Genomic DNA, 60,948 nt, shown 5'->3' on the forward strand with positions numbered 1-60,948 from the left:
TACATTTGGAGGCAGAAACGAGGCTGGACAGCTACCTCATTAAAAGAGTACAGGCTGAGTAGACCCCTAGCACAACCTCAGAGTTTTTGGAACCTCCCAGTGTTGGGGACTCATGGTGGTCCATTTGATGTGATCAGATGAAGCCCTGTAAGTTACCATCCTTGTATTATTCTCATGAAAATGCCATGTAAAAGAAAGGACCGGGGCTTCCCTGGTGGCAAAGTGGTGAAGAATCCGCCTGCCAATGCAGGGGACATGGGTTCGAGCCCTGTCTGGGAAGATCCCACATGCCCTGGAGCCACTAAGCCTGTGCGCCACAACTACTGAGCCTGCGCTCTAGAGCCTGCGAGCTACAACTACTGAGCCCACGTGGCACAACTACTGAAGCCTGCACACCTAGAGCCCGTGCTCTGCAACAGGAGACGCCACCGCAATGAGAAGCCTGCGCACTGCAAGGGAGAGTAGCACCCGCTCGCCGCAGCTAGAGAAAGCCTCACGCAGCAATGAAGACCAAACACAGTTAAAAATAAATAAATAAAATAGCTAAATTTTTAAAATAAAATAAAATGAAGGACCATATATAAGGAAGATTGGATTAATAATACAGCAGCCAAATACGTATTTTAATGAAACATTGGGGAATGGCTCCAAGTCAGTCTATAAGTGCTTTAGCATTGTCCCATTCCTGATGCATTTAAAAAAAAAAAAAAAAAAGACTGCTGAGAAATTGCAGTACAGTTGGAGGGGAGCAATCTTGCAAATGGAAGTAAGGGTTACCATTGTCCACACTGGTTTTTATTTGTTTGAGGGCAAAGAGAGAGCTGAAAGTTGAAATCCTCTCTCCCTTAAGACATTTGATAGATTTTCATTTAGGAGAAGATAAGTTGTAACTTCATGGCTCAGAAGTCATAAATTATTTGAGGCCCGTGCCCAACTGATAAAGCCTACCTTTTGCTCCATTTGTGCAGTGTTGATTGTGTCCTGGGGAATTTCTATTGGCAGCTAAGATGGAGTGGAGTAAATAAGTGAAGGAGAGCTTTACCCCAGGAGTATTCCGTTGAATGTAGTTCAGGAAGTTCTCTGAGTCACCCTTTTGTAACTGAAGGAACCCCTGCCCCAGTGAGATAAGGCAAGTGGTGGCAGAAGCAGGAATTGGAGGAAAAGTTGAGCGAAGTATAAGCGCTGGAGTAGTTATGCTTCCAGGTGAATCTGTCAGTCACATTCCTATAGGAGAGTACCTTAGCCAAATATCATAATGAAACTCCATGTGGCTAACTCAGGCACTGGAATAGAGCATACCTCCTAGGGGTGAGACCAACACTGCCTCATTTGAAGTCCAAGCTTGATCACTCTAAAGTAAGACTTTACAATGGTGCCTTGTAGCTTTTTAAAAATCCACTGGGGGGCTTCCCTGGTGGCACAGTGGTTGAGAGTCCGCCTGCCGATGCAGGGGACACGGGTTTGTGCCCCGGTCTGGGAAGATCCCACATGCCGCGGAGCGGCTGGGCCTGTGAGCCATGGCCGCTGAGCCTGCGCATCCGGAGCTTGTGCTCCGCAACGGGAGAGGCCACAGCAGGGAGAGGCCCGCGTACCGCAAAATAAACAAACAAACAAAACATTCCCAAAAGGATCTCTATCGTTAAATAAGTGACACGAATTTCCTAAATAAAAAGAAAAACTAATTCCTTTTAAACCTTCGACTTAATGTTCTCTCAACTGAACTATTTTGACTCAAGCCTGCCAGGAAACAGTTAACTAGGAACATACACCTCTGTAGTTACTAATAAGTGAAGACAGAACAGAAACACTTCTGTCCTATCTCTGCCTCTCCCCAACCCTTTTAGTTTCATTTTCTTGGGGGGTTGGGGGGATTTGTACACAGTTTCTGATCGTTGGTATGAAGGAAAAATCTGGAATTGGGTATTTGTTTACTTATTTGCCTGCTTCCCCCAGTAAAACATGAGCTTCCTGAGGGCAGGGACCAAAGTCTGGCTTGTTCACCTCATCCCCAGCATGGGCCCACTGAGTAGCACATAGTAGGCACTCAATAAACTTGAACAAGTAAATGAATGTGTGCTCAGCCCCATGCGGGGATAAGCATGTCTGGCTACAGGGAGGGTCTGCATGACTGCAGTTTGCTGATTTCCATAGTCTGTACTAGAAGACTGCTTCCTTCTGAATACTCCTGCCCTTCAGATAATAGATTATAACATGGCTGGCTATTAAGAGTTCAAAAAGGAGGGGAATATATGTAGTTCTAAGCTTTGTTTGCTATTTTAAAATGATAATTCTAAATTATAAATTCTTAAATGTATCTCATCATCATGTATTCAAAACATCCGCTTTTATCACTGAATCAGGGCAGAGACAGTTAACAGAACATTAGCACACATAGTATAACCTGATATATAACATTTATTGAGTACTTACTATGTGACAGGCATCCTGATGGGTGTTTAGAGACAGTGTCCCCATTTAATCTTTACAACAACTATATGGTGTGGGGTAGGTGCCGTGATTATCTCCAATTAACAAGTGAGGAAACCAAGGATGCTTGAAAGACGTTGAGTAATTTTCCCGAGGACACACAGCTAGGAATATGAGATCCAGGTTCTAAACCCAGACAATGTGATTCCAAAACTTACCTGCAAGGCTGTCTCTATAGTGCACATAGTGGATAAGTGACAGGATTCAAGCTAAAAATCAGGTCCGATTCTTTGGTTCCTTTGTAACATACTGTCTATTCCTCCTGTCTCCTCAATGACTAATTATTGTCAGGCCATTTTTTTACATAACTTTTTTGGTATATATTTGCTCATTTTGCACATTATAGAAAGGTACAAAGGAAAATCTATAATTCAGCCATCTGGAAATAGCTATGCTTATGATTTTGATATTTTCTTCTTTAATTTTTTTCTATTATTGAGAAAACTAGATATACTCTGTTTTCTTTTTTTTAATTTAACATGCTGTATATTAAGTCTGTTTCACCATCTTTAATGTTTCACCATTTTTAATGGTTATATACTATTCTGTTTTACAGATATATTATTTATTTAATTAGTCCTCTTTGTTTGGACATCTATACCATTTCTGTTTTTGCTGTTATAAATAGTGCTGAAGTGAATGTCTTTGAACCAAATCTGTTTGCCTTCCTGATTATTACCCCAGGATAGATTCCCAGTAGAATTAATGAGCAAAAGGTTATGAACAATGTAAAGTATATTGCCTGCCACCAGGCTGTCCTCCAGGTGGTTCTGTTTTACACTTCTCCCAGCAGCGTGTAATACTACCAAGTAACTAAATAAATTTTTATTTGTACAAATCATAAATTTTAATCTTTACAGCTGGTGTGCAACTAACCTCGGAAACTGCGTGATAATTAACAAGTGCTCTTATACAACCAAGTGAGTTACAAAGTAATCTATACCAGTCATGAAAGTTCAGCTCCAAAAGGACCACTGGACTGCTGTGTGTCTATCACCATGTAGAAGGCAAACTCTAGGGCAGAGTTCCCACCCCCAAGAACCTTATCTTGTTGGGTGGATATAGGGGTTGCCAGTGACACAGAGCAGGTATGTAATCAACAAACTATAGTGTGCAGTCCGAATGTGTGCTCATGTCAGAAAGAGGTTGTGTTGCACGTATCAGCTTCTCAAGCCTGTGCTCTGGGAGCTATCGGCTAGCTGCGGATCGGCCCAACCTCGGGCGTGGCTGGAGCTGCCTGGAACGTGGCTGCTGTGAGCCGAGGTGCCTCCCCTTTCGCCGGTGTACGCACCCACACCCACGACGGGGCGGGAGCGTGCATCTCTTTGCCCTCAGAAAATAAGAATTCAGCAAATGACAAAGTTTTTTTTGAACCCTAAGTGAATTAAACTGATTCTTTCCTTAAAGGACAAGACTTAAGCGTTTTGCAGTCCCTACTGGATTTATGTTTTCAGCAGCTGTAGCGACAGAGCTTTTCTCTGTGTTCTGATCTCCTCTTTCTCCAGGAATTCATACATCCAGTTGCTTCCAGTGTTTCAGTAGAGGCTTTGAGAGGGAAAAAGGAAACTGACATGGGTTAGGCACACACTTTATGCCAGGCACTGTGCAGAGCAGAGGAGGCATTCTGAAAGCAACCTGGACTTACAGCTTGCTTCATTTATTCCACAGCTTTCTATAAGCACACACTCTGTGCTTGGCACGGGGGATGCCAGACACACACGGTCCCTCCCTCACGGGAGCTTAGTATCTGATGCAATTGGCTGCTCTCTCTGTTCTAGCCCTGATCACACCAGCTGGGAAGTGCTGGCTACAATGGCCTGTGAAGCAGGGCTCCTCACGTGGTGAAAGTGCAAGGAGGTGTGTGTGGGGGGCGCTGAACAGGCTTGGCTCCAGCACCTATGCAGGTGTGTCCAGGGCTCCTGCAGGGAGAGCCTTAGGGAGGGCCGCCTCTCTCCTCCCGCCCCTAGTACGCTCACTGTTTCCTGACCAATTACACTGTCCTTTGCACACTACCCATTTTAGCATCGGACTCTGGGTCTCCCTTACTGTAAATCCTCTGTCCTTCAAAGGTCTTGTTCCTGGCTCTGCTTGCCCTCACCTAGATTCTTTTCCCCTCAGTACCTATCACCATAGCAAAGTGTCAAGAGAGTCACTTTACTAGGGTGTGACTGCCTAAGAGTGTAACCTCCCGGGTTGCATTTATACTTTGGAAGAGGAGGTCAGTAGTAAACATTAATTTCTAATTGCAGGTTTTTAAGCGGTTGCCTTTCTGAGTGTTCATTGCCTGCAACAGAAACATCTACTCCAAAGATACTTCTCTGTCCTGCCACCTAGCTTCTCCTACCCAAATCCTTACGGGCCAGAAAAACAGAGGCCAGTGACCGAGCCACCTAATGTTTTGCCTGGGCTAGCTGGAGTATTTGGGGAAGAATTCTAAAACCTGCTCTGGTCTTAGCTCTGCCCTCATCTCTCTACCTGAGCCTCCATTTCCTTTTCTGTAAAATGGAGCTTATGGGATTTGGGGGGAGATGAAAAATGAGCTGAAAAGTCTGCACCAACACAAGGTGACCCCAGGCTGTGTGAGAGCCTAGTCGCCTGTCTAAAGGTGAGGTCTGAACAGACTTTCAACTTGCACACTTTGACCTAAACCAGATATGCTTAATTGTATCGTTCTTAAACAGGCGGCTTTTGACAAAGTTAGAGACAGCTCCATTTTCAGTTGCCTGTTTGGCCCAGATGGGTTGAACTCCAGGGATATCAGGTAGTCATATTTATTTATTTTCAAAGAGGTGTTCAGTATTCACCCCATATTTTTGTTTTAATAACTACTACCAAAGCTTCCTCCCCAAGTTGATTTTCTAAACTCTGGAAAGGACCAATTCTAAAAGAGAATGAGGGCAGGGAAGCTTGGAAGGCAGCCAAAGACTCCTTGCTCTCCACAGCCACACAAGATGGCCCAGGAGAGGCTGACCTGGAGGTGATTCCCATGCTGAGTCCTGGGGATGGCCCTTTCCAGTGTGTGTGTCCCCTGTCCCGGAGGAGGGAATGCTGGGTGCCCCTCCACAAGCAGCTCCAGGTAAAGAAAGAATATGGCAGGGGAAACTAACGGGAATTATTGTGAAACATGGTTGGGGATGGGCAGGTTTTAGGATTTTGGTTCCAAATGTTATTTTGCAGACCTAAGGGAAGCTTACTTTTAAAGAACTGACCTGTTTGCTGGCCCCAAATTCCACACTGAGAAAGATTCTGTGATCCCAATGTCAGTTCAGCTCTAAATCATCAAGTGGGATTGAAAGGGGACATTGGAACTGAATTGGAACCTAAATTTGAATCCCAAATCGGATACTTTCTCTTTTAGACCTTGGGAATATTACTTAACCTCTGGGTGCTCTTTGGAAAATAGGGATATTAGCATCTTGTTGGGTTGTTTGTGAGGATGGCTAAAACATTTTGGAGCAGGGTAACCTTCCCAGGCTTTCAGGAGAGATTGCAGCCAAACAGTTTTAGGGGTGGAATTTTTTTTTCTTTGGCCACGCCATGTGGCATGCGGGATCTTAGTTCCCTGACCAGGGATCGAACCTGTGTCCCCTGCAGTGGGATCGCGGAGTCCTAACTACTGGACCACCAGGGAATTCCCAGGGATGGAAATTTTAAACACACAGGAGCTGTTGGCCTGTGGCAGCCATACACGTGATGGGACAGCAGCTAAGGATCTCTGGAAGCATTGTAGCTATTTCTCTGTGTCCTGCCGTGCTCTGACCCTTCAGACATCTGGTGATCAGTGCTCAGAGAGACTGGAGGGCAGCACTAACTTACTCTGAATTTATTAGGGCTTCTTCCCACCCAGCAGGTTTTCCTCTCCTTGATCTCCAGTCTGTTTCTTTCCTTCTTTCTTCTTTCCTCCTGGAGCAGGACAAGAGCTAAAAGAGCTGAAGTTGCTGAACACTGAAAAATGCTGATATGAGCTTTTTCTCCAAACATTTCATATGAAATTTTTCAAACATGCAGAAAAGTTGGAAGAATTGTATAGTGAACATCCATATAGCTACCACCCAGGTTCTAGCATTAATATTTTGCTGTATTAGCTTGCATCATCATTTTTTGATGCATTTCAAAATAAGCTGCATTGCAGACACTAGAACACATCATGGGGTTAGTTTTGAAGCATTAATTTGATGAAGAATCTGGGTTCTCCAAGAGCTGCCCAGAGCCTTGCTCTGGCTTTCAAAGAACTATAACTGATCCCTTCCCTACCAGTGTGACATTTCTGCTGCTGTACCAGCACGTGTCTCAGGATCCAAGGGAGGCCCTAGGGTTCCTGCCCTGAGTGTCCCCGATGCCAACAGACATACAAGCGAAAAACTTGGAATCACTGTGTACTTACTGACTATATCCTGTTTCTTTCTCTTTCCCTCTCTCTTTTTCTCTCTCTCTCTCTCTCTCTGTCTCTCTGTCTCTCTCTGTGTAACTTAGCATATCTTTTAGCATTTTGCCTTGCTAAATATTTTTTTAAATTGTGGTTTTTAGTGGCCAGACCATCCAATAGCAATGACTACTGCAGTGGTTTAGATAAATCTCATACATGCGATGTTGATCAAAAGAACTCAGGCGCAAAAGAGAATATACAATGTGATCGTGAACTTTTCTGTGTGTATATTGCAGACTTGAATCATTTTTTAATTCTGTTGGGTGGTATACAGTAATATCGGTATACAGTAATATCTCTACCTCTTAGAACCACCAGATCGCTCACGCCTCTTTTTGATCTGTAGGGATATGTTTGCTGGTAACAAAACATCCCACTCTTGAGGCCTCCTGCAGCTTGGAGCCCACAGTGCCAGGTGGCGGCCTAATGTGTTCTTTCTCCCACAGAGTCAGGATGGCCGTCCTCTCTAAGGAATATGGTTTCGTGATTCTAACTGGTGCTGCCAGCTTCCTAATGGTAACTCATCTAGCCATCAACGTTTCCAAGGCCCGCAAGAAGTACAAAGTGGAGGTGAGTGGGAACACAGCGGTGCCTCTGTGGGTTCGTCGCGGCAAGAACTTGTTTTCAGTTGTGGAGGGAAAGGTGAGGTGCTAGTGGTCAGCGGTGGCAGTTTCCGGCCTGTTCCTATTAGAAATTCTGCCCCTGGCGGGAGGAAGCCGAGAAATATGGGGCCCTTCTGGAGAGTCATTTCCATCTTGTTTTACTTTTGTCTCTTCTGTAAAAAGACCAGGTGTGCTTTTGGCTGGAGCTCTTTGCTAGGAAGACAGTTACTTTCTAAAGGGGGTTAAATAGGAAATTCCCAGGCTGTCCAGTGGTTAGGACTCTGCGTTTTCACTGCCAAGGGCCCAGGTTCGATCCCTGTTTAGGGAACTAAGATCCCACAAGCTGCACAGCGAGGCCAAAAAAAAAAAACGGGGGTTGGAGGGGGTTAAATAGCAGTTGTTTCCTGGTGTGCCACTTTAAAATGATGTCTTCTGGTGATTTTCCTGTTTCCCAAGTAGAAACGAAGCACATGGTGCTGAGTTAGCCTGTGTCTGGACATCAGACATAGGGAGGAGGTCTGTTGAATGCTTCCTTTAGCTCTAGCTGATCTAGAAGGGATAATTACTGAAGCTGTCCCTGGTGAGCAATTTTAAATGTCTACTTCTTTTGAGCAATTTCTAATTAGAGCTCCTTTTAAAGTTTTCATGTCTAGTTTATTATTTTGATGGACACATTAAAACTCTCACACACTCAGTTTCTGTTCCCCCATTAAGGGGAACCTTAAAAGGATGTGGTATTTGCTGACTCTTGGGAAGGAGCTATTTCCCAATGGCATCCTTGTAATACATCCCAAAGCCACCCGTGATGGCATAACGTCAACAAAAACCCTGAATTCGGCACAAGCTGCCTCTATCCCTTGAATGGCACAGACATATATTCTCGTCACTGGATATTAATAGACACAGATTGAATCTGCCTCTGAGAATGAGGCCTCTGTCACCACATGCATGTAAGCAGAAACTGAATGATCATCTTACCAAGGTTATGGCAGAAGATGCTTTGGGATACATTATCTTTAAGGTGGATTTTAACTCTCAACACTGAATGCTACACTTGACCATTTGATCACACACACTTTGTTTTAACAGTATCCTACAATGTATAGCACTGACCCTGAAAACGGACACCTCTTCAACTGCATTCAGCGGGCCCACCAGAACACGTGAGTGCTGGCCCTGCCCGGCCCCCAAGACATCTGCAGAGCGGGTGTTTTCTGTACAACACCTCAACCCTTGGTACTCTGTTTGCTGAGTAATAGCAACGATGATGATCATGAATACTCATTAAAAGTATCATTACAAATGTATAAGTGAACAGATTAAATATTAAGCAAAATTAAGAGTTGTTAGGATGGTGGGATTCTAGATAACCTTTTCTTTTTTTCTTCCATTTCTTTTATTTTTAATTGAAGTAAAATTGATTTACAATGTTGTTAATTTCTGCTGTACAGCCAAATGATTCAGTTATATATATTCTTTTTTGATATTCTTTTCCATTATAGTTTATTACAGCATATTGAATATAGTTCCCTGTGCTATACAGTAGGACCTTGTTGTTTATCCATTCTATATATAATAGCTTGCACCTGCTAAACCCAAACTCCCACTGCATCCCTCCCCCAATGCCCTTTTCAAATATGAATTTAATGCTGCATTACTCTTCTGCGGTATTTGCAGCAAGTTCACTCTAAACTGATACTGAATCTCTCAGCCTAGGGGGTGAGAGGCTTTGAGCTCTGCAAGGAAATCTACTCTAATTCGCCTCATCAGTTTGTTAGATTTGAGGTCTTTGACTCACTGTGTTCTGAGTTACCTCTAATCTAATCCCAAGCAGAGCAAAAGAAGGTGGATCTTAGTGGTCAGGCCTTCCGCCTCTGGTCAATGTTTATTTTTATTCTCAAGTTTCTAACTTAGCAAGTAAGAATGTACAGGGTTCTTAGTTTTACGTAGATATACTTATATAGAGCACTTAAAAGGAAAAAAAAAACTTTTTTTTTATCTATTCCAGGTTGGAAGTGTACCCTCCCTTCTTATTTTTTCTAGCTGTCGGAGGTGTTTACCACCCAGTAAGTTTTTCCGGGGAGGGGGTTCATCTAATTAGATTGAATAGATTTAATTCACTGAGCCATTCAGGAGGGAAGAGGAAATGAAAATTTAATGAACATCTTCAATGTCTAGGCACCATGTATTTAAAGAATTTCAGTTACTTCTTACAAAGTTCCTTAAAGTAGGTAGCATTTTTCCCGTTTTTTTACAGATAAGGAGAAACCTCTTGGATACTATGTAACTTTCTCAAGATCAAATAGCTACAGAGTAGATGAATCAGAATTTGAACCCAGGTCTCTCTGATCCTAGGAGGTTCATGTCCATTGAGTTTTCCTTTGCCACATTATTCATGCAACGAACATTTCCTGGACACCGGAAGTTACTGCAGTGAACAAAACAGGCAAAGACTCCTGGTTTCGTGGAGCTGACTCTTAGTTGGGGGTCACAGACAAAAAGCAATTCAAGGACATCGTGTAGCATGTTAGAAGGTGATGCGCCCCACAGAGGAAGCAAAAGCAGGGGTGGTGGAAAGGGAGTGCCTGGGGACTGGGGGGGACAGTGCTGAGTGGGACAGTCAGGAGGAGCGCCTTGTTGCGAAGGTGACACTTAAGCAGTAGGTGAGGGAGCAGGTGCTGCAGATGTCTCCAGGCACCTCCAGGCAGGAGACGAGCAAGGGCGAGGCCCTGGGGCAGGAGCCTGGCCGGTCTGTGTGGTGCACAGTGAGTAGGGCGGCTTCAGTGGTGAGCAGGAGGCGAGGGCTGGAGGTGAGGGTGGGCCTCGGGGCCTTGTGGGCCGCTAAGGCCCTTGTGAGCCTTAGGTTTGGTCTGCACTACACCTTATCTAAATAAAGCAAGTTTATCTGAGCCTGATTAGTTGCCATTGGGGTCTTGCCTTACACAGAAAGTGTTTCCTTTCCAGGGCCCAGGTTTCCCCTCCACTGAGTTCAGACCGGAGTGCTGGCACCCCACATTTCTGGTTCTGAGACTTTCAGAAGCCTCTGGTCTGTACCTGAATGGCCTTGTGCTTTTTTTGTCAGCTGCCAGAATGGCACATCTATAGTTCATGACCTCAAAGTCTTGTATTTGTTTCAAAGAAAAGTCTGCTACTCTCTTAGAGAAGATATTTCTTTCCTGTGCCTCTAGAGAGCCCCAATCCTAGCAAGTAACTAGGCTAGCTGGTCTAAACAGACTAGCTGGTCTCTCTAGGTGTCACCTGATGTCCACCCCAGCCCCATTGCTGTCCCACTCCCCTAGATCCCATTCCTTGTGCTTAGTTCTTGGAAATACTCTAAGACTACTCTGAAGACAAGCACCTGATATTGTTCCCGGGTTGACGGTAATTACGCGACTTTAAAGAGAGACCAGGCAGAAACTACAGAGCTTCTAGATAGTGACTTGTGTGCCTGGGGGTTTATTTATAGTTGTTTCATTCTCCTACTGATACTTAACTTCCATTAAATCATCAAAAAAAACAAATAAAAATCATAAAGTAGGAACCTCACCCCCACTGATGCCACTGCTAAACTGAAAAGACAGTTGGGGACAGTGACGCACAGTGACTCACGTCCTCACACACCCTCTCTCTTCCTCTCCCCTGTCTCCTTTAGACCAAATGGGTTCGTCACCCCAGCAGGGTGTCCAAATGGAAGGATTTCCCATCTCGCATGAGTTTTCACTCTCTCTTCTCAAGGGTGTTGGGAATGGGGAGACTTTCCCCTCCAACACCACATGTTCTGGGATTCACAACATGACACACTCCCCTGACTGTTTCTAGTGGAGCCCCATGCCTATGCGTGGGCCGCAGCACAGCCCCTCAGAGCCCTCCCAGGGGGGACCTGGCTGAGACGAAGCAGCACACAGCTGTGGAGTGCGCAGTCCATCTCCTGTCCGCAGGGCTCCTCCCCTAGTCCTGCCTTTCAGTGGGTTTCCTCTCCTGGCTTACTCTGTGACCCCCAGGCCTGCCTCTCCTTCCCCTGCGCTCTAGCACACTGAGTCCCCTGGGGCAGGCCGGGAGGTTCCTCCCATCCCACCTACCTAGGAGAAGGCCAGCAATCACCTCCCAGGTCTCTGAGCAGTTCATAGAAGGATCACAGCGCTTTGATTTTCCTGACTGAAACAACTTCATTCTACCCTGACTTTGGTAGGGAGTATTTTACTATATCCATGAAACTGTTAACTTTTTGTTAAAACATTGTGTAATCAATCCTAGATGTTAATAAAATTCTGCCTGTTTCTTTCATGCAAATAACTAACGGAGCCCTTTTATTTTAGCGTGTAGTTTCTGGCTTGGGCTTGGCCTGGATTGTTGGACGAGTTCTTTATGCTTATGGCTATTACACAGGAGGTAAGGACATATTGACATCTGTCAAGGAAACAAATTTAGAATCTTATACTACTATATTATCCTGTTTAGCAGGGCTTTAAGAAAAGGGAAAGTAACTTGATATTTAGGTGAAAGATCTGTTATCTTCTTTCTTTTTATTAACCTTTGAATAGTAACAAAGCGCATTTTGCATTTTCAGTGTGTCAATTGCTGTTCTAAGAACTTTGCATATGCTGTTTAGCCTTACAACAATTCTATGACATAGATAATATTATTTTATAGATGAGGAAACTGAGGCTGAGAAAGATTAAGACTCTAGATCACAGAGCTACTAAGTGTAAACTGGAAAGTCAGGATTCAAACCCAGGCAGTCTGAGCCCAGATGCCCTGCTCCTAATCAGTGCTATAAATGGTGTGCCTGAGAGAAGGGGGAAGAGATTCTTCTGGCTGTCCTTACCTCTTGGGAGAGGGAAAACTCCAAAAGATCCTGGAGCAAAGGTGCTCTAATTATTATCCCATAATGTGTTTTAAAGTTCAATACTGTTGTGGCACACGACTTTGCGTACAGTATCTGCCATACTGACAGCTTAGGCTGAAGAGCTGGTTGACCTCCTAAGACTAGATGGTCTAACGTACAGCTCCAGGTGCCTTGACAGAATGGCTGGTGGATGTTGACAGCATTGTCACTGTGGAACACCCCCAGTAACTTCTGCTCTTTCCTCTTTTTTAGAACCTAGAAAGCGGAAACGGGGAGCCCTGAGCTTCATCGCCCTCATTGGCCTGATGGGCACCTCTGTGTGCTCTGCTTTCCAGCATCTTGGTTGGGTTAGAACTGGCTTGAGCAGTGGGTGCAAAAGCTGCCATTAAAGAGTTATAGGGTGTTTTGAAACTCTCATTCATTTTGAGTGACTTTTATTTTCAGTGACTTTTTTTTTCCCCTAAATAAAAACTTACCTGGCGTCAGCCTCATACCTAACCCTGACTCTATCACTTATTTTTTTTTGAGTCTTTATCTAAAATATAAGTAGCCTGTTCCTAGTAGATGAGAGAGGGGCCACAGGTATTAAGCACCCCTTCTCACCCTGCCAGAGGATGTTTACTTAATGTGTGAGCTAGAAAAAGGTCTAATTGTGGAAATATGTTCATAGTCAGGCCACAGCAGTGAAAAACTGGGGCTCGAAGAAAGTCTTTTACTGCTAGCAGTCTTTTACTGCTAATACATAGGATAACAATAGGATTTTTAAAAAATCTCGATTGAAGATTGCTTCTAATGCTTAAAAACTGAAATGATAGACTAAATTTAAGGTTATGAAACTTAATAGAGATGAATCTAATTTCCTGCATTTGGATGCAAAGATCTGATTGCATAGGTACAAATGGGGAAGGACACCCTTAGCAACAAAATATGGAAGACTTAAAAGGTTTTAGCTGACTTGGAGGACAATGCGAGTTGGCAGAATGAGATGGCTGTTCCAGAAATGAATGTGGCCCTAAACTACTTGACCGTAATAGTGTCTAGATCTGTGCTTTCCAATACAGCCACTAGCCACATAGGACTATTTACATTTAAATTTATGCTATACTATATAAATAAAACAAACAAAAATATCAGCTCTTTAGTTGCTCTAACCACATTTCAAGTGTTCAGTAGCCTTTGAGGATTAGATAGGATTTGAACCCAGGCCTGACTCTCAAATCCATGCTTTTTCCATTGTACCCCACTACCACTTTGAGGAGCTAAAACATTTAAGGATAGAATGCCCTGGTCAGCAATTGAAGATGCTCAGCTTTGGCCAGGTGACTGCCTGGAGTTCTCAGGGCATTGGATGAAAAAGCTGGACTAGATCAGTGTTGGTTCATGAGAAATTTTCACCAGTGGAGAGCAAAATAAGAAAAATGAGGACTGTTTTCATAAAGCTTTAACTTGTATTCTTTTTTACATTAAAATGTCCCTTTATGAAATGATGGTGGTGATGAATAGTATGGTTTTGTTGTTCCTGACTTAAAAAGATAATATAATTAAAAATTTGTAATAAGCTAGGGTTGTGGTTTGGGTTGATTTTATTTTGATTTTTGCCTTTTTGGTTTTTGTTTGATAAGAAATGCACCTAAAGAGACTGGAGAACTTGTTAAGGTTTCTTTTCTCATCAGAGTATAGGAGGCATCAGTGAAGCAGGGCAGGGGAGACATGGAGACAAAGTTGGGTTTTCACCTTTGTTGGAAGTCTTAACAGGGTATGCTTTTCAAAGTAATATCATCCATCTTTGTCATTTTGCTATTATAGAATGGGCCCAAAGGAAGTTTTATAAGGAACCCAACACATGAAAGGGTGCCATGGTTGAAGTGGGGAACCCAGAGCTCTGCCTTTTCATTTCCCTGTTTCCTCCACCAACACACTTCCAGGGCACGCAAGGGCTGGGCAGAATCCAGTTTGTATCAATGCCATAGAGAATAACCCTGACTGGCAAGCTAGTTTCTATTAAATTCCCTGGTCTCGTGGAGAAAAAAAAAAGGGGCATAAGTACTGCTTCCACTCACTGCTGTTCCACAGGGTACATTCCAAAGAGTCAGTTTATTTCTATGGAAAAACACATTCTGAGTTCTGTTACAGGTGGAAATTAGAGAACCATACCAGTCTACCGTTGCTCCATACTGAACCTCAAGTGTCCCCCCCTCGCAGGTAGGTATATGCCCTTGAGTTTATTAGCCTCCCTAAGCCTCCATCTGCTCAGCTGTAGGTTGAGGATAATGATAATACTTACTGTATAAGGTTCTTTTTTAAAAATTGAAGTATAGTTGATTTACAATGTTGTGTTAGTTTCTGGTATACAGCAAAGTAATTCAGTTTCATATATATATATATATATATATATATATATTCTTTTCAGATTCTTTTCCATTATAATTTATTACAAGGTATTGAATACAGTTCCCTGTGCTATACAGTAGGTCCTTGTTGCTTATCTATTTTACATATAGTTTGTATCTGCTAAGCCCAAATTCCTAACTTATCCCTCCCCCATCCCCTTTCCCCTTTGGTAACCGTAAGTTTGTTTTCTATGTCTGTGAGTGTATTTGTTTTATAAATAAGTTCATTTGTATCATTTTTTAGATTCCACATATAAGTGATATTATTTGATATGTCTTTGTCTGACTTATTTCACTTAGTATGATAATCTCTAGATCCATCCATGTTGCTGCAAATGGCATTATTTCATTTTTTTCATACCTGAGTAATATTCCATTATACACACACACACACCACATCTTCTTTATCCACTCATCTGTCAATGGACATTTAGATTGCTTCCACGTCTTGGCTATTGTAAATAGTGCTTCTGTGAACATTGGGGTGCATGTATCTTTCCGAAGTATGGTTTTCTCCAAATATATGCTCAGGAGTGGGACTGCTGGATCACATGGCAACTCTATTTTTAGTTGTTTAAGGAGCCTCCATACTGTTCCCCATAGTGGCTGCACCAATTTACATTCCCACCAACAGTGTAGGAGGGTTCCCATTTCTTCACACCCTCTCCAGCATTTATTATTTGTAGACTTTTCGATGATGGCCATTCTGACCAGTGTGAGGTGATACCTCACTGTAATTTTGATTTGCATTTTTCTAATCCATTGCTAATTAGCAATGTTGAGCTTTTTTTTATGTGTCTGTTAGCCATCTGTATGTCTTCTTTGGAGAAATGTCTGTTTATGTCTTCTGCCCATTTTCTGATTGGGTTTTGTTTTTCTGGTTATTGAGCTGTATGAGCTGTTTGTATATTTTGGAAATTAAGCCCTTGTGGGTCGCATCGTTTGCAAATATTTTCTCCCCGTCTATAGGTTGTCTTGTCACTTTATGGTTTCCTTTGCTGTGCAAAAGCTGATAAGTTTGATTAGGTCCCATTTGTTTATTTTGCTTTTATTTCTATTGCCTTGGCAGACTGGCCTAAGAAAACATTGCTATGATTTATATCAGAGAGTGTTTTGCCTATGTTCTCTTCTAGGAGTTTTATGGTGTAATGTCTTATATTTAAGTCTTTAAGCCCTTTTGAGTTTATTTTTGTGTATGGTGTGAGGGAGTGTTCTAACTTCATTGATTTACATGCAGCTTTCCAACTTTCCCAACACCATTTGTTGAAGAGACTGTCTTTTCTCCACTGTATATTCTTGCCTCCTTTGTCAAAGGCTAATTGACTGTGGGTGTGTGGGTTTATTTCTGGTCTCTCTGTTCTGTTCCACTGATCCATGTTTGTTTTTGTGCCAATACCATGCTGTTCTGATTACTGTAGCTTTGTAGTATTGTCTGAAGTCTGAGAGGGTCATGCCTCCAGCTTTGTTCTTTTTCCTCAGGATTGCTTTGGCAATCTGGGTCTTTCATGGTTCCATATAAATTTTAGGATAATTTGTTCTAGTTCTGTGAAAAATATCATGGGTAATTTGATAGGGATCACATTAAATCTGTAGATTGCTTTGGGTAGTGTAGCCACTTTAACAATACAAATTCTTCCAATCCAAGAGCATGGGATAACTTTCCATTTCTTTGAATCATCTTCAGTTTCCTTTATCAAGGTTTTACAGTTCTCAGATATAAATCTTTCACCTCCTTGGTCAGGTTTATTCCTATGTATTTTTTAAATGTGATTTTAAAAGGGACTTTTTTCTTACTTTCCTTTTCTGATATTTCACTGTTAGCGTAAAGAAATGCAACCAATTTCTGTATGTTAATCTTGTATCCTGCTACCTTGCTGAATTCGTTTTATCAGTTCTAGTAGTTTTTATGTGGCATCTTTAGGATTTTCTAAATATAGTATCATGTTATCTGCATGTAATGACAATTTTACCTCTTCCCTTCCAATTTGGATACCTTTTATATCATTTTCTTTTCTGATTGCTGTGGCAAGGATTTCCAGTACTATGTTGAACAGAAGTGGGCATCCTTTTCTTGTTCCAGATTTTAGCAGGAAGGCTTTCAGCTTTTCACCACTGAGTATTATGTTCACTGTTAATTGTGTTGAGATATGTTCCCTCTATACCCACTTTGGTAAGAGTTTTTATCATGAATGGATGTTGAATTTTATCAATTGCTTTTTCTGTGTCTATTGAAATGATCATGTGGTTTTTGTCTTTTCTTTTGTTGATGTGGTGTGTCACATCAATTGACTTGTGTATTTTTTAAAATCAAATCGTATCGGGAGAAGTAATTTATTTTATGGAAAAGTTTTAAGGCTTATCCCATTGAAACAAAGGAAAAGTTGAACCAAAGAAAACTTTACAATAGATTATATTGCATGAGCTCCAACAGGTAATGGGAAATATATGTACATATTAGATTACATATACTTTGAATAAACAAAGAAGTATTACTATGATGTTAATATTTTCATGTGACCAACACTGAAGGATAAATTATGCTTGTAACTGGACTATAAATTAATAGTTCACCTGATTTCTCTATGCCAATAGAAAAGACTTCTGACTTTTGATTAGATAGCTATAAGCTGCATACTTTTTCCAAGTAAACTAAGCAGTTTTGTTTTGTTTTGATTTGCATATGTTGAGCCATCCTTGTGACCCTGGGATCATGGTGTATGATCATTTTAATGTTTTGTAGGATTTGGTTTTCTAATATTTTTGTTGAGAATTTTTGCATCTATATTCATCAGAGATATTGGCCTGTAGTTTTCTTTTTTGTTAGTGTCCTTGGTTTTGGTATCAGGGTGATGATGGCTTCATAGAATGACTTTGGGAGTGTTCCCTCCTCTGCAGTCTTTTGGAAGAGTTTGAGAAGGATTGGTATAAGTTCTTCTTTGTATGTTTGGTAGAATTTTCCAGTGAAGCCATCTGGTCCTGGACTTTTCTTTGCAGGGAGTTTTTTAAATTGCAGATTAGTGATTGGTCTGTGCAAATTATCTACTCCTTCTTGATTCAGTTTTGGTGGGCTGTATGTTTCTAGAAACTTGTCTATTTCTTCTAGGTTGTTCAATTTGTTGACATATAATTGTTCATAGTATTCTCTTATGGTTTTTAATATTTCTGTGGTATCAGTTGTTATTTCTCTTCTTTCATTTATTTTATTTGGATCTTCTTTCTTTTCATCTTGGTGAGCCTGCCCAGAGGTTTATCAATTTTATTTTTTCAAAAAACATGCTCTTGGGACTTCCCTGGTGATGCAGTGGTTAAGAATCTGCCTGCCAATGCAGGGGACATGGGTTCAATCCCTGGTCCGGGAAGATCCCACATGCCGCGGAGCAACTAAGCCCATGTGCCACAACTACTGAGCCTGCACTCTACAGCCCCCACACCACAACTACTGAAGCCTGTGCACCCTAGAGCCCACATGCTGCAACTACTGAGCCCATGCTCCACAACAAGAGGTACCACTGCAATGAGAAACCTGTGCACCGCAACGAAGAGTAGCCCCTGCTCACCACAACTAGAGAAAGTCTGTGTGCAGCAATGAAGACCCAACTCAGCCAAAAAAAAAAAGCAACATGCTCTTGATTTGATTTTTTTCTATTGCTTTTTACTCTCTATTTTATTTATTTACTCTTTGATCTTTATTATTTCCTTCATTCTGCTGACTTTAGGTTTTGTTTGTTCCTTTTCTAATTCTTTTAGGTGGTAGGTTAGGTTGTTTGAGATTTTTCTGTTTTTTGATTAAGGCCTGTATTGCTATGAACTTCCCTCTTAGGACTGCTTTTGCTGCATCCCATAGATTTTGTTTAGTTGTGTTTTCATTGTCAGTTGTCTCAAGGTATTTTTTAAATTTCTTCTTTGATTTCATTGTTGACCCATTGGGTTTTTTTGGAGCGTGTTGTTTAGTCTCCATGTAATCATTTTTTTTCCTCGTTTCTCTTTCTGTGTTTTTTTTTTTTTTTTTTTTTGTCTGCGTTGGGTCTTCACTGCTGCACAGGCTTTCTCTAGTTGCGGCAAATGGGGGCTACTCTTTCTTGTGGTGTGCAGGCTTCTCATTGTGGTGGCTTCTGTTGTTGCTTGCGGAGCATGGGCTCTAGGCGTGCAGGCTTCAGTAGTTGCAGCACACAGGCTCAGTAGTTGTGAATCGCGGGCTTAGCTGCTCCGTGGCATGTGGGATCTTCCCAGACCAGGGATCGAACCTGGGTCCCCTGCATTGGCAGGTGGATTCTTAACCACTGCGCCACCAGGGAAGTCCCTGTGGTTGATTTTTAGTTTCATGCTGTTGTGGTCAGAAAAGATGATTGAAATCATTTCTACCCTCTTAAATTTGTTGAGGTTTGTTTTGTGTATTAGTATGTGGTCTATCCTAGAGAATGTTCCATGTGTGCTTGAAAAGAATGTGTATTTTTTTTTTTGGATGTAATGTCCTGAAAATATCAGTTAAGTCTAACTGTTCTATTGTGTCATTTAGGATCTCTTTTGCCTTATTGATTTTCTGTCTGGAAGATCTGTCCCTTGATGTCAGTGGGGTGTTAACGTCTCCTACTATTATTGTATTCCCATCAATTTCTCCCTTTATGTCTGTTAGTATTTGTTTTATGTATTTAGGTGCTCCTATATTGGGAGCATATATGTTAAGAAGTATAATATCCTCTTCTTTTATTGATCCTTTTATCATTATATAGTGTCCTTTTTTTAATCTTTCTTTATAGTCTTGTTTTAAAGTCTATTTTTTTCTGATATGGATCTTGCTACACCCTCGTTCTGTTATTCCCATTTGCAAGAAATCTTTTTCCATCCCCTCACTTTCAATCTGTGTGTCCTTCGTCCTAAAGTGGATCTCTTATAGGCAACATATTGTAGGCTCTTGTTTTATTATCCAATCTGCCACTCTGTGTCTTTTAATCAGAGCATTTAGTCCATTAACATTTAAGGTAATTAATAGATATGTATTTTAAACCTTGTTTTAATTGCCATTTTAAACCTTGTTTTCCAGTTGATTTTGTATTTCTTCTTTGTTCCTTTCTTTTTGTTTTTCCTTTTGTGGTTTGATGGTTATTTTCGTATTATGCTTGCGTTCTCTTCTATTTGTGAATCTATTGTATGTTTTTGTTTGTGGTTACCCTGGTTTTCAAGTATGTTAAACCATTACTATATCTATTTGCTTTAGATTGGTAGTCATATAAGCTCAAACACATTCTAAGAAAAAAAATCTATATTTTTCTTACTCCCATCCCCCACATTTTATGATTCTGATATCCTCTTTTACATCTTCATGCTTATCCTTTTGCTGTTCATTGTAGTTATAATCACTTCCACAAGAAATTTTTGATTTTTTTAAAATCTATATACTGGCTTATTTTAGTGTTTTACTTTCCTATTGTGATTTTCTCTTTCCTTTATAGATTCTTGCTTCTTTTCTATTTAGAGAAGATTCTCAATCTTTCTTTCAGGATAGATTTAGTCTTGCTGTACTTTTAAATTTTTGCATGTCTGAGAAATTCTTTCTCTCTCCTTGTATGATCAGGCCACCCAAGACGGTTTTTCTCCTGCTCTGTACATCCCCTTCTCAACCAGTGCCTGCTTCACCTATACCCTACTCACATGCCTGACCTTCCTACACATACTTGCCCCCACCTCAGCTAGTTCTTCCTACATATTATTTGCCCCTAGCTAATGACTGTTCTAACCTTTAGATCAGAATATCTCCACCATGATTGATAGCTTATCAAAGGGGCAGTGAGGGGGTGTTCCCCTCTGCTAGTTTCCCTGGTAACCAATAAGCCAACCTGACCTCAATTCTCCCTATAATGGGTAACCTTGCCCTCACCCCAGGAATAAAGATTGCCACCATGTCCTGCCCATCTGCCACACACAGTGGGGTGTTGCTCCAGGACCCTGCTTCAGTCATGTAAGATTCCCCCATCCGTTAAACCATTAATGTCTCTGTCACTGACTCGGGGCTCTTTCTTTGGTCTCAAGGATGGACAAGTACAGAGCTTGTAGGCCTGCAGGGTGCAGCCCAACAATTGACAAAGCCAGCAAGGAGACCCAGGAAACTCCTGTGAGCACAGCGATATCAGGAAATAAGGACAGGGAATGGAAAGTTGCAGGGACTGTCCACTAACACATGGGGTACAAAAGTTGTGGGAGAAATCCCAGTGTGGCCGTCCACTACACATGGGGCCCATAAGTTGCTGGGAAATCCTGGGGTGGCTATCCACTAGTATGTGGGGCCCTGTGGTGGCTGTCCTTGATGAATGAGGGCTGACAAGAGAGTATGGAGAACAATGGCCTAATGGCTCTGCTACTGTATTAAAATGAGCCTTTTGTAATTGGTTTGGCTTTAATCTTGGGTGTGTGCATGAGTGCCCCAGTATATGAGTCCAAATCCTGTTGTCTCTCCTTGGTTTTGACCCTTGTTAGGGGGTCCTGGTAACTTGAGTGCTGATGCATGTTCCTCTGAAAGTGATGGATATGAATGTGAGTGAATGATATGTACTACTGTCTATCACTATTATTTGTTTAAACTGAATTAGCTATTCAGAAATTGAAAAAATTCCATGAAAATGTCCAAGATGGGACTCTTGACATTCTAAAACTGGTTTCTGCATATGCCATTAGAGGAAATTAGCTTTCTAGAAGGAAATGGTATTTCTCTTCCTGTGCCTTTGAGATGTAAATAATCTACCTGTGAGTGAAGGGGGAAAAAGAGACCCTCTTAAACTCTAGGAAAACTGTGAGGTCTCTGTGTCTATATAGATATATGTATGTCTATGTGTACCTTATAAATATGATGTGTCTCTGTCTCCAAATGGCATGGTGAAGATTGGTTTGTGGATGAGCTCTGTTTAATTGGCTTAAAAGAAATTAAGCACTTACATAAATTCTCAGAAAGATAAAAGAAACTGTCCAGAATGAATTTCAGGTTCACATGATCTGGGAAATACTCAGTACTGAACTGATATCTGCTACTGAAACTACTTAAGCTTGTTGGTTTGATTAATATAGATATGTCTTTAGAGTCATCAGTGTTAAGTATAATACTTCTGTTGTACCTAGGTTTACAAGAGGTAAAATAAGACCTTAATATATCTGTTGCAAATCTGTCAGCAAGGAAAATAACTTGGGGACTTCCCTGGTGGCGCAGTGGTTAAGAATTTGCCTGCCAATGCAGGGGACACAGGATCGAGCCCTGGTCCGGGAAGATCCCACGTGCTGTGGAGCAACTAAGCCAGTGTGCCACAACTCCTAAGCCTGCCCTCTGGAGCCCACATGCCGCAACTGCTGAAGCCCGTGCGCCTAGAGCCCATCTCCACAACAAGAGAAGCCACCACAATGAGAAGCCCATGCACCACAACGAAGAGTAGCCATCGCTCACCACAACTAGAGAAAGCCTGCACACAGCAGCGAAGACCCAACGCAGCCAAAAATTAATTAATTAAAAAAAGAAAAGAACTTGATATAATGAAACTTTAAGGAAATGTAAATGAGATAAGAGATTTGGGACAAACTCTCTAGGAATTACTATGTTTTGGGAATGTCTATCTAAAATAGTCTCTCCAGATTTTGGCAACTTGAAACTAAATGAAGAGAATTCATTGACTATCTGGGTCATTTCAAATAGGATAAAATATTGGAACATTAATTGCCAGGTGGGTCTAAGTTTACCTACCTTTGCCTGCTTAGGAGAGGAAGACTAAAGCGTAAGTTTTCCAATCAGGAAATGCTGGTATAAAAAAAGTTCACAATTACTTACTCCTTGGTTTTTGCCAGAGATTAAGGTTTTTAAGGGTTAAGATTATAATGTCATAATTCTAGTTATTATAACCAAGTTTCTTTATTGATTACATTGTAATCAGGTGTTTAACTATACCTTTTTAAGTCTTCTGTCATTTATAGACAATTATTGTTGTACTCTGATGCTCTTGCAAAAAGTGCTCCATCTTCAAGAAGATTCATAGGAAGGACTTTTTGACAAGCAGAAGTCTCAGAAGTTTCAGCTCACAGTGCTGAACTGGGTAAGAAATCAAACAATGCTAATGGAAAACCTGATGATCTCATAAAAAGTTAAAAGGATTGGTTACTGAGTGAACTGGTATATATGGTTATAATTTTTATGGTTTTTGTCTGGAGTATTACTGGTTTTGATCTATGTTTTCCAGATATAGGGAAGCCCTTCCCTTCAAGTTAGTTATGACTTCCAGCAATTTGTTAAACTATACCTTTGGGTAGAATTGAAACATTTTTCTTTTCTCTCTACCTGGTCCCTCCAGAAATTGAAGACTCTTGGGTTCCAAGCAGGTGAATGGGAAAGACTGTCTCCTGGCATGTGCAGGAATCTCAATATTTGGGGGACTTCTACAAGAGGGGACTCCACCAAGGCAGAGTTGATGGCAGGCCTTGGTATGGCTTTCCTGGCCTTGAGAGGCCTTTTGGGAACTCAGTCTGAGACTTCTGAGGAATTCCACAACAGCCAGTTTGGAGGAGCCTAGGTGGCCACTGTAGGTGTGATTTTGGACATATTCCTGTATTACTGAAAACTTGTTTTCTGAACTATATTACAGACCTGCACAAAAACGACAGGCAGCTGTGGTTGATATCATCTCAGAATACGGATACGGCTTGTATTTTGCTTAATGGTCATGATCTTCCCTGTGTTGTGCCTGTCAGGTGTCTTACATTTTGTCCCTAGCCTGAGTGGAGGAAATCTATTTGAGGACTGAGCAGCAACAATAACCTCACTGAGAAAAGAGTCTAATTGCTGGGTTAATGGCAACAGCAAGATGCCGTTTTTGTCTTCCTCTGGATTTCCATGAAAAATCGACCTGGCTAATGTGACCATGTGGAGACGACTGACAGTGGCGGGGTGGGGGAGGGGCGGGGGAAGACCCTTACCATCGTCCTGTCCCACATGCCAGTACGTCAGAAGGACCCTGTCGGTAAACATTACCATGTAACACATCATACACTTTGACTGCCCATGAGCCCCCCACCCAGGCTATGCTGTGTGGAGTGGAATAGGCTGGCTTCTGGACACACATGTCCAACTAGTGTGATTAACTGTTTTTTTGTTTGGAAAGACCTAATGCGTCCACCCCTAACAAAACATGGGGTAACTGCTGACTCCACCAGAATGTATTTTTTAGAGCCGAGGCCTTCTCCTCCCCATGGGGGTTGCTCGGGATTTGTGAAAAACAGGGTTGGCCTTACCTTCTTTATAACCAGACAGGGCACTGCTGCTATTGACTCCCTCTCCATTACCCCAGTAAGTGCTTGGCTCCAAAATTTGCCCACATTCTGGCAAATGACTGTTCTTAGCCTACTAGGTATCTTACTCTTGATGCTCTTTGGCTGCTGCCATCTGTATTTGTGGCATCTGGCTGCAGTGCCCCCCTACACACCTGACCCCAGGGATATCACAGAAGAAGGGCAGACCAAGATTGTGAGGGTCGTGCAGCGTACGTAGGGGTGGAGTGTATGATCAGGCCACCAAGATGGCTGCTCTCTGCACATCCCCTGCTCAACCAGTGCCTGCTTCACCTACACCCTACTCACATGACTGACCTTCCTACATACTTGCCCCCAACCCAGCTAGTAATTGTTCTAATCTTCAGATCAGAATATCTCCACCATGATAACTTATTAATGGGGTGGTGAAGAGCATGCCCCTCTGCTAGTTTCCCTGGTAACTGATAAGCCATCCTGACCTCAATTCCCCCTATAACTGGTAACCTCGCCCTCGCCCCAGGAACAAAGACTGCTGCCATGTCCTACCCACTGTCTGCCACACATGGTGGGGTGTCGTCCCAGGATCTTGCTTCAGACATAAAAGATCCACCACCCTTTAAACCACTGAGGTCTCTATCACTGACTCCAGGATCTTTCTTTGGTCTCAAGGATGGGCAAGTACAAGGCTTGTAGGCCTGCAGGGTGCAGCCCAACACTCCTTCTATTGTAAATGATACTCTCCCTGGGTAGAGTATCCTAGGTTGCAGATATTTCCCTTTCAGGACTTGGAATGCATCTTGCCACTCCCTCTGGCCTGCAACGTTTCTGTAGAGAAACCAGCTGATAGCCTTATGGAGGTTCCCTCTGTTTTTCTCTCGCTGCCTTCAGGATGCCTGCTTTAACTTTTCCCATTTTAATTATTAGATGTCTTGGTGTAGGTCAGTTTGGGTTCATCTTGTTTGGGACCTTCTGTGCTTCCTGTACCTGGATATCTGTTTCCTTCTTTAGGTTTGGGAAGTTTTCCACCAAAATCTCTTCAAGTTCATTTTTGATCCCCTTTTTCTCCTTCTGGGATCCCTATTATGTGTAGATCGGCTCACTTTACATTATCCCATAGGTTTCATATATTGCTTTCATTTTTTTTCATTAGTCTGTCTGCTGTTCTGACTGGGTGATTTCAGTTATTTTATCTTCCAGATCACTTATTCATTCTTCTGCATCATTTAGTTTGCCCATGGCCAGGACCGTCTGTGTAGGTCTGTTTTCTGCCTACCACAATGCAGCTACTGCACTGCCCTCCGAGCCTCTGAAGCTCCCTTTCTGTCCCAGCTGATCTCCCAGCCACTGAAGGGGCTTCCCAGAGTGAGGGAACTTTTCCTCTTTCACAGCTCCCTCCCAGGGGAGGTGCTGTCCTAATTACTTTTTTTTTTTTTTTTACTTTGGGACAGGTGCTGTCCTAATTACTTCTTTTTTTTTCTTTTGTCCTACCCGGTGATCTTTCTTACAGCTTTGGTTGTATGAGATCTTATGCCAGAGTTCAGCAGGTATTCTGTGAGAACTGTTCCACATGTAGATGTATTTTTGATGTATTTGTGGGAGGAGGTGAGTTCCACGTCCTTCTATCCCGCCATCTTGACCTCCACCTGTCCTTACTGTATAAGGTTCTTGAGGATCAAACCTAGCGCGGTGCTCCCGTGGCCAAGGGCCAGCTCAGTTTCCAGCACAAGACGTGGTAGGAAGCAGGAGAGCCACCTGCTGGTGAAACTTCATCCATCAAAATCAGCAACCAGGTTATCTTCTTATGTTCCAAGGACACCCCCAGAGTTTGCCCCACTTTCCTTTCATCCCTATATCACTTGCCTCCAAAGATGCTCTCCTAACTCAATCGAAAACAGCTCTCTCAGTTCCCTCTCTTAAGCAGCACTGTCCAATAGAACTTTCTGACATGATGGAAGTATTATTCAACTGCACTGTCCACTATCGTTACCACAACCCATGTGTGGCATCGAGTACTTGAAATGTGATGAGAGCAACTAAAAACCTGAGTTTTTATTTAGTTTTAATTGTATTTAAATAGCTAAATGTGGCTAGTGGCTACTGTACTTGGATAGCACAGCAGTAAAGCAGTGGTTCTCAACCTTGTCTGTCCCCTAAATTCACCCCAGCAGGGACCTTTTAAGAATCCAGATGAGCAGACCACACCCCAAATCAATTAAATTAGAATCTCGGTATTTTGTAAGCTCTTTCTGGGTATTTCAAACATGTGTCCAAAGTTGAGAACCGTTGCTCTAAAACCAGTGTTTGGCAAACTATACTGCGTAAGAACTTCCTGGGGGTCTTGTTAAAATGCAGATTCTGATTCAGAGGCCTGAGGTGAGAACTGAGATTCCACAGGTCAAACAAGCACAGGCTGCTGCCCCTGGGCCACACTGAGTACCAAGGCTCTACCCCAGCCCTTCGAATCCTTTCACTCACGCAAACATTAGGTACTTTCTGAGCCCAGTGGCATGACAGTTCTGGCTTTTAGAGTTTCCATTCTAATCGGAGAAATAATAAGCTTGTAATCTCAAACAGTGATAAATGCTTTGAAGTAAATAAAACAGTGTAGTGGGATGAGGATGTGTGCGGCCAACTGCAGATTTAAGGAGGTGAATGTTTAGCTTTTGGCTTTCAGGAGCCTACAGGTGAAGATCTAGAAAAACATGCTCTCTGGGGAAGAGGGACAGTGAGTGTGAGGCTCCTGAGGCAAGAAAAGGCCTGGCAGAGTAACGCACAGGTGAACGGGGAGAGTGACAGAGGTGGGAATCAGAGAAGGGCAGTGGTGGTCACGGTGAGGAGTTTGGTCTGTGTTCTAACTGAAGTAAAAGCCGCAGCAGGGCCTTAAGCAAGAGCATGAGGAATGCTGATTTACTCTGAAGAGATCTGCTCACTGCTGATCTGACTTTCTGATAGTTTTTCACAGCATCATTTAACTGCTAAGACTCGGTCTCCTCTTTCCCCTTTGCTGATTTTTTTCCCCCTCACACTGTAAAAAGAAATACAAAGATAGGTCTCTAGGTATAAGAAAAACCAAGGAATCATTTTTACTTCTGAGGAAAGCCAAACTCAGAACTACACATTTCAGAGAAGCTAGGGTGGAGACTCTGGCATTGGAAGAAGCAGGCAAGGAACTCAGGGTTGCCCCCCTTCTCCGGAAGCTCCTGGTGGATGACCTCCGTGGATGGTGTCAGTAAACTGTAGCCCACCTTCCTTCTGCCAGATTCTTGCCTTAGGCAGCAAGAGGACTGAAGGTGTAAGAAATAAAGAGCAGCAGGAGGAAAGAAGGGACCCAGTGGCCACCTTTTGTCTGAAAAAAACCTGCCGAAGTGAGAGACTGCCTCTGTTTGGAGTCACAGAAAAGCCAAGCCAGAGATCAGGACTCTGAGCTATTGCAAAGGAGTAAGCCAACATGGGTCTTGGTTTTCTTCTTTCTCTCATTAATACAATTCCAAAACCACTTCTATCAGTAGCAGTTAAATGACACTGTAGCACAGGAAGCTGTCAACCAAATAAATCTTAAAATGCATACAAAAGGACATGAGTTGAATAAATTTACACGTGGCCTCATGAGAATACAGGGTTAGTTGGCAGTTATTACCTTTAAGAAAATCCTAGGAAAGATATGCACCCAAATGTTAACAGTAGTTACCGCTAGGAGATAATATTAGATGGCAGAAGGAAAAAGAAGGGTACCTTCTGCTTAACTTTCAAAAGTTAATCAAAATATTAGTAGAGGTACTTCCTGGGTGGTCCAGTGGGTAAGACTCCATGCTCCCAATGCAGGGGGCGCGGGTTCGATCCCTGGTCAGGGATCTAGATCCCGCATGCCACAACTAAGAGCCTACATGCCACAACTAAAACTTTGCACACCACAACTAAAGATCCTGCACACCACAACGAAGATCCTGTGTGCCGCAACTAAAGACCTGGTGGAGCCAAATAAATAAATATTAAAAAAAAAATACTAGTAGAGAAAAAGGAGACTCCAGGAGCATTTAACTAGATGATACAGCTTCTTCCACATCAAAGGAAGGCCTGGCCTCTTGGTTAAATCATGTTTCCTTAAGTGCATTTTGTACATATTATTACTCTCCTAAGATGCTTCATTAACAAACAAGAATCTCTGTTCAGGTAAATTTGTGAAGTACGATAGCTGATGACATCCTGGAACACACTTTGGACCACGCTGGGTGCGGTAGGCTGCATAATGCCCCCCACCAGCTATGTCACATCTTAAGTTTCGGGACCTGTGAATATTTTATGGCAAAAGGACACTTTGCAGATATGATTATGTTAAGGATCTTGAGATAAGAGATTATTATGCACCATCTGGTGGGCCCTCAATGCTATCGTAAGTGTCCATATAAGAGGGAAGCAGAGGGGGATCTGACCACACAGAGAAACAAGGCAATGGAAGCAGAGACTTGATGCTAAGCTGCTGCTGCTAAACAAAGAGGAGGGGCCATGAGCCACAGAATGCAGCTCTAGAGACTGGAAAAGGAGGGGAAAGATTCTCTCCTAGAGCCTACAGAGGGAGCATGCCCTGCCAACACCCTGGTTTTTGCCCAGTGAAACCATTTTGGACTTCTGACCTCCAGAACTACAAGGTAATAAATGTGCTGTTTTAAAGTCCCCACATTTGTGGTAATTCGTTACAGCAGTCATACGGAATGAATACAGTGAGTTAAGGTCTAGGAATCGGGGAAGGAGAGCAGGAAGCGTAAGAGTTAAAGTCCCACATAGCTGGATTGGAACTCTACTCTTCAACTTACTGACTTGGCTGTGGTCCAGGCTTCTCCAATTCTCAGCTTCTTCACCTGAAAATTGGGGCTAACGACTTCCTCATGTTTAGTGTGAGTATTCAATGAGAAGGGAAGTAGCAGATGGATCGCAGGGAGTATTCAAATGTTGGTTCCCTTTCCCTGGCTGTTTTCTCTTCAGAGGAACTGCCAGAAACTTGTCTTCTCCCAGGCAGCTCCTACTGTGGAAGTCACACAAGGACCCAGAGTGACCCCCGAAGACCCAGGGTGAGATCATTGTTGGCCTTGCTCGGTATCATGTATGTGCCCGCTGTGCGAATATCCATCGAGAGAGGCTGATTCAATTGTTCTCATCCTCTAACTACAGTTTCTGCCCATCATAGTAGATAATCAGATGCAGGCCCAGTAACAAGAATCATCCCTTACCTCTTAGCTACCGTGATGATTAATTTTACATGTCAACCTGACTGGGCGATGGGATGCCTGGGTATGTCTATGAGGGTGTTTCCAGAAGAGATCAGCATTTGAACTGGTGAACTGAGTAACGCAGACGGCCCTCCCCATGTGGTGGGAATCATCCAATCCATTCAGGGCCCAAATAGAACAAAAAGGCAGAAGAAGGGCAAACTCACTCTCTCTGCTTGAGCTGAGACATCCATCTTCTTCCCTCAGACAGCAGCACTCCTGCTTTTACACCACCAGCTTTCCTGGATCTCCAGCTTATGGAGAGCAGACTGTGGGCCTTCGCAGCCGCCATAATCACGTAAGCCAATTCCTATAAGAAATCTTCTCTTATACGTATCTGTTCTATTCTATTGGTTCTGGAGAACCCTAATACCACTATTAAATCTAAATTATTCCCCTGAAGGGAAGATAAGAGGGCAAGATGAGGATCACTGCAACAGTCTGAGAAGTCACCATGATCTGACAGCCCTTTAAGGACAGGCCCAGTTTATCTGGGCTGGGAAGAACATGGAGCCCAGAAGTCTGAATGGGCCACTGCAAGTTCATTACAGCAACAGAAGCCTGCCCATGTGTACTCACTGCAAAGAAGGTCAAATCCTCTGCCTTAAACGTTTAACTTTAGCCCTATCCTGTGTCCTCCTATAACCCTGAGATGTGTATAGCTTCAAAACATGACACTGAAAGGACTGACGGTGTGATTTATTTAGTTTCAGTATACTGCAGTGGATTACAAATAATCTGTACGTTTAAAAGGAAACTCTTCTGTCATAAGAGAGCAAGCTGTAACTCAAGGACTGGAGCCGGTTTCCCCCATCCCCGCAGCGCTGGCTCTGGCCAGTCAGCATTCACACCAAACAGACCCGTCTATTAATTAGCCAAGCCCTCTCTCCTGACTGCCAGCCTTCTGAATGGAATGACAAGGGGTCATGTCTTTAAAAACGTCAAGGAGCAGAAATCTCTGCTGATTCCCCCAGGAACCTCTATAAAGGCACGGGTTCTTTAAAGCAAGCTAGAGAATGAACCTGTCAGTGGGTCGGCTCTGTGGAAGAACAATCCTGGTCCCTCCCCCTGTTTTCCAGTAGTGTGCTAGTGGCTCTCAAAGATTTCCCAGAAATTTGCTTTAAGGAAAATCACAGCTTTCTTGATTAGCATCTAAAAGGCACTTACGCATATTTTCACTTAGGAAATTGATTGAGCGATGAAGAGTAACACTGAACCATTCTCTTATCCTGAATGGCCAACATTCTGGATCTAAACTGGTAGGTGGCTGCACCGCCGCGGTCAAGAGAGCCGCTTCTCATTATTCCCAGGCCCGGCCGTGTTCACTGGCTTCTCTGCACGTTTTCAAAAAGCAGACTCCACGTCACCCATCTCCACACACACAGTCTTTAGTTGTGAATAATATTCAATTGTCACACGGCCATTCTCTCTGCCAAACCCTGAAAGGAAGAGAAGGGGTGAGGGTGAGCCATTGCGGTAATCCAGCCAGTGACCTGCAGAAACAGGCACTGCTCCCAGGGCTGGAGTAGAGTGCAGAGCCAAGAAGTTCTGGGATCAAGTCCTCAACTGCATGTATTAACTGTGGAGCTAGACGTGGGAAAAGTAACACACTAGCCTTCGGGGATGGGGAACTATTTAGGTTTCATTTCTTACCAGTACGACTCTTAACTTCTAGTATCTACTCTTCTAGACTAAGGTCTAAAAATGTTCAGACTTTCTTATCAAGCATTAGAGCATTCTCTACAATTATCAATCAACCTGATGCCTTTGAAAGTCAGTGCTAACTTAAAACTTAACTCTACATAATAGGCTTATTAACCTTCTCTTATACTAAATCTGTAAGAGCACCTACTATTTATACTCTGTCCACTCACGTGGGGAGTGGACCCTTTAGGCTCTCAGGTTACTCAAAGCCAAGACACTGCCCAATCAATAGTAGATGAGGTTACAGGACAGCCTTCCTTGTGTCCCCTACCCCAGACGGAGGCAGGCTCTGCATCCTAAGAGCAAGGCCCAGTCTCCAAAAATGCACATCTCCAGGGGGCATCATTCCAAATGGGACATACACAATGGCCCTGCTAAGGCCTCACTCTGCCTTTTGTTCCTTTCCAAATCCTCTCAGCATGGAGCCCATTGGGCATGTTAGGCCAGCTTTCTGTCCCTCGCATCTCATATAGGCATATCCATGGGCACTGATCCAAAGATTCAGGTTTAGGGAAGGGAAAGCTGGCCTCAGAGTCCCCACTGAGGCCAAAGCTGCAGATTCCAAACAAACTGAGGGTTATGAATTAATAAAACAGAGCCTTGGTTCCTACCCTGCATTTAGGTCTGTGTTACAGCTCCTCCAGGTACCCCATAGGGACAAGAAGGACTAGTGAAGTATGACTAGAGAATGCCAGAATGATACCAAACGCAATACCAAATAAAACTGTCAAATTAACACCCACCATCTCATCATCATTCATCCGTGTTTATATGTTTGCCAACATGGTGATGGCCATAAATATCTGCCAGGAGAGTAGGGGTCGGACTCTTAGAATGGTGCACCCACAAAGTCCAAACCAATTTTCATACAGAATTGGTGAAATTAGCAACAAACTCCAAAGAAAGAACCTCAAAGTAATGGCTATGTTCCTGATGCCTCAAATCTCCTAACAGACTAGATTTACAAACTTGCCATGGTTAGAACGCCTAGGGGTGGTTTCACACTTAATGGCAATCACAGACTGTGAGGAAAAAGTAATCCTACCCATGAGATAAACCTTTTTCAGATATATGTCAGCTGTTCACAATCCAGTCTACACATCAAAGACTTCTGGAGAGCTTCTGGAAAAAAATAAAGATACTCAGCTTCCATTCCCAGAGACGGATACAGTGGGCCTGGGGAGGACCAGGAATTCATATACTTTTCCAGGTGATTCTGATACACACACGGGTTTAGGAACCTGTTCCATAAGGACTGAATTATGACCAGTGTTTCTAGAGACGGGGGTTTGCTTTCACAGTTCCCAGATCCTCACCTGACTTCTTATATCCACCAAAGGGCAACTCCACTGGGCTGACATTATAGTTGTTAATGAAGCACATTCCAGCCTGAAGCGCAGCCACCACTCTGTGGGCACGCTGGATGTCCCTATGAAGAAAAAAATGCATTGGTTATTCACAGTTTCTTTTGCTACAACCTTACCAGGAAAAGTTAGACGGTCACTTCTAAGGGTCTCAAAACAATGCCAAATTCTTGTTTCTTCAAACTGTGTTTTAAAATCTTATACCATCCATGCAAAATAGACAAGGATTTGAATTTTACAGTCTCATCCAAACGCATGTATAAAATAAGCAGCAGCAACAAGGGTGCCAAAACAATTCAATGGGGGAAAATAGTCTTTTCAACAAATAGTGCTAGAACAACTGGATATACATATGCAGAAGAATGAAGGAAGATCCCTTTCTTACACTACACACAAAAATTAACTCAAATGGGTCACTGACCTAAAATGTCAGAGTGAAAACCACAGAACTCTTGGAAGCAAACAGGAATAAATCTTCATGACCTTCGGTTAGATACAATCTTCTTAGACATGACACCAAAAGTAACAGATACAGAAAAAATAGAATAATTACACTGACAAAATTTTAAAATTTTGTGCTGCAAACGAGACTATCAGGAAAGTAAAAAGACAACTCACAGAAATGCAAATCAAAACTGATACAAGACACCACTGCACGACCTCTAGGATGGCTAAAATCAAGAGAACCGACAATAACAATTGCTGACTAGGATGTGGAGAAACTGCAACCCTTATACATTGCTGATGGGAATGTAAAATGGTACTGCCACTTTGGAAAACAGTTTAGCAGCTCCTCAAATAGTTAAACACAGAGTCACCATAGGATCCAGCAATTCCACTCCTGGGTATATACCAGAAATGAAATATACAAATATCTACACAAAGACTCATATATGAATGCTCACAGGAGCATTATTCATAATAGCCAAAGAGTAGAAACAGCCCAAATGTCTACCAATGGGTCAATGAATAAACAAAATGTGATATATCCATACAACAGAATATTACTCAGTAGTAGAAAGGAATAAAGTAGTGATACGTACTATAACAGTAAATGAACTTTGAGAAGAAGCCAGTAGATGAACTAAGTGAAAGAAGCCAGTCGTGAAGGGTCACATACTGTATGATTTCATCTACGTAAAATATTCAAAATATGCAAATCTATAAAGACAAAGTAGATCAGTGGTTGCCAGGGACTGGGGGGAGGGGAAAATGCAGAGTAACTGTTATTGTTCTTAGAATGAAGAAAATGTTCTAAAATTAGATTATGACAGTTGCACAATCTGTAAATATACTAAAAACTGTTGAATTGTACAATTTAAATAGGTGGATTGTTTGGTATATGAATTATCCCAACAAAGCTGTTTTAAAAAAAAAAAAGGAGTTACCCTCCTTTGTAACTGGCCTTTGTCTGTATTTTGGTGGCGAAGCAAAGCAAGAGGAGAGACTTATCCCACTCAATCCTCAAATCAAAAAAAGCAGCTCCTGGGACTTCCCTGGTGGTGCAGTGGTTAAGACTCCACACTCCCAATGCAGGGGCCCTGGGTTTGATCCCTGGTCAGGAAACTAGATCCCACACGCATGCTGCAACTAAGAGTTCACATGTCACAACTAAAGAGCCCGCCTGCCACAACTAAGGAGCCCACGTGCACAATTAAGACCTGGCGCAACCAAATAAATAAATATTTTAAAATATACATATATATACAAAAAAAAAAAAAAGCAGCTCCTGGGAATTCCCTGGCGGTCCAGTGGTTAAGACTCTGTGCTTTCACTGCCAAGGGCCTGGGTTCAATCCCTGGTCGGGGAAATAAGATCCCGTAAGCTGTGAGGCACAGCCCAAAAAAACAAAGCAAAGCAAAACAAAGCAAACAAACAAAAAAGCAGCTCCTCAGAGAGGACTTTTAGGGTAGTGAAACTACTCTGTATGATATTACAACAGTGAGTACAAGTTATTATACATTTGTCCAAACCCATAGATTGCACACCAAGAGTGAACCCTAATGTGGACTATAGTCTTTGGGTGATAAAGATGTGTTCATGTAGCTTCATCAGTTCTAACAACTGTTCCACTCTGGTGGGGGATGTGGATCATGGGGGAGACTATGCATGTGTGGGGCAGGAGTAGCTGGGAAATCTCTGTACTTCCACTCAGTTTTGCAGTGAACCTAAAAGTGCTCTTAAAAATAAAGTCTATTAAAAAAAAAAAAAGTAGCTCCTCACTTTTTTCTTCAGAACTCAAAAAGAAGCTACTACATCAGGTCCTCAAGGGAGACGTGGGTCTTCCATCCCACGTTCCTGACCACAAATCTACAAAAAATAATAACCTTGTATGTCACTAAAGAAACAGCATAATCCCAAGTGTAAACAGTCTTAGAAAACTGCCTACTACTGCCAAAGACTAATCAGAATTTGTACATAAACAAGCAACCTGCAAGAATTTTCTAAGAAATTTTTCTCCGAAATCACTTTTTGTTTTTCTTATAGTGGTTAAAGTTTATGTACAAAGATATTAATCCCAACATTACTTACAACAGTTAAAACTGGAAATAGCACCCTAAATACACAACAATAGAAAAAAGGCCCACATGTGTTACAATGCATTCCAATTTAGGGACTTCTATAAAGCTAAAAATCATGGCTTTGAAGGATACTGCCCAGTATTTATATGCTTATGGATTTCTAAATTCCTTGACGTACATGTTTTTAATAGGCACCTAACATGATGCTTTACATAGATCAGAAACTTAAATATTTATTCAATGTATGAATGAAAAAAGGATAGAATTTTCATCAATAAAGCTAATAGCTTAATTTAAACTCAACACTAGGGTTCTCTGGCTATTCAGGGCTAACTGTGAAATGCTACTTTGCCATCTTTTGACTTTAACTGAAGCAAATAGAAAGTGCTGATGAAAATGCAGTGAGGGCAAACTCCAGTGAGGGAACAAGATCAATTAAATATCTAAGAAGACACTGCAGCCCCATTTCTTCAAAGCCACTTGGGGTGTCCTTCCCCACCTACCTGGTGAAGACACCAGCTGCTAGTCCGAAAGTGGTATCATTGGCTCTTTCCAGAACCTCAGCTTCAGTGTCAAATGATAAAATGGACATAACCGGTCCAAAAATCTCTTCTTTCACACAGGTCATGTCATCTCTACAATTAGCTGCAAACATTATTAAAAAACCAAACATCAGCAAAGGAATGATTATTTCTGGCACGTTAAAATTTCCTGTTCATAGTAAACAGTGAATACACGGCTTTAGAGAAATTTCAATGTGACATTTTCAGTGTGAATATAAATCCGAGCATCCTTTCTGCATGACGATTCAACACTACGTATTAAGGAGCCATGGCCTCTGTGTTCATTCTAAATCTACTTTTTTGAATTCATCATGAGGAAATAGCTAATGAGGTGTACAAGGATGTACATACAAGGACTTCCATCACAACATTCCTGTGACAGTCAAAACTAGAAGCAACACACTAGACATCCAAAATAGATGGGATGATCACGTGAATGGTACACAACCCAATGAGGAACTGCTATGAAGCATCAAAAAGTAATGTTGGGCTTCCCTGGTGGCGCAGTGGTTGAGAGTCCGCCTGCTGATGCAGGGAACACGGGTTCGTGCCCCGGTCCGGGAGGATCCCACATGCCGCGGAGTGGCTGGGCCTGTGAGCCACAGCCGCTGAGCCTGCGCGTCCGGAGCCTGTGCTCCGCAACAGGAGAGGCCACAACAGTGAGAGGCCCACATATCGCAAAAAAAAAAAAAAAAAAAAGTAATGTTTTGGAGACTTCCCTGGTGGTCCAGTGTTAAGAATCCGCCTTCCAATGCAGAGGACGCGGGTTCGATCCCTGGTTGGGGAACTAAGATCCCACATACCGCAGGGCAGCTAAGCCCGCGCGCCACAACTAGAGAGCCCATGCGCCCCAACTACTGAGCCTGCGTGCCCTGGAGCCCACATGCCACAACTACAGAAGCCCACGTGCCACAACTAAGAAGCCCATGCACCACAACAGAGACTCAGCGCAGCCAAAAAAAACAAAAAAACAAAAAAACAAAAATGACGGTGTGTGTGTGTGCATGTGTGTGTATAGGATGCGCTCCAAATGAATTAAAATGATCACTAAAAAAAAAGAAGTAATGTTTTTGAAGAAAACTTAGTAAGTAAATGCTCATGATTAACATTCACTGAAAAAGGTACAAACAGTATATATCCTCCCAATTTCTGTTAAAATGTTACACATGACTAACATTTTTTATATTTTTTCACATTTTCTTAATGACTCTGATATGATTAGAATGAGAAACAATATTTTTAAAAAAGAAAATACAATGTAAAAATAATAACTTAGAAATAACTGAAGGAGTGTTCATTTTATATAAAAATATACTTAAGTTTTTAAGTGGCTAAATCCCTAAAAAGATTAAATTCACTTGACATTTTAAAATACGCATATATGTCTAAAGAAGCTCATATATTTAGATGTGAAATACTGAACCTCACTGATCCTCAAGACAGTGGTGCTTTTATCCACACTTTGGCTGAAGAACAGCTCACCTCAATGCTGGAAACCACGCATGGAGTGAGATATGTTGTTTGTAAGGTTGTGTGACACACGTAAACAATGTGGAGGCAGAAAAGCAGCTTGAGAACCCTACTTTAAACACCAGCTTTACACTAGCCAAAGCTAAAAACCAACTGCTCACATATCTACAAAGAGGAGGACTCTAAAATCTCATAAGAGATGAATCAGAGCTTGCGCATACAAAGTAAGAACAGCACTCTGGTCGTGTGTATGTTACACTGTACTCTGGGGACACCTAAACTACCTTCAAAGGTATATTAAATAATTTTAGGTTGTGTTTAAGGATAGTTTATTATAATCTAAATCTTTGAAAATTAGTAATCCACATACAATTTTTAGGGAAATTGTTAGCCAGAATATTAAATTACTCAAGATAATTCATTACCCAACAGTCCCAGAATACAGTTTGTCTTACACAGGTTGATAACACAGTATGGCTCTGTGTGCAATGCATTCTATATTGGAGAGTCAAAAGAGATGAGGGGATAAAGCGGTAGCTGATGTTACGAGAAAAGAAAAGGTTCCTGCCCCACACATAACACTCATTATACTTTAGCCCCAAATCTCAAGTAAATGAATCTAAAGATTGAGGTTCTGGAGTCATTCTCCAGTCATTTTATATGCGTAAAAATGTACTGAGGACTTATTAACATGCAGATCTCAAGGTCCTGGGCCCTGAAAGTGACATTTGGGGGTCTAGGGCAGGGATGAGAAATCTGCATTTTTAACAAGTTTTCCAAGTGATACTGACACTGTAGATGACAAACAAGGCTTTCAGAATCACTAGAATGAAGTTAAGGTAGTTAGCTCCCTGTCCTTTGCATAGGTTCACAGTTTGTTTAAAAACATTTTTTTTCCTAATTGTAAAATACATGTTCTCTGTAGAAAAATCTGTAATATTCAGAAATGCACAAAGTATAATAAAAAATCACCTTTAATCTCAGCATCTAGAGAAATCCACTATCAATATTATGATGCAGACGTCCCTGGTGGCACAGTGGTTAAGAATCTGCCTGCCAATGCAGGGGACACGGGTTCGAGCCCTGGTCTGGGAAGATCCCACAGGCCACGGAGCAACTAAGCCTGTGCACCACAACTACTGAGCCTGTGCTCTAGAGCCCGTGAGCCACAACTACTGAGCCCCCGCGCCACAACTACTGAAGCCCATGCACCTAGAGCCCATGCTCCACAACAAGAGAAGCCAGTGCAACGAGAAGACCACACACCACAACGAAGAGTATCCCCCACTCACCACAACTAGAGAAAGCGCATGTGCAGCAACGAAGACCCAACACAGCCAAAAATAAATAAATAAAATGAATTTATTTAAAAACAAAAACAAAAAACCTGATTCCTTTTAAAAAAAATATGATGCATGTTCTCTGTTCCTTCTTTTTCCCATGCACATATTTGATTTTTAATAGATTTGGGATAATGCCATATACACTACTGTTTAACCTGTATTTTCTATGTAAAAACATATAGTAAGTTTTCCCTCTTCCTTAATAGCTACAAGCTAATCCATGGCATGGATGCTAAATTCACAGCCCTTAAACCTCAGCAGATCTTTAGCTTTTTAGCAAGACCTAAAAGGTTAAACTGCACCAAATATCAAGGGTTGAAAAGTGTGACACCACTATCAACCTCAGGGACAAAAATCAGCTGAATCTATCTTCAGGATAAGGTGTAAGGAATTATACAACATAATTCCATCTATATATAGGTTTTTAAAGTCAAGGGAACTAGCAATATTTTCATAGGAGATACAATATAAAATGACAGAGAAAAGTAAATGACAACAACAACATCTAGAACAGTGTCACCCCCAGTAGAAGAGAAGGAGATGGGTGTGAGGACAGTAGGATGACCACATACTTGACTGTCCAAACCAGGAGATTTTTCAGATTGAAAGGAAGTGCTAAAATTATTATATCATATAATTTTTGAAAATATTAATATATTGTCCAACAAATTGGTTTTATTATATTGATGACCTAAAGTTCAAAGAAAAGCACATTCTTTACCAACTTTCTTGAGAAAAGAAATTCATTACTGAATTTTTAACAAACATGCCCTTTCATTTTTTTGGAGTGCCTTGATTCTAGAACAACAGCTGTACACCCAGTTAAGTCCCATGTAACTGATATCATTGTCCAAGAAGAGAAGGGGCACACATGAGGCTTCCAAGGTAAGGGAGAACTTCTACTCCTTAAATCTGAGTAGCAGGGACACACAGTTTGCCAACACTTGCCTTATACCATATACACAGTTTAAAAATATTCTTGTCTATCTGACATTTAATTCAAACTGTTTAAAAGCAAACAAGAAGAGGACATACTTAACACACAAGGTCTCATGTAATACCCATCCTTTAATTTGGGATCTTCAGGTACGTAGAGGTCTCCACCACATAATACTTTAGCACCCTGCCAAAAAAGAACGCATATTTTATGTTAAACATAAAACCCCAGTATGCATTCCCGAAATGCCACTTGTGTCCTGAACAAATGCATACTTAGTCACTCCACTGCAAGTACAATGCAGAATACAGCTCCCAAATGGATATGACCATAGGAAAGAAGCATAGAGCAAGTAACCTAGGAGTAACTACCCCTCCCCCTCCTCTCATCTCACCTCCACTTGTTTCTCACCTGCTCCTTTGCCACTTTAACAAACCCAAGGACTCGCTCCAGATGTGGTCGGTTGATCAGGGGACCCATCCTTGTATCTTCCAGAAGGGGATCTCCAATTTTTATCCTTTGGGTCTGTTTCACCACTTCCTCTGAAAATTGATCAAGAATTTCCTTTTGCACAAATACCCTTGTACCATTACAACAAACCTAAAGGACAGACACATAAAAATTTATATGTAGATGAGGGGGAAAAAAAGGAAAAGGATAAAAAGTTCAACAGCTTTAAATTTAAAAGAGACAGTATACTTTCTTTAAAGGTTAGTTCCACTTCTAAAAATGATCACCATACTGAATAGGATCACACGTGTAATTGTGGACATAGTACCTCACACACAAACTCTCTGCCTTTGTTTTTGTATAAATTTCCTTAAAGCAATGAACAGATCCACATGACCCATAGGACTTCTGTTTCTTCATCTCAGATCCTCAATTTGGCTGTATATTTGAGAGCAGGAAGTAAGAGTGGAAGGGACTGAAGAGTAAAAATAGATCAAGAACCGAGGCCTTCAGTCTAATAAAAACCTAGGGCGGTTCAGAGTCAATGTTTGTCTCTAAAAACACAAGTAATGGGACTTCCCTGGTGGTGCAGTGGTTAAGAATCCCCCTGCCAATGCAGGGGACATGGGTTCGATCCCTGGTCCAGGAAGATCCCACATGCCACAGAGCAACTAAGCCCATGCGTCACAACTAGTGAGCCTGCACTCCAGAGCCTGCGAGCCACAACTACTGAGCCTGCGTGCCACAACTACTGAAGTCTGTGCACCTAGAGCCCGTGTTTCGCAACAAGAGAAGCCACAACAATGAGAAGCCCACACAGCGCTATGAAGAGTAGCCCCTGCTCGCTGCAACTAGAGAAAGCCCGCACGCAGTGCCAAAGACCCAACGCAACCAAAATTTTAAAAAAAAACACACACACAAGTAATGACTATTTAGACCCTCCCACAGACATGAACATAAATACTACTCAAATGATATCAGAACAGTAGAACAGAAAAGAAAGTCCAAAAATAGATCCAAGCACTCAAGGAAATTTAGTTTACGATAAAGGTGGAATCTAAAACCACTAGAGTAAAGATGAATTAGTAACAAATGGTTCCACTGGTTACCCATGTGGAAAAAAAGATACAATCTCATACTGTACACAGGAGTAAACCCCAAATGTATAAGGAATCTAAATATAGAATAAAAAACCAATTACCAAGAGAAAATATAGGTGAATTCTACTATAACCTAGGTGCAGGAAAAGGTTTTCTAACTAGTACTCAAAATCTAGGTGCAATGAAAGAAAAAAATGATAAATTTGACTACATAAAATCAATAATCTTTTGCATGGCAAAAACATCCTAAACAAAGCCAAGACAACAAACTGGAAGAAAACATTTACAACGTACATCACAGATAAAGGGTACTATCACCAATATTTAAATAACTTATAAAAACTGAGGGAAAATCAAAACTAATAGTATAACACACCAAAAAAAGTGAACTTGGGAATTTTCTGGCAGCCCAGTGGTTAGGACTTGGCGCTTGCACTGCCAAGGACCCGGGTTTGATCCCTGGTTGGGGAACTGAGATCCTGCAAGTGTTGCAGCACGGCCAAAAAGAAAAAAAGTGAACTTCACTTTGTGTGAATAAGAAAAAAATCTCTACAAAAAGAATTGAAGGAAATGACTAGATGTTCAATATAAAATTGGATAAAAGTTATGCACAATTCACACACACACATATAAATGGTCCTTAAGCCTAGAAAAGATGTTCAATCTCGTTCATAATTAGATAATTGATATTAAAACTACAATGAAGTATCACCCCTTACCTCGTGAGGAAATAGGCACACATATATTGTTGGTAGGAATGCAAGTTGGTCCAACCCATTTGGAGGGGAATATGGCACTATCTTACAAAATTATATATGCACTCAACATCACTAATCATAAGGGAAATATAAATAAAAACCTACAGTGAGATACTACTTCACATCTACTCTGATGGCTGCGACCAAAAAAACCAGAAAATAACAAGTATTGGCAAGGATGTGGAGAAATTAGAGCCTTTGTGCATTGTTGGTGAGAACGTAAAATGGTGCAGCTGCTGTAGAAAACAGTATGGCAAATCCTTGAAAAATTAAACACAGAATTACTATATGATCTAGAAATTCCACTTCTGGGTGTATACCCAAAAGAAGTGAAAGTGGGGACTTGAATAGATATTTGCACATCAGTGTTCACAGCAGTACCAGTCACAATAGCCAAAGGTAGCAGTAACCTGAATGTCCACCGGTAGATGAATGGATAAAGAAAATGTGGCATACATATACAACGGGATATTATGCAATCTTGTAAAGGAAGAAAAATCTGACACATGCTACAACATAGATGAACCTTAAAGACCTTAAGTTAAGTGAAATAAGCCAGACACGAAAGGACTAATACTGTTTGATTCCACTTACATGAGATACCTAGAATAGTCAAATCCATATAGATAGAAAGTAGAATAGTGGTTACCGGGGGCTGGGAAGAAAAGGATATAAGAAGTTATTGTTTAATGTGTAGAGTTTCAGTCCTATAAGATGAAAAGAGTTCTAGAGGTGGATGGTGGTGATGGCTGCATAACAGTGTGAACGTACTTAATGCCACTGGACTGTCCACTCAAAAATGATTAACACGGTCAATTTTACATTATATATATTTTACCACAAAAAAATAGGCACAAAAAATTACATTTACCACTTCTAGGAATTTACTCTGAAAATATATCTCCAACCATGTGAACACACACGTGCACGAGGTTATTCACTGCAGAACTGTTTGTAATCACAAAATACTGGAAACTAAATCCCATCCAAAAGAGAGTAGTTGAATAAACTAACAGCTATACAAGGAATTATACTACACAGCTATAAAGAAGAAAGAAGATTTCTATGAAATGAAGTGATTTCCAAGTGAAAAAAGCAAAACAGTAATTCTGCTATCTTTTGTGTTGAGGAAAGAAGAGAAAATAAGAAATATACAAGTACCGGGTCATTTGTGTAAAAAGAAATAGGAAGGAAAAATGAGAAACAGGTTTGGTTGGATAGGGATGGATTGGAAGAAGGAGGGAACGGGAATGAGTAGAAGGGATAGGAGGAGTGCCATTTGTTTCCTTTTTTGGTAAAATTCTGACATTTAGAACCATGTTAGTATTTCGCCTAAAGCAAGGATGGGTGAAAATAAACCCCAAATGAAATACAAACAGAAATGAATAAACTCATTATTTAAAATGAATATCATAACCATACTGAAGGGGATGGCGAAGGAAGAACTGACTCATTAACTTCTGAACACAGAATTTTAACTGTACCCCAGGCTAAAGACAAAAAGAGCTGTAAAAAAAAAATGTTGCACTCTAGTTAGAAGGTTTATTTTTCACAGTAGTGTACTTTCACAAATCTGAAACTATTATAAACATATTCTAGGACGGAATAATTACATATATTGTGAGTAATGGAAGCTAAATGTCTCACTGTCAGAGAAGGAAATTATAAATATGAAAGGGAGGAGGCTAAAATAAACCTTGCAGTTTTGGAATGACTGGAAATATCTGTATAAACTTGTAGTTATTAATATAGATGGATACATAAATAGATGTGTGTATACATACATACACATATGCCGAATATATATTTCCTGGCTCTGGCCTCTGAGAAGACATATGAGCAATGATACTCCAGTAGAAACGAGTATAGCTGGCACCCAGATCTTGGTTTCTAAATACCATCTACCACTAAATGGAACCAAGCCTCCTTAGCGAAATGGCTCATTACAGAGCTCCACCAGAGAAAGCACAAGACGTGTCTAGAACGCCTTGCTGTGCCAGGAAGTAAAGAAGTGCTCAAAGAATAATGAGAACATATCAAAAAGTCACAGAAAGAGGCTCCCACTATCTGAATCTGCAATTATTTGAGCATCAAAATAAATAATACTAGTAATGGGTTATAACTTGCAGAATGAAATAAGAATCCATTGGTGCATGCTGATATAATGAATGAAAAACAAACTAGGGAAAAGGGAAAAAAGTTCTTTCTTGTAATAGACAGTGAACTATATAAATGTAGAAGGAGTAACAGAATTGGAAATACACCAATTTTTCTTGGTGACCACCAGAAAAAAATGTTTCCAGCAAACATCAACAAAGGGTGCTAACACTAGTAGGTCAAAGTTTGATAAGGAACAAGATAGTCTCCCTTTATCTCCTACAATATACTTATTAACCACAAAGGAAAAAACAGTAACTTTACAGTAAAGACCCACTTTAAGCAAGTGATCAAAGTCAGCAACACCACTGTGAAATATAAAACATCTTTTTTTGTGGTGTTTTGCCAAAAATGCATAACCTGAATCCAATTTAAAAAAAAAAACAGACAAAACCTAGACAGACCCAAAATGAGGGACATTCCACAAAATAAATGGCCTGTATTCTTCACAAATGTCAAGGTCCTGAAAGATAAGAATGACTTCAAAACTGTTCCAGATTAAGTGAGAGTAAAGAGACACAACAAGTAAATGCAATGCATCTTCCTGGATTAGATCTTGGACCAGCAAAAAAAAAAATTGTTTCTAAAAGGACATTAGTCAAACAAATGGAGAAATCTGAATAAGGGCTATAGATTGAGTAACAGTACTACATTAATATCAAGTTATATATTTTACTAAGTATTTTGTACTTATTTAAAAGAATGCACTTGTTTTTAGGAAATACACATAGGAATGTAGAGGTTAGGGATCTTCTGTCTGCAACTTTCAAACAGATCAGAAAAAAAAACAGTAATAATATGCATATGTAGGTATAGACATACCAACAGAATGGTAAATGTGATAAAATGTTAACACTGAGGGACCTGGTTCAAAGATAGATTGGAATTCTTTGTACTATTTGTGCAACTTTTCTGTAAGTCTGAAATTATTTCAAAATAAGCTTTAAAACACGTTTTGAGGGCTTCCCTGGTGGCGCAGTGGTTGAGAGTCCGCCTGCTGATGCAGGGAACATGGGTTTGTGTCCCGGTCCGGGAGGATCCCACATGCCACAGAGCGGCTGGGCCCGTGAGCCATGGCCGCTGAGCCTGCGCGTCCGGAGCCTGTGCTCCGCAACGGGAGAAGCCTCAACAGTGAAAGGCCCGCGTACCGCAAAAAAAAAAAAAAAAAGTGGGAGGCCCACGTACCGCAAAAAAAAAAGAAAAAGAAAACACGCTGTGAGATGAAGGGGTCGAGATTCTTATTAAACCTCTTCCAGGGTCAGGTACACACCTCGCCTTGCGTGAGGAAGTTGGCCATCAGTGCCCCCTTCACAGCATTCTTCATATCACAATCTGAGAAGATGATCAGTGGAGACTTGCCTCCAAGTTCCAAGGTAACAGGTTTAATTCCTTTAGCTGACATCTCCATGATCTTACAGAACAAGAACAAAAGCATTCAGAAGTCTAACACCAATGAGATTACATGCTACGTTAACAAGATCCTGACCCTCCAAAGTCATCTTGAACTATGCATGACCTGCAGCCTTGTTCTTAGTATACTTTGTACTCTGTCTACTTGAAATATTCTTTTCCAGAACACTGAAGAGAATCCTCAGAATTGCACTTGATAGTCTGAATAGGGAGTTCATTTAAAAAATACTATCAATTCCCCTGTCATGGGCAGAAACTCTTTTGTATTACTGTTACTATGTTCAAGGCGGACACAGTTCAGAGCACAAACTAAGGTCAAAACAATGAATCTGAAATAAACTGAGAAAATACCCTTTCTTCCGAGGTGGCTGCTATAGATGAGGTAAGTCACCAAACAATACAAGTGACAGCTCAGGGCCTGCCCTCTCAGACACAGGCAGGAGAAGATGACTCCCATCCCCAATGAGCCTAACACAAGTGGGCTGTTCTAATTATCCTTCATACTTTTAAAGCACACTTCAGACCTCTGCCCGATAATACCTACAGACTCCCTGCCAATACAAGCTGGGTAAAATCAGAGGATAAGCCTCCAACATATATTCTGGGGAGGCTTGACACAGCCGGATCTACATGCCATTTATGTTCTCCTATACTGGTCTTGTCTTTACCTTTGAGCCAGTGGGCACACTTCCAGTGAAGGAGACTTTGGCCACATCGCGATGCTGACACAGAAACTGGCCTGTGACAGCCCCTCCTTGCACCACGTTGAAGAGCCCAGGAGGCACGCCGGCTTCAGTATAGATTTCAGCCAGCAGCAGTGTGGACACAGGTGTGAAGGGAGAAGGCTTAAAGACCATGGCGTTACCTGCATTACCGAGACACAAACACAGGAAGACTTTTAAGACAGGATCCTTTGAAGACAGGACAAGAAGACACATCAAGAACAACTCCAATTGTTTCCTTTTTTAAAATTTTAATTAATTAATTAATTTATTTATTTTTGGCTGTGTTGGGTCTTCGTTGCTGCATGCAGGCTTTTTCTAGTTGCAGTGAGCGGCGGCTACTCTTTGTTGCAGTGTGCAGGCTTCTCATTGCGGTGGCTTTTGTTGCGGAGCACGGGCTCTAGGTGCACAGGTTCAGTACCTGTGGCACACGGTCTTAGTTGCTCTGTGGACTGTGGGATCTTCCAGGACCAGAGCTCAAACCTGTGTCCCCCCTGCATTGGCAGTTGGATTCTTAATCACTGCACCACCAGGGAAGCCCCTCCAATTGTTTCCTGTTCCCCATCAAATGCTAGGTCAAAAATGTTATTAATAAGTAAATATATCTTGCTCTTCCCACTTTGGTTTCTCTCATTAAACAGACCCCAAGCCACACACTTGCAGTGTCTCAGCCAATAATACCTTACACTTGCATATCTAGGCCTTTTTGCATATATTAATCTCAACATTTGCAACAGTAGTAAGAAGTAGGTATGATCAGACCCATTTTATAAGAGTTGAAACTGAAGACCAGAAAGGTTAATTAATTTGATGCAAGTACCCAAAGCTAGTAACTTAATTCTATTTCTCCTCTATCACAGAGAAATGTGCAAAAAGAACGTGAAGCAGCAAAAAGAAAAAAGCTGCATTTCAATAGAGTGTCCTAATAGTAAAGCTTTTTTAACCTGACAGTTTTTCTAAGGTACAATGTCTTCTTTTCCGACAGATTCTTCTCTTTAAATAGCATGAGAAAACTTTTTGTTAATCAGCCAAAGCTTCTCTGATGGAAGCCTTGTTTATCACTTCTCTTAAGACACAAATGAAGGAGGAAGTTTATCTTCTGCTTCCTAAATGAAGTCAAAACTCCTAAGTGCTACCCCCTACACAGAAATTCATGCCCAGAATTCTTGTCCATAAAGGAAGAGAACTTACAAGTAGCACAAATCTAATTCATTTGACAGTTTAAAAAAGGAAGACCTCCAAGACCAAAATTAACTTTCTTCCTTCCCATAAACAAAAATAAATTAAATAAAAATGGGAATAATGTAGACACGGTCTGTGTGTATAACCTCAAAGCTCCCTAAGGGGTAGGGCAGGGGTGAAACCGTGTCCTGGGAGAAAGGGTGGCTCACATGTAGAGGAATAATTCATTCTTACCACAAGCCAGAGCTGGAGCCGACTTCCAGCAGGCGATCTGAAAGGGGTAGTTCCACGCTCCTATTCCGACACACACCCCTAGTGGTTCCCTTCTGGTGTAACCAAAGGATCCGCCGGGGAGCTGGATGTGTTCGCCTAAGGGGAAAAAGAGGGTAGAGAAGAGTGCAGTACCGCTTGTCCCAAGACTCCACCAGCACCTGGACTCACTCTGGACTTGTCAGACCAGCCCCCTCCCAGGCCCCAGCCACTGGGCTCACAACACCTCTGTTCTTTTGTTCATTCTAGTCATTCTTACATTGCTTCCGCATGTTCTCTTCACGTAAATAGTCCTTTCTATCCTTCAAAACCATGTTCGTTCAACTCAATATAACCCTCTAAAAATTAACCAAGCATCCACTACATAACTTAGATGAAATGAAACAGAAATGGGGAAAGACTCAGCAGCTGAAGAGTCTGAGGACCCCGAAACCTCAGACTTCCGGCTCCCCACAGCCCTCATGGGCCCTGCTAAACCAGCTGACACGTAAACTGTAAACTGTCTCTTTGTACACTTCCTAGACAAAGAAAAATTTCTGCTAAGTAGGTAAAACTAATAAATATGATGTACTTACTGACTCTTGCAAGAACTGGTTTTTCCACAACCTGTTCTACAGCTCAGGTATGAGGCTAGGTGCTTTACATACACATCTCATTTAATCCTTATAATAACCAAGAAGATGGAGATTACCATCTCCAGTTTAAATAAAGAAAGATAAAGTAGTTCTCAGTGTCACCGAAGTAGAGAGTGATAAGCCCAGGATTTTAACCCAGGCCTGTCTTAATTCCAAAATCTGTACCCTGACCCCCCAGGCTCTGCTCTCCTGCCTCCTTGTCAGCTGGTCACAGAAGGCCAGGTGAGGGCTTACCGGCCATGGATCCCGCTAAGCCTGCATAGTACTCCAGGCACTGCCAGGAAGTGTCAATGTCCCAGCGGGCCTCAAAGATGGACTTGCCGTTGTTGATGGTCTCCACAGTGGCGATTTCATCCTTCCGATCCTTTGGGTGAAACAGAAGACCAGATTTAAGACAAATTACCATACACCTCAACACATTCAACAGTCAAACCAGAATACATTGCCCAACTTTTAAAAATAGAAACAGCTTTCACTTTCAATGAAAACAGAAGGAATGTCAATGGGACATTTGGAAGAGAAATAAAACTTATTGCTAAACAGTACCCTGTTCTCCCCATCAAATAACTGTCACAGATACAAGACCAACACCTCATTTCAAGATCAATTAGAAAAGGAATGTTTTGAGAAATAAATATTATATATGTACATCTGTATAAATATGTATAGATACATGTGCATGTGTTTGCATGTATAGAGTAAGAGCAAACAGTCCTTACTTAGGAAAACTGTACAAAACAGCCAAACACACAATCGGCATTTAAAAGGTTATATACCCACGGCTTTAATTCACCCAAAGAAATGCAGCATGTTAAAATCATAAGATAATCACAAGACAATTATTTTCTAATGCTTAGTACTCATCAATTCTCTTTTCTAATACTGTTTCCAGATGTAGTTTATACAACTTAGAGGTAAGAGAGTCCAGGGATGAAGGAAAAAGTTTGGGAAATTAGACCTAAAAAGAAAAGCTAAATAATGCCCCTAAAGGAGATCAAAAAATTGAATATGTAAGAAATAGATATTTGCTATTATGGATCCAATTTAAAATAAACATTGTGGTCAAAATCTAAACATACATAAAAGATGAATCAAATAATTGACAAGAAGATGCATTATCTTATTAAAACTGATAATCAGTAAGGCTTACCAGAAGCAAAATGAAATAGCAACAGAAATTAACACAAGCATCTAATTAACACAAACTCTATCAAGATTGAGTACAAAGCTCAGAAAAGATGGAAGGAGGAATATGAAAATCAGTATGAAATACATAAAAGGACAGTTTGATAATGATATTTGGACATGTTCTGTTTCTACAAAGACCAGAGGTATAAAGTGCTTTGATTCATTCATTCCATATTTGTCGAATTCCAGACATGGCAGAGTAGAAGGACTTGAGCTCACCTCCTCTCATGAAAACACCAAAATCACAACTAACTACTGAATAACCATTGACAAAAAAGACTGGAACCTACCAAAAAAGATATCCTACATCCAAAGACAAAGAAGAAGCCACAATAAGATGGTAGAAGGGGGGCATTCGCAATCTAATCAAATCCCACGCCCGCCAGGTGGGAGACCCACAAACTGGAAAATAATTATATGGCAGAGGTTCTCCCAGAGGAGTGAGAGTTCTGAGCCCCATGTCAGGCTCCTCAGCCTGGAGGTCTGGCATCGGGAGGAGGAGCCCCAAAGCACTTGGCTTTGAATACCAGCAGGGCTTGATTGCAGGAACTCCACAGGACTGGGAGAAATAGAAACTCCACTCTTGGAGGGCAGACGCAAGGTCTCATGCGCACCAGGACCCAGGGAAAAAGCCGAGACTTCATAGGAGCCTGGGCCAGACCTACCTGCTGGTCTTGGAGGGTCTCCTGGGGAGGCGGAGGGTGGCTGTGGCTCACTGTGGGGACAAGGACACTAGTGGAAGACGTACTGGGGAGTGCTCATTGGCATGAACTCTCCTGTAGGCCGCCATTTCGACACCAAGACCTGGCCCCACCCAAGAGCCTATATAGGCTCCAGTGCTGGGATGCCTCAGGCCAAACAACCAACAGGGTGGGCACACAGCCCCACGCAGCAGCAGACAGGCTACCTAAAGTCTTCCTGAGCCCACAACAACCTCGAAACACACCCCTTGACATGGCCCTGCCCACCAGAGGGACAAAGCCCAGATCCACCCACCAGTGGGCAGGCACCAGTCCCTCCCACCAGGAAGCCTGCACAAGCCTCTAGACCAGCCTCCTACACGAGGGGACAACACCAGAAGCAAGAGTAACTACAACCCTGAAGCCTGCAGAACAGAGACCACAAACACAGAAAGTTAGACAAAATGAGATGGCAGAGAAATATGTTCCAGATGAAGGAACAGGATAAAACCCCAGAACAACAACTAAGTGAAGTGGAGATAGTAACAAATGCGGAATGACTGCCTAAGAAAAAAAGGATAGATCCAGTCTCTGCCTTCAAGGAGCTCACTTCAAGGAGTCTCACTTAGTGGGACTTCCCTGGTGGTCCAGTGGTTAAGATTTTGCCTTCCAATGCAGGGGGTGCAGGTTTGATCCCTGGTCAGGGAGCTAAGATCCCACATGCCTCACAGCCAAAAAACCAAGAAAAAACAAAATAAAAAACAAAAAGCATAAAAAAGGAAGTTAGTAACTTCTAAATAAATTCTGCAATTACTGAATAGACATGTTCCTTCAGAAAGGATAATTTGTTTACATTCAACACAGTCTAAAATAAACTGCCTTTTAAACCAGCAATTTACCTTCTCTTTCTCTGATTCTATACTCACCAAAACAACTTTTTAACAATTAACTTGTTTCCCAGTTACTGAATACTGGAAAGAGGGTACCTAGAAGGACAACAAGCATCAGTTCTGATGTAACAGTTCTTTAACTAGGTGTAAGTTATTCCCCTTCTTGGATCTGTTGAGTATGATCAACATGAAACACATTTTCAAAAGGCACGATCAACCGTAAGTGACTTAAACTACATTTCTAGAATGCAACAGGGCAACTAATCCCTAAAAAGGAAGTAGGTACTGGTTCACTAATCAGCATGAATACACTGATGAATCAAACACATGAAGAAATATTAAACTGGCAAAAGTGAAATGCTGTTGTCTTCCACATTAATACAAGAGTGGACAGACAGGAAGTAATCTGTGACTATCGCTGAAAAGCCTTGGAATATTTACTAAGAAAGGAAGTTTTATTATTATTATTTTTTTTTTTTGGTAAACAATGGACAGGCAATTAGCTTTGAGGACTGTTTCAAGGTTTGAACTCAAAGAGAAAATTCAAGTTATTGGCTGGCCTTCTGAGATTTTTCTTGTCTTATTCCAGCATTCTCTACCCTCACAAAAAAGGTTATTTCTAAAAAGCCATTATGAGGGACTTCCCTGGTGGTTCAGTGGTTAAGAATCTGCCTGCCAATGCAGGGGACATGGGTTTGAGCCCTGGTCCAGGAAGATCCCACATGCCGCCGAGCAAGTAAGCCCATGAGTGACAACTACCGAGCCCACGTGCCATAGCTACTGAAGCCCGCGCACCTAGAGTCCATGCTCTGCAACAAGAGAAGCCACCTCAATGAGAAGCCCATGCACCGCAACAAAGAGTAGCCCCCGCTCGCCACAACTAGAGAAAGCCCACGCACACCAATGCAGACTCAACGCAGCCAAAAATTTAAAAAATAAAATAAAAAGCCATTATGAGATCTTTTAACATACCTTCAAGGATCATCAAAAAAAGTCCCTGACGAAAACTATCAAAGAGTCCAAGTGGATCTCTACTGACACTTAATATTGCTTTCAGGGAAACGGTATTCGCTTACCCTCCCAGAATAAGGAGAGCAGAGGGAGAAGGGGAAAACAATATAAGTTTCCTGCCCCTACTAGTACAAGAGCCATCACAAAACAAAACTGTCCACCATGACAATGTACTGCTGTTAAGTATTTCTTGGGAAACATGTACTTCCTATCTACCCCTGTCATCCTCTCCACCACCCTGCTTCACATGTGACCTGACCAGGGGTCCTCTGGGATGAAAGAGAAGAAGCAAAGGGCAGGAGACTCACCTCTCTCCTTCACTTCAAACCCCCCAGCAAGCTCAGTGTTTAGCTTTTATAAGAGAACCACCTGAGCAAAGACATGCCCACTAAACCTTGACAAGCGTGAGCCCCTGCTTGCTTTAAGAGGCAGAGCTGAGCAAAGCAGTCACTGAAGGCAAGTGCATAATCTATATACACAATCTTTTTATATGTAAATGTGTTATCACAGTTTTAAAACACATTTTCTCTCTCCTTTTAAAGCCAAACGATAGCTACTTTCATAAGAACACTCCAACTAAGAAATGATTGGGGCCTACCATTAAGATCTTTATAATCTGATAAAAAGCATCAAAAGATTCAAAGTGAAAAGGAAACATAAGACCAATAAATATACCAAAAACCATTCACTTCACTAGGAGTCAATGGGCTCCCAGCTAAGGTGGAATTACAGGGACCAGATTTAGCCTCCACCTTAAGCAACTAAAAAGACCAGGTAAAATACATGAAACAACAATTTTCAGACACTGGACAGACAGCTCAGGACAGTGATCCCTGAGAGAGGGAAACAAATGAGGTGAGCCCTACACGTATTCTTGCCTACTGCCTGGAAAGAGTTCATCACAGAGCAGGGAGGAGGAACTTAGGTGGGGCCCAACAGATACTCTGAGTTGAGGAAACAGGTTGGGAGTTCAGGGAGTATGTGATGGCTACAGTCTGCAGGCTGAGTATGGGACAGAAGAGAGCTGCACAGGAGAACCCCAGAGATCCCCCTTAAGTCTTCAACTGAGAACTGGTCAGTTGTGAGGACACTACCCAAGGCCAGGAAAAAAACTAACCAAAAAGGTGAAAAAAATCCCCCAAACTCACACAGAGCCAGGAATAGTTCATGGTCCCACCAGCCACAGTGAGAAAAACCTCACTAATACACAGAGCATCAAGCTAGGTATTCAAAAGGGTATTCACTAGTGGGGCAAAATTAGCTTCTCTCTGGTCATACCTAACAAAGCACAGAAGCAAGCCTTGCAAGGATCAAATTGATTCCAAGTAACTTCACTGTGTCCCAGAACAAAGTTCATTAATATTTTTTAAAGTACAAGAATATTCGACATCCAACAACATACAATTCACAGTGTCTATTGGTAATAAATTACCAGACATGCAAAATTTAGGAATGTTATATAACGCCTAACCAGGAGGAAAAAAAACAATCAATAGAAACAGAACCAGAATTGAGAGATGACAGAATTAGTAGACAGGGATATTAAATGTTATTATAACTATATTCCATGTGCTCAAGAAGGCAGAGGAAAACATGAGTATGTTAGGGAGCAATGTGGAGCAACGACAAAAAAGACTCATGTTGAACTTCTAGAGATGAAAAATACACTGGATGGGATTAATAGCAGATTAGACACTATAGAAGAAAAGATAGATGAACTTCAGGCATAACAATGGAAATTACCCAAAATAAAACACACAGAGGAAAAAAACTGTGGAAAAAATGAACAGAGCATCAGTGAACTGTAGAATAGTTTGAAGCAGCCCAACATATATGTAATTGGAGGCTCTGAAGAAGAGGAGATATAAAAGGGGGCAGAAAAAAAATATCTGAAGAAATAATAGCCAATATTTCTTCAAATTTAACTAAACTGTAAGTGTACAGGTTCAAGATCAATAAACTCCAAACAAAAGAAATATAAAGAAAACTGCATCAAAAGCCATAATGATGCACCCCAGTGTTCATTGCAGCACTATTTACAATAGCCAGGTCATGGAAGCAACCTAAATGCCCATCGACAGATGAATGGATAAAGAAGATGTAGTACATATATACAGTGGAATATTACTCAGCCATAAAAAGGAATGAAATTGGGTCACTGTAGAGATGCGGATGGATGTAGACTGTCATACTGAATGAAGTCAGAAAGAGAAAAATAAATATCATATATTAACACATATATGTGGAATCTAGAAAATTGGTACAGATGAACCAGTCTGCAAGGCAGAAATAGAGACACAGATGTAGAGAACAAACATACGGACACCAAGCGGGCAAGCGGGGGGTGGTGGAATGAACTGGGAGACTGGGATTAACATATATACACTAATATGTATAAAATAGATAACTAATAAGAACCTGCTGCATAAAAAAATAAAATTAAATTTAAAAAAAGGAAGATATAATGAAATTGCTTAAAACTAGTGATAAGAAGAAAAATCTTAAAAGCAGCCAAAGGGGGAAAAAACATTAAAAACAGAGGAACAAAAATAAGAATGAAAGCAGACTTCTCTTCTGAAACAACACAAGCCAGACAACAGCGGTGCAACATCTTTAAAGTACTGAAAGAAAAAACTGTCAACCTAGAATTATCTACCTAGAATTCTTTATAAAGGAAAGCAAAATAAAGACTTTCAGACATACAAAACCTGAAAGAACATCTCCAGCAAACCTGCACTATAAAAAATGCTAAAGAAATTTCTTCAAGCAGAAAAAAAAATATGGTAACAGATGGAAATTTGGGCCTACCCAAAGGAATGAAAAGCACTAGAAATGCTAAAAATGTAGGAAAATATCAAATATTTTTATCTTATAAAAGATAATTGTGCATAGTTTAAAAATGGAAGGGGCAAAGAACTGCAGATCACGATTAACTAGAAAAATCACTACGAGAAACAACTGAGAGCTATAACTGTAGGCTGTGGTCAGAAGGTGGGATTTGTTTAGTTACGGAATAGTTTTGGGTAAAGGCAGATCCAGGGTATGATCATCAGACAAGAGCTTTAGAGAAATACAGTAATATATTTTTGACTGTAATATGTAAAATATTACATAAGATATTAAAGAAAATGGAATGGGGAGTTTAAAGGAAAAGAAAATTAATATCAGATAGTCCATTTCAGAGCAAAAAAAAAAATTAGATATTATTCAGGATTTAAAAAGTAATTTTATAATGATAAAGGAGCCAGTTCTTAAGAAGATATTACAGCCCAAATGCTTATGCACAAGGAAAACGTGAGAGACAAATCAGAATAATAAATTATCAGCTTTGAGTTACCACTTTTAATCTATCAAATAAAAAATAAATTTTAATAGCAGAAAATACCTTGTTGGGAGAAAATTCTCCAGGAATATTTTGACACTACTGCATGGTCCAGGCTTTCTGAGCAAAGGACACTGGCAAGCTGACTGAAAAACAAAGGCCTTAGAAGGCAGAGACGGGGTCTCCCGAAAGATAGAGGTCACTGGAGGGATGTGGAGATATAAAGCTCTCTACTTCCTATTCCTGGAGACATCTGCTTCTATTCCCGGGTAGTAAACCTAATGACACCTTCCCCCCTTATGAGATCTGCTTAATGAGTAACCTCTCTCCAGAGAAGAGAATGGGCAGATGTGCAGCCCCCATAAAAGCTGAGTCTCATAATTTTAGGGTTCCTCTCCTGTGGTGCAACGACTGCATGCAACAGGGTTAACACCTGCCTCTCACTGCATCACCCCATGGGGACTGGGACTCAGAAAACTAGTGCTAAAGTATTGCTCTGGGTACAGCATCTGGGCGCTGTAATAAACCCTTTCCCTAATCCAGAAAGCTTCATGTCTCTTGTCAGAATACACATATAACCTTGCAAGTAGGGTAACTCTTAGACCCTCAGTTTCTGACAATAACACACTGATGAGGAAAAAAGAAAATCATCACAGTCCTACACTGAGAAATAGCCTTGACTTATATTTTGGTGTATATCCTCTGAATTTTCTAATTTTCTGTAATGACAATCTAGTACTTTTGCTCTTTAAGACTGTAAAAAGCTAAACTTTATTTCTTAAGAGGGGAACACTGATGAATCTATGAAATCTTCCAGGCAGCTAAGGTAAAAAGTAAAACGAAAAGTGAACTTAAGAGTCATCAGAGGAAAAAGTAAAAAGGAAACAAGTATACATAGTAAAATGAAAAGGAGACAAGCTACAAAGGATACATTATCACTCCAACAAAGAAGGAAAAGAAGGGCTTCCCTGGTGGCGCAGTGGTTGAGAGTCTGCCTGCCGATGCAGGGGACACGGGTTCGTGCCCCGGTCCGGGAAGATCCCACATGCCACAGAGCGGCTGGGCCCGTGAGCCATGGCCGCTGAGCCTGCGCGTCCGGAGCCTGTGCTCCGCAACGGGAGAGGCCACAGCAGTGAGAGGCCCGCGTACCGCAAAAAAAAAAAAAAAAAAAAAAGACGGAAAAGAAAACCTGCCGAGGGAGATGTCACAAGGAGCCAAGAGCCAGAATGAAATCACTGATGGAAAGCTTGTTGTACATACCAAGGTGAGCATATGGAAATGTCTTCCTACTTCATCAAAAAGGTATCACCTAACAGCGCATCAACGTCTAACTGCAAATCATCATAAAGAACTCACAGAACAGTGCAAGAGGACTTTTCTGGAAGACATTAAATTAAAACATACCCTTATTATCCTGGCAGCCTCCAAAAGGATTCGGCAACGTTCCATGCCAGATTTTTGACTCCATATTTTAAAGGCAGCCTTTGCATCTTGAACAGCTAAATTTACTTCCTTTTCTCCTGAACACGTGAAAGTAGCTATCACTCGCCCTATATAGACAGGGAAAGTCAGTTTTATCTCAATTGGTTGCCACACATTTTAAATAAAGTATTGTGTATCCAATTTTCCTTTTATTGATCCTCTTCTTGTTTTAAAGTATGGTTTGATTTAGTGACTACCCTTATACCAGCAGCTGACCTTTTTAAGAATCTAATAAAAATTGCAGACTTCTGTCCAGAAAAATCTACTGAACCGTATCACAGAATTATAGAGAGAACATGTCCCTTGCCTAGCACACCATGAACTTCAGGGTAAGAACCCCTGCCCTCCTCTATTTTACATTTGGGTTTACTAACATTAACCTCCAATCAATTATTTCACAATGCTCCTTAACAATGTTTGAGAATCCCAGAGGTCTTACAAAATCAAAGTACTCCGTCTCCTGGGTTATGAACTCTGACTTTAAATCACTGGTTTATGTTCCATACAAGTCATATAATACTGATACTTGATGAATATGGTTAATAAACAGAATATCAAGAAAAGATATTCCTAAAAGCAAGAAAAATTTTTTCTCAAATATGGGGAAAAGACAAACAAACAGTCCCTCATTTTCTTATCTCAGTCTTATTCCCTATCCTGGGCAAAATATGAAATGATCAGTTTTTCTAGACCCAAATCCCAAGGGTTGTGACTGACTCTGCTAAAAAGAATTCTCTAAGATGTCAAGTCAGCAGTTTCTTTTCCCCTCCCACAAAAACACCTGGGACTCCTGCTTTTTCCAGAGATTTCACAAACCTGCTATTTGTTACAAATTTAAGTAGCCAACTGGTAAAGGCAGTGCTTAAGGATCACACACACTGTAGGCAATTAAAATAAAGAGCAATTTTTCTTTCTTTTGTATCATTATAGGGGTGGGGGTCAAGAGGCTGTTTCCTCCTACCTAAGGAAGAGCCTGATGGTGTCTGTGGCCCCTTCCTGCTCTGACAAGTCGCTGCTCTGTGGTTTGGTGTTATTGGTCAAATGTAAGTTCTCCAGTCTCTTGAAATCCAGTTTTATCCCTCTGGCTACATACCACTTGGTTTGCACAAACATTTACACTTCTCTCCTCACAAATATTCCATAACACCCAGCAAAACAAACACAAAGCAAAACCAAAACTAAAAACCTGTTCCTCATTTGCTTTGTGATCTATGGAGCTCCCAGGGCAAACTGAGGGCCTGGCACAGTGCTGGGCACACATTAAACACGGGATAAACGCAGGATTTTTTTTTCCCTTTCCCAGTTCTGGTTCATGTTCGGAAATATTTTAACACTAGGGGACGGCAACAAGGTCCTCATTCACGCTAACTAGAAACCTCTGTGCGCGTTCCTCCATTTTGGCACAAGTGTTTCTTTTCACCCCGTCCTTCTAGAACTCCTCTGCTACGTGCACGGTTGAAGACATTACTGCAGTCCTAACCTTAAAATTTAATGATTAACGAAGACTCCACCTCACCCACCGGGGACTTTGTGGACTCTCTGTTCAGGCGGTTGTAAAACTACCCAAGACCCCATCGAGCAACTCACCAGCCTGTCCAGTTTCCTACGACCCCCTTCGTGTCCGGTCCACATGCTTTCGAGTTTGCACAGCACCATTAGCTGCCTACACATACAACTTTATACTCTACACTGTCACTTACCTGTGCTCAGTAAACGTCTGCTGAATGCACTACATGAAGGTTCAGTGAGGTAGACTAGGCTCACCCCTGGGGCGGGGGAGAGTCAATCCGCGCCCGACCCTCGCCCCTACCCCGGTCTCCGCCTCGTTCCCCGCCCCGCCGCCCCGGCCCTGCCGCCCGGTCTCCGTCCCGTTACCGGTTGCTGGCTCTAACGCCTTCTCGGTGCCGGAGGCGTCCACCGGATCCACGCGGGCCCCGCCGCGGTAATTGAGCGGCTGAGACACGATGAAGGTGCCAGTGCTCATGGCGGCGACCAGAACAGGCCGGAGAGTGTGGCGAAGCGGAGAGAGCCCGGCCGTACCCGCTCGGAGGAACATGGGGCACGGGCGCACTGTCGTGCCCTAGGTTAAGGGGAGGCGGGGAGGGGCGGGGGCCGCTGAAGGGGCGGGGGCCGCGGGAGGGGCGGGGCCGCGGGGAGGCAGAGCTAGCTACGGGCTGAGGGGCGTGGCGCCGCTGGACTAGAGTTAAGGGGCCTCCAGGAAAGGAGCCGGGCCTTCCGGGGCGGAGTTTGCGAGACCTTTGGGGGCCCTCGCTAGGCTACTCCGCGGTCCAGGTCTGGCCCTCGCTTAGCTGAAAGGATGGGCGAAACACCAGAGACTTAAACACACGCACACGCATGCACGCTTTCTCTCTCTCTCTCTTCCTCCCTCCCTCCGTCTCTCTCTCTCTCTCTCTCTCTCTCATTTTTGCTTTCTTCTTCCAGATCAATATTTGAAACAAGAGTTATCAGGTACATCACTGCATGTAATCATCCCAGGATCTTACTCTCGATTTTTCTGTCTGAAGAAAGCGGAGGATTGGAGTGCTAGTAATTTTACTTTGGGGATTACTTCACTATTAAGCCACCATTTCTTTATTTGTGTAATAATACTTTTAAAAAGTTATTGCCTTTGTTGTACACCTGACACTAACACAACATTGTAAATCAACTATACTCCAATATAAAATAAAAATTAAATTAAAAAAATGTTTAAATGTTATTGTAAAGACCAACGGGAGGACTGTCAAGGAAACATGATATTTTGGAAAGTGCTGGGAGTGGGGGTGGTGGTGGGATGAATTGGGAGATTGGGATTGACATATATACACTAATATGTATAAAATAGACAACTAATAAGAACCTGCTGTATAAAAAATAAAATTCAAAAACAAATGCAGTAAATAATTGTGAATAAATTAATACAAGTAAAAAAACAAGATATTTTGATGTGAAGCTTTTTTTTTAAACATCTTTATTGGAGTATAATTGCTTTACAATGTTGTGTTTGTTTCTGCTGTATAACAAAGTGAATCAGCTACACATATACATATAACCCCATATCCCCTCCCTCTTGCGTCTCCCTCCCACCCTCCCTATCCCACCCCTCTAGGTGGTCACAAAGCACCAAGCTGATCTGAAACTTCTTTTTAAATTCCGAAAGATCTATGTAAATTCTATTAATGACAGCAGCACAAACGGAAACCTAATAACAGGTTATAAAGAGCAAAATCCTCATGAAAAGGCCTGTGGAAAAAAGGCACTCCCATGGTCCCAGCAGCTAAGGGATCTTACACAAAAGCAGTCTTGTTCATTCTTCATACTGAACTCCCATGCATCTGCAGCAGAGAGTTTCATGAACAGAAATTAATTGCCAATATGCACATTCCATTATTTCCGGCAGGCTTGTTACTCTTCTAGGGGCTGCAGTCTTGCTCAATGTTCTTTCCTTTACCTACCAGCACAATATTAGGGAGGGTGATTTTCACGTTTGAAACAGAAATAAACTACACTGGTCAACTTTTCCAGAACTCTATGCCAATCTGTTAACCCCTGCAATGCTTCTGAGATTTGTAGGTCTTGGTCCTCAAGTGGAAACAGCAACATTCAAACTTAGAACACCTGGGGCCAAACTCCGCTACTACCTTTGTTATTATTGGCCATTGGAAACAGAATTGAAAAATATCATGAGTTGATAACCAGCAATGTAGATTTCCAGGATCACTAGATCAAAGATGGTCATTTGCATGTACAGAGACCACACATCTGAAGGTTTTTACTTGGGGGGTGCAATTCCTACTTACAATGTTCTGCCCCAACAAATGCATTTTGACCTGTCAGATCATGGGTCCTGATGTTTGTTTTAGACATATGGTCGTGATGTCTGTTGCTATAATTCATAGATTATAAAAATGACAAATCTCCACCAAAATATTTAGCTCTTCCCCTTACCTACTGGTGCTTTTATTATTAGTGTTATTAACATATTATTATTTGAAAAACCCAACATGTAGAGAGAGCTTTATAGGTTGCAAAGCCCTTTCACATTTATCTCCTCACATAATGCTCATAATAACCCTGTAAAAGAAAAGGAGACTAGTACATTGAGTGAGGAGCTCATATAGGGCACTCTCATAAATATCTTAGTGGTAATTCAGCAAGTCAGGTTTTATCATCCTTTGTGTAGATGAGGCAACTAGCTCAGAAAGGTTGTAGATCTCCCCGCCTGGAGGACCTGGGATGGGAATCCAGGTCTGTGCAAATCCAAAGCACATTTCTTCTCACTACACCAGGTCCAGATGTTGTCCCCATGAAGGTTGCCATCAAAATTCTCTTAATTGGGTAGTCATTTATCAAAGAAAAGGGGGATTTTGAAACCCAGGAAGCTGGCCCTGGGGAAAAGATTTAAAGAACCTGTAAATTTCCTGGGAGGAGCTTCTTAGCAATACTCCCAAAGCAGCTGAGAAGCCACAGAGGGTGTTGGCCAGTTGTGATCGGGGT

General features: G+C 41.6%; 2 protein-coding genes across 3 annotated transcripts in view; one reads left to right on the forward strand and one right to left on the reverse strand.

Annotated features, from left to right (window-relative positions):
• Positions 1–14,563, forward strand: part of MGST3 (microsomal glutathione S-transferase 3) — a 20,502-nt gene extending 5,939 nt beyond the window's left edge. The window contains exons 2-6 of the mRNA XM_079925418.1: positions 7,360–7,483; positions 8,605–8,678; positions 9,524–9,581; positions 11,832–11,904; positions 12,614–14,563. Of these exons, the coding sequence (XP_079781544.1) occupies positions 7,367–7,483; positions 8,605–8,678; positions 9,524–9,581; positions 11,832–11,904; positions 12,614–12,750 (459 nt within the window). The 5' untranslated portion in view covers positions 7,360–7,366 and the 3' untranslated portion in view covers positions 12,751–14,563. The remainder of the gene's footprint in view (positions 1–7,359; positions 7,484–8,604; positions 8,679–9,523; positions 9,582–11,831; positions 11,905–12,613) is intronic.
• Positions 14,564–29,859: 15,296 nt separating this feature from the next.
• ALDH9A1 (aldehyde dehydrogenase 9 family member A1) lies at positions 29,860–58,528 on the reverse strand. 2 transcript variants are annotated; one of them, XM_079929413.1, is made up of 11 exons: positions 58,327–58,528; positions 56,374–56,519; positions 48,113–48,242; positions 47,208–47,342; positions 45,738–45,934; positions 44,930–45,070; positions 39,606–39,794; positions 39,293–39,380; positions 35,385–35,526; positions 32,312–32,424; positions 29,860–30,730 (listed from the first exon to the last, which is right to left on the reverse strand). In XM_079929413.1, the coding sequence occupies exons 1-11, from the start codon at positions 58,505–58,507 to the stop codon at positions 30,636–30,638; spliced, it is 1,557 nt and encodes a 518-aa protein (XP_079785539.1). In that variant the 5' UTR covers positions 58,508–58,528; the 3' UTR covers positions 29,860–30,635. The 2 variants fall into 2 exon arrangements, with proteins under 2 accessions (XP_079785539.1, XP_079785540.1); XM_079929414.1 differs by lacking the exon at positions 56,374–56,519 and having other exon boundaries at positions 58,327–58,404.
• Between the last annotated feature and the right edge of the window lie 2,420 nt (positions 58,529–60,948).

The sequence above is a fragment of the Stenella coeruleoalba genome (genome assembly GCF_951394435.1).
Source record: "Stenella coeruleoalba genome assembly, chromosome: 1".
In the NCBI taxonomy this organism is placed as follows: Eukaryota; Metazoa; Chordata; class Mammalia; order Artiodactyla; family Delphinidae; genus Stenella; species Stenella coeruleoalba.

What these genes read in the sequence shown, in the direction of transcription:
- ALDH9A1 (XM_079929413.1), bottom strand. Translation starts at nt 58,507, where the DNA reads ATGTTCCTCCGAGCGGGTACGGCCGGGCTCTCTCCGCTTCGCCACACT. An exon ending in AGGCTGCCAGGATAATAAGG is followed by an intron (nt 48,243 to 56,373) that starts GTATGTTTTAAT and finishes TTTCACCCAAAG; the next exon opens with GATCGGAAGGATGAAATCGC. An exon ending in TTAAAGTGGCAAAGGAGCAG is followed by an intron (nt 39,381 to 39,605) that starts GTGAGAAACAAG and finishes CTTTTTTGGCAG; the next exon opens with GGTGCTAAAGTATTATGTGG.